This window comes from Eriocheir sinensis, chromosome 9, assembly GCF_024679095.1.
Source record: "Eriocheir sinensis breed Jianghai 21 chromosome 9, ASM2467909v1, whole genome shotgun sequence".
Classification (NCBI taxonomy): Eukaryota; Metazoa; Arthropoda; class Malacostraca; order Decapoda; family Varunidae; genus Eriocheir; species Eriocheir sinensis.
The window spans coordinates 9004902-9076990 of record NC_066517.1 but is presented as its reverse complement, the minus strand read 5'-3'; positions in this window follow the sequence as shown (position 1 = coordinate 9076990).

Here is a 72089-nt window from a genome sequence, read left to right as displayed (position 1 = left end):
TCTCTCTCTCTCTCTCTCTCTTCAATAAATGACAACAGCACGATGCTAGTGTTTTTCTTTTCAACCAAAGCTTACTGTTGGACGCTGTGTAATTATAATTGACTGTCTCTTGTAGTAATTGTAATTGTAATTGAACTTCACATGACTAATTGTAATTATAATTGCAATTTAAAGTTTTAATAATGTAATTGTAATTGTAATTAAGATTTTGAATTGTAATTACTCCAACCCTGATCCCTATACTGTCCACACCCCTTATGCAAGAGTTAACCAGCATTTTCACTCTTTCATCCCTCATGCTGGTAAACTCTGGAACAATCTTCCTTCATCTCTATTTCTTCCTGCCTACGACTTGAACTCTTTTAAGAGGAGGGTATCAGGACACCTCTCCTCCCGAAGTTGACCTCTCTTTCGGCCACCTCTTTTGATTTTTTTTTTAGGAGCAGCAATCAGCGGGCTTTTTTCTTATTATTGTTTCCTTTTTTTGTGCCCTTGAGCTGTCTCCTTAGTTATAAAAAAAAAAAAAAAGAGAAGGGAGGGGAACGGGGAAGGAGAAGGAGAAGGATAGGGGGAAAGCATAGCAAGCACTCTTTAACATGCCTTAATGTAAGCTAGTTAAGGTATAAATTTCACTTAAAAATATTAAGTATAATTACCTTGTAACAATGAAAATAAATTTCTTTTAAATGAGACTACTATGCATTTCAGACCCGATGTGACATCGTTTTTCGGGAATATCTTGAAGGCTATTCGTCGGACAGCAATGACATTCTAACACAATGTTATCAACAGTCCGCCGTAATTTATGGTGTTATAGGAGAGAGTCAAATTTATATACTTTATGAGTTTACTCTTACGATTTTAAGCTGTAGTCAGTGAGGACACAAAATCCTGAGCAAAGGTTCGGATAAGTCGCCTTACCCCCCTCCCTCTCCTTCATCACTTCCCTCCTCCTCCCACTAACAAGCGTCCCCCCTCCCCCTCCCACACTCATCCTTCTATCACCCTTCCCAATCCCTCCCTCCTCTTTCCCCTCCGATGTCCCCCCTCCTCCCTCTCCCTCTCCCTCCCTCTCTCTCTCTCTCTCTCTCTCTCTCTCTCTCTCTCTCTCTCTGAATTGCACAACACATTAAAATATATAAATACATTGCACATTACTATGTGTTTGGTTGTTTTCCTGCATCTGTTATTCGATTGGTCATATGCTGTGATGAGATAGAATGGACAATGAGCAAAATCATTGTACAACGAAAGTGTCACTAAAATTGTAAAATAATTTATATCAGTCATAAAATGAATGGGTAATTATACACACAGGAATACATGGATGTCATTTTAATCGTCATCAGTGTCAGTGTCAAGGAGCATATCATCCTCATCATCACCGTCAAAAGTAACAATGACGGGTTCCACACAGTCATGGATATTATCAGAGGACCAATAATCCTCCTCAAACGTCATGGCTCGTCGAACAGCACCTTCCCAAATTTTCGTGTTTGCGCACAGCCTTGCTTCTTCTATCTTGGTCCTTAAGCTGGCACGAGTAAAGCGTTGCATTGACGAGCGGACATACTTCTTCATACACCCCCACACCTGTTCAATAGCATTAAGTTCAGGGTGGGCTGGTGGAAGTCGGACCACTTCGTGACCCCATTCTCTGATGAGATTATCTACTGAATACTGTGGCTTTGGTCTGTTTTCATGGCATATTCGCAGCAGTTCGGGGCGAGTAGCGTGAGGTGAGAAGGGAATTTTTCTTTCCTCCAACCATTGTACAAGACCAGCTTTGTTGGTGGCGGTGGTGGGGCAGCGAGACTCCTCCGTCAGCTGGCTGTGATAGGGAGCATTGTCTAACACTATAACTGATGGCTCATCCAGTACTGGTAAAAGATGAGATGTGAGCCACTTGATAAAAAGGCTGCCATTCATTTCCCCGTGATAGTCACCAGTTTTTGTCTTTGCAGGGAAACATAGGAAAGAATCGTCCACAAAACCGATTACTTACCTGCTACCACCACAAACCGCTCCCCTTCACCAGGTGGCACCTGACGACTATAGGTCGCACTGGTTACAGGTTGTGTTGTGTCCATCCACTCCCTGTTGTGTGACATCCTTGTGGTGAACCACGTTTCATCCACGTACACCACCTGTCTTCCTTTCTGTCGGTAATGCTTCAGCGACCGAAGAGCTTCAATGCGGCGGCATACAATGTCAAGGGACTCTTTTCGTACATACATTTTTCTCTGTGATACTCTATACCTGAACCCCATGCTGTACAACACACGCCATACCGTCGTCTCGGAGGTCTCACTGGGTATAATATCAGCCTTCCTTAATTCTTCCGTGAGGGTGGCAATAGTGAAGTTTCCTTTTGCAGCAAACTTTGCATGCAAAAAACGCCGAACAGCTCCAATCGTGAAGCTGTCAAAAACAGGTTGTGTAGTGGAGGATGTCGTGGAGTCCAATGGTGGAATGGCATGAGTGCCAGATGTCTCAGGTGGTGAGTGTTGCGTGGAGTGCCTGTAGCGTTGCACCATCACTCGAACTGCATGTGTGGTCTCACCCAAGATCTATAGTAACAGGTCTCCTCACTTCAGACGTATTTTCGCAGATGCTGGCGCACTGACGTTACCAGGCTGTTCGAGGGTAGGTTCAGCGGGGCCGATGGGGTCAGTCGCTCTTCCAACCTCCGTGCAGTAACAGCTAGCTGGCAGTCGCTCTCAGTTTCTCACACACACACACACACACACACACACACACACACACACACATGTAAGCTAGTAATAAGAATGGAGTAGAGGGTATCTACGCATAGCCATTGACAAGGCACATTATAAGAATTACATATAGAAAAAATATGAAGTAGGGAGACATACAAAATATTATAGCTGTTATGCGTACATTTGAGTTTGTGAGTACACACACACCACACACACAACACTACTAATAATAATGACAGCATCAACATCTGGGGGCAAATATGGGGTATTCTTGAGAGAGAGAGAGAGAGAGAGAGAGAGAGAGAGAGAGAGAGAGAGAGAGAGAGAGAGAGAGAGAGAGAGAGAGAGAGAGAACGGAATATAGAATAGTTTCCCGTCTTCCTCACTGTCTCACAGCCAGCTGACGTCACAGGCTGCGCAGTGGAGGTAAAGTGAGGAGACCTGTTACTATAGATCTTGGTCTCACCCAGCACTTTAGCCACACGCTCATACGGCCTATGGGGAAGACAGAAGTGTAAAATAAAGTACGGGAAAAGACCGATTACTTACGATTACTCAACTGGGTTTTATGACAGTCATGATATAAATATCCCAAAAAAAAAACAATAATAAGACTACACATATAAAGTTATGTGTAATAATTACCTGTTAAGACTTATTTTCAGTGTGCCGGCTTTCCTCTCTTGGTCGAACATAGTAAAAAGCCTGAGTGCAATCACTTTTTTGCACCTGTTGGGGCATCTCAGTATACTCGTCATGGCCAGCAAGATTGTAGCGTCTTCAGTACACAGCGACAAACCACGGTGTTAGGGGAAGTCAGAGAGAGAGAGAGAGAGAGAGAGAGAGAGAGAGAGAGAGAGAGGGGGCGGGGGAAATTGAAACATTTGAAACATTTGAAACACTTGAAGCATTTTATCATACCAAGATGTATCAGCCTCGAGAGAGAGAGAGAGAGAGAGAGAGAGAGAGAGAGAGAGAGAGAGAGAGAGAGAGAGAGAGAGAGAGGGAGGAGGGGGGACATCGGAGGGGAAAGAGGAGGGAGGGATTGGGAGGGGTGATAGAAGGATGAGTGTGGGAGGGGGAGGGGGGACGCTTGTTAGTGGGAGAAGGACATAAGAACATAAGAACATAAGAACGCAGGAGTCTGCAAGAGGCCGGTAGGCCTGTACGAGGCAGCTCCTTTGACCCTAAGCTCCCGTGTATCTAACCCCACCTAGTATCGCTGTTCATGAATTTATCTAGTCTATTTTTGAATGTGACAATTGTATTGGCACTCACCACATGACTGCTAAGCCTATTCCACTCATCCACCACCCTATTAGTAAACCAATTTTTGCCTATGTCCCTGTTGAATCTGAATTTATCCAGTTTAAACCCGTTACTTCGTGTCCTACCCGGTTCTCTTACCAACAAAACCTTATGAATGTCTCCCTTATTAAAGCCCTTCATCCATTTATAAACCTCGATCATGTCTCCACGCACCCTTCGCCTTTCTAGAGAATGCAAGTTTAACTGTTTGAGTCTTTCCTCGTATGGCAAGTTTCTCAACCCCTGAATCATCTTAGTCATCCTCCTCTGCACCGATTCTAACATTTTGATATCCATTCTATAGTAGGGTGACCAGAACTGAACCGCATAGTCAAGATGAGGTCTAACTAATGCTAAATATAGTTTGAGGAAGACTTCGGGGCTTCTGTTGCTTACGCTCCTTGAAATAAATCAAATTAACCTATTAGCTCGATTTCTAGCTTGAATGCATTGTGCCCTTGGACGGAGATCAGAGCTCACTAAGACCCCTAAATCCCTCTCGCACCCAGACCTACTCATGAGAGTGTCATTTAAGCAATAGTTATGTGAGGGGTTGTTCCTACCTACACTCAGAATACTGCACTTCCCTACATTGAACTCCATCTGCCATTTATCCGCCCAGTCATATAATCTGTTGAGTTCACCTTGGAGAATACTAGCGTCCTGATCCGACTCAATTACTCTACCGATCTTGGTATCATCTGCAAATTTACTAACATCACTACTAATTCCTGTGTCTAAGTCATTGATATAAATAATAAACAAAAGTGGACCTAATACCGAACCTTGTGGGACCCCACTCGTAACACATCCCCAGTCAGATCTTTTACCATTGATTTGCACTCTTTGCTTCCTATTGCTAAGCCACGCCTTGACCCAGTTCAAAACTTTACCCTCTACTCCGTGAGCCTGTAATTTAAGCAACAGTCGTTGGTGAGGAACTTTGTCAAACGCTTTACTAAAATCAAGATAGATTACATCATAATTTTCATCTCTGTCAACCGCCTCAAATACTTTATTGTAGAAGGACAAGAGATTGGTGAGGCATGACCTACCTTTTGTGAACCCATGCTGCGAGTCGTGAATTAAGCTATGTTTCTCTAAATGCTCCCGAATGTTCCTGGCTATTATGGACTCCAGCATCTTCCCTATAACCGATGTTAAGCTAATTGGGCGATAGTTTGAAGCAACTGACCTGTCCCCCTTTTTAAAAATCGGCGTCACATTAGCTACTTTCCATAGGCTCGGCACATAGCCAGTATTTACCGACATCTTAAAGATGTCGGTTAGTGGGTCACTGATTATATCACCTAGCTCCTTTAATACCCTCGGAAATATCCCGTCAGGACCTGGCGACTTGTTCTTCTTAAGATTATCTATCTCATCCTGAACTACTTGCCTGGTAATGATTATATCCCTCAATTTATCGCCATCCCCGCCCTCGTACACCTGAACTCTTTCCGGTATAGTCGTTCGATCCTCCTGTGTGAATACTGAAAGGAAGTAGTCGTTCAACAATGTGCTCATATTTTCGTAATTTTCTACTAGCTCCCCTGTGTTTGTTTTCAGCGGTCCAATTTTCTCCCGTGTTTTTGTTCTATACATCTGAAAGAAGCCCTTAGGATTACTTTTCGCCTCATTTGCTACTTTGATCTCATAGTTCTTTTTTGCTATCCTGGTGTTTTTCTTAAGTAATCTAGATAGTTCGACGTACCGGCCCCTGAGATGTGTTTCCCCATTCTTTATTTTCTGATAAATTCTCGTGTTTTAGTCCACGAGTAATCCACTTAGGATCATTGTTTTCTTTTCTAAGTGTTCGCTGTGGTATATGCTGTTCTTGCCCCTCTACTATTACTCTAACTAAATTATTGTAAGACATTTCTACCTGGTTCTCCTGGCTCTCCAATCCGCAGTTCTGGCCCTCATGAATCCCTAAATTATCCCAGTTTACCCCTTCAAGATGTCTTCGAAGCCCCTCGTAGTTTGCTCTTCTAAAATCTGGCACTAACACTGGGTTTGGATCACGGGTTACCGCCCAGTCTAACCTAAAACGAACCGTTCTGTGATCACTATTTCCTAACTCTCCCCACCTCCAACTCACGTAGCAAGTTCCCATTATTGGTTGGGACTAAGTCTAATATGTTATCTCCTCTGGTAGGCTCAGTAACTACCTGCTTAAGGAAATTATCTTGTATAACTTCAAGAAAGTCCTCGGCTTCCAGGTCACCCACTAGATCTTCCCAGTCTATATTCCTATAATTAAAGTCCCCCATTACGCAGACATTTCTACTCATACTCGCCCTGCCAATCTCCTGTAGTAATATACTCGTGTCCTGCCTGTTAAGGTTGGTTGGCCTGTATATAACTCCTAGAGTTAGTTTTTGTTTCCCTTGTAAACGTCCACCCAAACTGATTCTGAATCCATGTTAGTTTTGACTGAGTTGTTAACTAAACATTTAAGTGAGTCTTTAACATATAGCGCAACTCCACCTCCCTTTCTGCCCCTTCTGTCTTTGTGAAACATCTGATAACCCGTTATTTCAAATTCTGACCTAAAATTTCTATTAGCAAAGTCTATCCATGTCTCAGTGATCGCTATTATGTCAAAATTTTCTAAACAAGCTTCACCCCTTAGTAAGTCTATCTTGTTTCTGAGGCTCCTGCTGTTAGTATAGAAGATTCCTAGCCCGTCCTCTGTTACTCCTCTAGAATTACTTCTAAGCTGCCTGGTTATATTATGAGCTAGATGACCCCTCCCATTACTCCTCCCATTGCTCCCATTACTCCTCCCCCCCTCGCCTATACTAAAAAGTCCCTCAGGGTACCAAGTGCTCGCTCAAGGGAGTCTGAGAGAGCCTCAACACCCTTGAACGTCAAGTGTATCCCGTCACGGGCGTAGAGGGCGTCGTTGCCAAAGAAGAGGTCCCAATTGTCGACGAACAGCCACCCATTGCGCTCGCAGTGCTCAGCAAGTCTGCTGTTCACTGCTATCGCCCTGGACAGCCATCCATCGCCAACGCCCCTCCTTGGCAGGACGCCACACACTACTGGTGACCCACCAGCGTCACGTATCCTGCCTAACATTTCTCTAAAACGCCTGAAAAGGTCCTCGCTTGGCACACGACAAACGAGAGGGAGGGGGGTAAGGCGACTTATCCGAACCTTTGCTCAGGATTTTGTGTCCTCACTGACTACAGCTTAAAATCGTAAGAGTAAACTCATAAAGTATATAAATTTGACTCTCTCCTATAACACCATAAATTACGGCGGGCTGTTGATAACATTGCGTTAGAATGTCATTGCTGTCCGACGAATAGCCTTCAAGATATTCCCGAAAAACGATGTCACATCGGGTCTGAAATGCGTAGTAGGTTATCATTATTTAGAAGGGACTGAGGCAAGTTATTCTGTAGCAAGCCACCGCTGAAACGGTCGCGTACTCTCCTCCGGTAAGACAAGGAAAATGGTGTGGCAGCACAGACTCACTTAGTGAATGTTTTGATGTTCTTGTCTCTCGTCGCGCTCCTTGTTGTCCGTGTTGCGTCTTTAATGTTAACTTTTTTTGTTACTCGTTAATCTACTGTCTGTCCACGTCCTGCTATACACTCCTTCTTCACATTGTTTCACTATACACCAACACCTTAATGTTTCTAAAAATACACTACATTCACACTCACGCACTTACACTTAACAACGTCTCTTGTGTGTTGTGTTTGTCTCAGTGACCTTTGTATGTTTGTTCAGATAAATAACCCTGACGGATATGACTTTTCTCTATCCGTGAACCAATTAGCACTCAGAACACTCACTACCGCCAACAATTGGTGACCCTGCAGTGTTGCTATGGTTCAAGGTGGCTTTTAACCGGTGCCGTTTATAAGGGCACTCTCTCCCAGAGCGGTGGACCTGGCTCTGAAATGATCCATTCGTCTACCCTTTCCTGGGGCAATAAACCCCATATCCGCTTGGGGTTCGTGAGGTTGAGCCTCAGGTCAGGTACGCCGTGGGTGTAGTTGCCACCTTCATGGTTCTCCCCCGCCCTCCCCCAGGCACTCTCTGTGCCCTCCTCCAGGCGCCTTCTGCGCCTCCTCCAGGCACCCTTTGTGCCCCCTCCAGGGACCCTCTGTGCCCCCTCCAGGCACCCTCTGTGCCCCGTCCCCAGGCGCCTTCTGCGCCTCTCCCAGGCACCTTCAGCGCCTCCTCCAGGCACCCTCTGTGCCCCCTCCAGGCACCCTCTGTGCCCCGTCCCCAGGCGCCTTCTGCGCCTCCTCCAGGCACCTTCAGCGCCTCCTCCAGGCACCCTTTGTGCCCCCTCTCCAGGCACCTTCTGTGCCCCCTGGTGATCCTCCCAGCGCTCACCCACCCCTCCTCCTCCCTGCCCTCCCGCTGGTACGGCGACTGAGACACGCCTTCTATGGCACAACAGTATAGAAGATGCGGATATATTAGAGAAAAATAAATTTGCCATGAAGAGTTTTGGTTCAAACAATCTCCTAATCTGTATATTACGCCCGTTAGCAGGGCTACCTTTGATTTTACCATGTCAATGTGTTGTTTCCATTTTAATTTATTATCGATAGTTATACCTAAAAATTTAAAATCAGTAACTACATTTAATGCATGATTATTAATTTTTATTGATGTGTGAACTGGCTGAGTCGTGAGTGGACTTGAAATCATGAACTTAGTTTTGTTAATATTTAATGTTAATTTATTAATCATGATCCAATTTGATACATTGATAAGCTCAGTATTTAATGTGTCTGTTATATCTTCAAGATCATGTCCTTGAATGAAAATTGTGGTATCGTCGGCAAATAAAAGGAATTTTAATTTATTGCTGCTATGAATTATGTCATTGATATAAATTAAGAAAAGAATCGGGCCAAGAATTGATCCCTGAGGCACACCACATGCAATATATGTATATGGCGATGACACATTGTTAAACGATGTACATTGTTTCCTGTGTGCTGAGTAACTTTTAAACCAATTATGCGCATTGCCACGAATTCCATAAACAAACAATTTATCTAGAAGAATGTTATGAGAAATGGTGTTAAAAGCTTTTGTGAGATCACAGAACACAGTTATCTGGAACATTTTTGCATCCAAAGCATTGTAAATATTTTGACATAGGTGATGAAGTGCTAATTCAGTAGAATACTTAGGACGGAAGCCATACTGAACGGAGGTGAGGAGTGAGTGTTTGGACAGGTAATCCATTAGTCTTACTGACATAATTTTTTCAAAAATTTTCCTAAAGCTGGGTAAGATGGAAATAGGTCTGTAATTAAGTGGTAATGAAGAGTCTCCCTTCTTAAAGATTGGAACAACACGTGCTATCTGCAGGTGACTTGGAAAAGAGCCCTCTTTAAATGATGTATTAATTATATAAACTAAAAAGGGATAAATTAGGTCACAACATTCCTTACTTATTTTAATACTAATGTCATCATGTCCCGGGGAAGAGACTTTTATATTACGAATGGCAGACTTAACTTGTGGTAGTGTAGTGGGTCGTAAGTAGAAAGAAAATGGAACCGATTCGGGGAGATTTGTGTGGTAAAAGGCGTTTTGGTCTCTGGGATGTATATATTTTCATGCTGACTGCTTTTCTGAACTTGGTAACTGCATGCCCCTCCCCCTCCCGCGGCCTCGCCACACACGACTTTCTACTCAAGCTCATCCCTTTACTGTCCAAATCCCTTACGCAAGAGTTAACCAGCATCTTCACTCTTTCATCCCTCACGCTGGTAAACTTTGGAACAATCTTCCTTCATCTGTATTTCCTCCTGCCTACGACTTGAACTCTTTCAAGAGAAAGGTATCAGGACACCTCTCCTCCCGAAATTGACCTATCTTTCGGCCACTCTAAATCTTTTTAGGAGCAGTGAGTAGCGGGCTTTTTTTTTTTTACATTTGTTACTTTTTTGATGCCCTTGAACTGACTCCTCTGCTGTATAATTATATATATATATATATATATATATATATATATATATATATATATATATATATATATATATATATATATATATATATATATATATATATATATATATATATATATATATATATATATATATATATATATATATATATATATATATATATATATATTAGCGTGCCGGCGCCGCGTCCGGGAGATCCAGGAGGGACGCGGGTTCGAATCCTGCCCGCCACACAGCTGGGATTTTTAGTCACCGCCGAGTGGCCTAAGACTACCACATGCTGCCCTGAAGACCACCTATAATCCCGGACTCTAGATTACCTCTCCAAGGAGATGGTCAAAGACGAGCTCCGGGGGCAGTATGAGCCAAAACAAGATGGCGCCACAATAAATACTCGTCTGCGCCAAAACAGGTTGGGCCAACCATCAGGCCTCTACAAGTGAAAAAGCCTAACGGCGCAATGGCCGCGACGTAAAACAAACAAACAAAATAACATATATATATATATATATATATATATATATATATATATATATATATATATATATATATATATATATATATATATATATATTAAGGTCATTTTGCAGAATGCCCAGCCAGTATGCAAAAAGAACAAATCCGTGGTCACTTTGCAGAATGACCTAAATATCTGGGCATTTTGCAAAAGGATCAAGGTTTTGTACTTATTACAAAATCACCAGTATTATCGTTGGTCAGTTTACAAAATGTCCAAATAGCAATTATCCAGTTGGAAAAAAAGCGAGTGAACGATAAAAGGTTTGATGTTCAGTGTTTTAATTTTCAGCCTATCAATGAAGTTATGGTGAAGTGGCCAGAGTGCAAGATGATTCATGGCAAACCACGACATTCACAATCGCAGGCTCGGGGAACGAGCCAACAGGGATGTTGAAGCAATTCTCGCATGTTGGATGAAGGACAGCAGCACTATATATATACCTAATGACCACGGGGACTGCACTCTGTCCAGTGGAAGAAAAATACCCGCTTTCACATTGTAATTGGAAAAACACCATACGAGGCCATGTATGGACAGAAGGCTCGTCTTGGTGTTGACGCATCTTCTGTATCAGAGGAAGTCATGGGCGGTATGCAGACGGAGGAGCAGCTTGCAGCACTATGTGTTGGCAATGAGGACACAGATACAGAGGAGGAAGAGACAGGTGCTGAAGAGCAAGAAGAACCATCCGCTGTCATTAACTGCATCTCCTGTGGTAAAAGCGACTTTGGTTCAAGTGTGTGCAAGGTGTGTTCTGTGATGAATGAAGCCGTGTTCTGTGATGAATGAAGATGCTGATAAGCCTGTGCTTTGTTCCATTTGCAATCGGAATCGCAGTATTCATACTGAACAAATGAAGTCCAACATAGAACAACAGAGATAAGCTAAAAAATGATGTATAATTCTGTGAGGAGATTTAAACCAGCCCACGCAGGGGACACTGTGATGGTTCCTGTTCCATTAGGATGTTGACCGCGGATGTGCAAAGTTTCCTAATGTGAAGGCCGTTGTTTTTCAGGCATTGGACAATGGCACGTATACAAGCTTGGTACAAAGCACGGCCTGCTTTAAACAGGTGTATACTCGCAACCAATTTACTCTATGTCTAGAAAAATGCCTTTCGATAGATGAGATATTATTTCTTTACATGTACGCCTATAGCGCCGGTAGGCTCTCTTGAGGGGCCTGGATGGTAGTCGGCCCCAGCCCGTTATGGCACAGGCAAGTGTTTATAGTGGTGCCATCTTCTCTTGGCTCATGCTGCCTCCCGGAACTCCTTCTTGATTCACTTGGACGGTTTCCTCTAGAGTCCGGGTTGATGAGTGGGGTTCAGGACAACATGTGGGTAGTTTTAAGCCACTCGGCGGTGACTGAAAAATCCGAGTTGGTAGCGTGGGGATTCGAACCCGCGTCGTCCATCACGCGGTGAATGTGGGCCCAGCACGCTACCACTCAGCCACCATATATATATATATATATATATATATATATATATATATATATATATATATATATATATATATATATATATATTAAAGTTGTATCGGTTGTCAGATTTCAGAGATCAGCGGATGCGGATGTGTGTGCGGATGTCATATGTACATATTTTGCAGATGCGGAAGTGGATGCGTATTCTGCAAAATATCAGTTTCTACCAAATTGCTGATGCGGATGAGGATATGAAATTGTGACATCCACACGGATGCTGATGCGGATGTGTTCAGGATTTTGGTAATTCACTAAATACTGTACAGTTGAATTACCAAAATCCTGAACACTGGTAATTACTCTTCTGCTGTGAAAAATCAGCTTTATCGTTAACTCTGCTCATACGGCCGCTACACCACCGGGCACACGCCACGACACAATAATAATAATATAATAAACGGTTTATTTCATGAAGTACCAGGCAGCCCTAGAGCTGAAAATATACATCAATGGAAGATGAAATGAAATGAATGAGACAAATGAACAAAGTAGTATGATCGAAAATAAAAAGGAAAATAGAAATAACAATAATAGCAATAATCATAGTAAAGATAATAATAATAATCACGATAATAATAATGATAATAATAATAGTAATCATAATAATAATAATAATAATCATAATAACAACAACAATAAGTCCTAATGAAAAATATTTACAAAACATACAAATTGTGCTGCTCTTAGTTTGCATTGTTGATATATTTGACCATCACGGGCACTGCGCTGTTCTTATAGCGGTCAGTCCGTGCCCGTATCGGGGCAATAATGTTGTGGTGTCGCACTGATTGCTGAGGGCGGTTCACTGCGGGTGGGAGGATGTGTCTGTGTCTGGGCTGGTTGAGAAGCTTGGTTGCGAACCGGTGTAGTAGGGTCTCGTGACGGTGTTGTAGGCTGGTGAGATGGAGGGAGTCGAGGGCGTCCTGGTAGCTGGTGTAGTGAGGGCCCAGGATGATTTTGCAGGCTCGCTTCTGGACGCGTTCAAGTTGGCGGCGCTGCGTGATGTTGATGGAGGAAGACCACGCTGGGGACGCGTATGTCAGTTTGGGGAGGATGAACGAGGAGTACACGCTCGCCAGCGCACACTCAGGGCCCCACAGCGTTTTGAGTCTCCACAGCAGTTACAGTTTATAGGGGGCAGATCTGGTGAGCTGGGAGACGTGCTCCTTCCATGTGAGTTTGTTGTCCAGGGTGACTCAAGTAATTTTGCTGATGTAACTACCCGGAGGGAGTGTCGTTGATGGACACCACAGGGGGGCAACAGGGGCAGAGGAGGTGTTGATGTGTAGGAGTGTAGTTTTGGTGTCGTTGATGGTGACCATGTTTTGTGTTGTCCATGTGTGTAGGTTGTGTAGTGTTTCCTGGAGGTGGGAATAATCTGGGTTGCTGTTGTCAACTGTTACTCCCACTGTGGTGTCGTCCACGTACTTCCAGCGGTGGGGTGTGTGGGTCAGGGCGTCATTAATTAGGATAAGGAAGCACAAAGGGCCCATTTTGGACCCCTGAGGTACCCCGCAAGTAAGATGTAGAGGAGGGGAGGCCACTCCCTGAAATCTCACCACCTGTTTACGCTGGTGCAGGAAATCAGCCAGCCAGGAGACCAGGTTAGGGTGAAGCCCTAGGTTTATTGCTTTGTTGATGACTGTGGTGTGGTGAACTAGGTCAAAAGCCTTTCGGAAATCAATAAAAGCGAGAGAAACTGATGTTTTGCGTTTTCAAGATTTCTGTAGGCAAAGTCCAGGAGATTAATTAGGCAGTGTGTGGTGGAGGTTGACTTGATATTGCCGTACTGTTGTGGGTCTATGAGGGAGCAAGATGAGTGTAAGTCCACTTGAAAATGAAGGCTTCACACAGGAGGCTGGGAATGGGGTGATAGAAATAGGCCAAAAGTCACTCGGTGATAGATGGGTGGTGGTCTTGGGAATCGGAGTGACATATGCTGTTTTCCAGTCAGCAGGACACTGACTTTGACGGAAGGAAGCGTTAAAAATAGAGGCGAGGGGGGTGGCCAGCTCGGGGGCAAACTCCTGGTACAGTTTGATGGGGAGATCAGTGGGCGTGGTGGACCGCTTTGTTTTAAGTTGTCTTAGTGACCTGGCGACCTCATAGGCCTCAACCGTGGGGAGTGGTGATGGGGCGGGCAGGTAAGCTGGGAGTGAGGTCAGGTCCAGGCTGGGGAGGGACTGACAGATGGCCGAGAAGTGGAGATTGATGGCCTCGGCTGCTTCAGGTGGCGGGAGGTGAGATACGCCCGGGATGGAGGGGGCGCTGTTGTTGAGGCCACACAAGGCCTTAATTTTTGAAAACCATTTCCCAATGTTAGCTTGCTTAAGGCTGTGGATCTTTTGGGGTAGTATGGCCTTGGCTCGTTTGATTTCCCGGATAACTTTGTTGCGGAGGGCTTGTAGAGTGTAGGGTTGGTGTGGAAGGCGTCATTTCTCTGTTCAATGAGACGTTTTATTCTGGGTGTAATCCACGGGGTGTCTGAAGGTGCACTCGTCTTGATTTTAGCGGGAAGAAGTGGTGGTAAGCTGCGGTAATTGTGCTGGTGTAGTTGCTCCATTTTGGTGTACGTCATCCACTGTAAGGACTTCAACCCAGCGGTGGCGTGTTATCCATTGGCCGAACGCGCGGATGGCTGAGTCCGTAACAGGCCTGTAGGTCTTGGTGGCTGGCGGGGTTTTGTTGGATGTGGTAGGTGCAGGTGTCCAAAGAACTGACAGGTGTGTGCTGCGTCCCATGGGAGGGAGGGGCTTAGGGGGAAGGTAGTGGGAAGTGAGGTCAGTGAGGATTAAATCCAGTGTGTTTGTGCCGTGTGTGGGGAAATTTACTACTTGTGTGAGATGTAGCTGGTCCTCAATATCACTGGTGTGGAGTTGATTGAAGTCACCGCAAACAACTACTTTTGCAGAGGGAAGAGAGTGCTGCTGGTCCATTTCTTCGATGATGTGGTTGATCAGCAAGGTGGCGGAGGCGGCGCGGGGAGGGTAGTAGACCAGACAGATTAGTACCGAGGGAGCGAGTCGGGGGTGGGAGGGGGGTGAGAGCCTGACCCAGAGGGTTTCCACACCCTCGGGTGTCTCAACGGGGAGTAGGCAGGGGTTGAGGTGGGTGTGGCAATAGAGCGCTAACCCACCGCCTCGTTTACCTCTTCTCAGACGATGGAAGAGCTGGAAATCAGTGATGTTAAAGAGCTCGGGTACTATCTGCCACGCCTCTGTGATGGCCACAACGTCAGCGCTGGTGGATTTGATGGTGGTGATGACTTCGTCTAGCTTGTTGTTGAGGGAGGTAACGTTGGAGAGTAGCAGGGTTGGCAGGTTGTACCACTGGCGAGGCACTTCGATGTGTTTGTAGTCCTTGGCATGCTTGGGTTTAGTATTTCTCCTGGTGGTGGTGATCACTGGTATGTTATGTGTCACTCGTGAACTTTTCCTGGCACTGCGGTTTTTAAAAATATGTAGTTCCTTTAGCTTCCGGATAACGTTCGCTGGGGGGTAGGCGGAGGCACGTCGTAGGCGGTATAGATAAGTAGTGTTGTATCTCACAGTAGAACACATCACACTAAACACTAATGACGAGATGAGAGCAATGATGAAGAAAGTGGGTGTGGGTGAAGGTGTGAGAGAGGTCAACACCTGACCCGGGCTGCTCTGAGGAGCGCCAACAACCATGACCTCTTCGCGCGAGCGATGGAGGCCAAGTCGTGCGATAAGAAGTGCTCAGCGCTGCCAGCTCATATTTTTCAGTCTTATATTTGTATAATTACACAATATATAGTTAATGACGAAGCACTGAAATCTTTTTTGTGAACTTTAAGAGGGAGTAGGGTCTACACATTACACAGACATGCATGATGCATGTATATATTATTTACAAACACAAATACGTACATACACACACCGTCACACGAACACACAGTCACATACACATTTTCAGCCACCAATGGCAGGGATTTCGCAATTTAAGTCCGCTAAGTCCGCTAATATCGAACTAAAAAAAATAATGCGGTATTGCGTTAGCGAAAAAAATGAAAAATTAGCGGATTTGCAGTTAGCGGAATGCCAAAATTATTGTCCGCTAACGCAAACTCTCAAAAACCGTCAACAATGAAATTGCCTTGAAAGTCAAGAATATTCTTGAAAGTGTGGAGAAATTTATAAATTAGGGTGGCCAGACCTCCCGGATTTTCCGGGACAGTCCCGGATTTTAATGGTTCGTTCCAGAAATAAAATTGTCCCGGAAATGTCCCGGATTTCATGCACTGTCCCGGAAAATGTATTTTTATTAAAGCGTCCCGGATTTCACTTCAAGTACAACACCCCTGTCCCCTCCTCCGTGGCTGTGGAGAGATTGTTCAGCTTGGGCTCTGACGTCCTCAGGTCCAAGAGGTCATCCCTGACTCATGATAACTTTGAGAAGCTGCTGTTTGTCAATGGAAACATGTACCTCTTGAAGGGGAAGTGGCTGTGACATAGGGAGGAGGAGGAGGAGGAGGATGACAACAATGAATAATGACTGTAATGATGATTCTGTATTTTGCTGTTTGAAAACTTGTTATAAATATTATATAAAAATATATAAAATAAATGAATATGTAAATTGTAAGGTAATTCTATTGAAAATTATGGTTAACTACCAATAAAGGGTTAGCGGACTAAAAAAAATAGTTGGCGGACTTTTGCGGACTTTGTTAGTGGACAAAAAAAAAAATATTAGCGTTTGCATTAGCCGATTTACGATAGAGGACCGGCGAAGCCGGAAAATTTGCGAATTAGCGATTAGCGGAATACACGACAAAATTAGCGGAATTGTGAATTGCGGACTAACAACAAATTAGCGGGTGCCCACCGCTGTCAGCCACACACAGAATCTCTCTCTCTCTCTCTCTCTCTCTCTCTCTCTCTCTCTCTCTCTCTCTCTCTCTCTCTCTCTCCTTGCCAGGCAGGCTGCTTCCACTCATACCTACGCAATATTAATTATAGTACATACAGTACTATTACACAGTACATACATACATATTTTTATAAATTTACATGATGCATACATACTACATAGTCACTATGTAAAATTATCTCCCTCCTCCTGCCCTTCAGCAAAACTCTTGACACATTAGGTTGTGCAAATTTGAAAAAAAAATGAATACAAGGTGTAATTTTAGTAGATAATTAAGTAAACTTGCATTAATTCATTTTCTTCAGCTTCGCAAGCTCTGTACTCTGAAGTCTGTACTCTGCACTGCGTCTGTAACTCTGTAATGTATAAAATATATCAGCCACATCCTGTTTGTGTGGTGCGGATGCGGATGCGGAAGCGGATGTTTCATTTTCTAAAACTGCGGATGCGGATGAGGATGCAGATGTGAAAAATTATGCAGATGCGGACATCCGATACATGACATATATCAGTGACATCTCATCTGTTGAAAGAAGTTGAATAATGCTGAGTGGAGTCGTCAGCGTATGAGTGGATAGGATAGTTGTTATGGAAAGAAAATCATTGATGAATAACAGGAAGAGGAGTGGGTGAAAGGACAGGGCCCTGTGTAACACCACTGTTAATAAGTTTATGGGAAGAACAGTGACCATCTACCACATCAGAGATAGAACGGCCGGAAAGGAAACTGGAGATAAAGGAACAGAGAGAAGGATTGAATCTGAAAAAGGGCAGTTTAGAAAGAAAAGAGTTCTGCCAGACTCTATCGAATGCTTTCGATATGTCTAGCGCAACTGAGAAAGTTTCACCGAAACTGTTAAAAGAGGATGACCAAAAGTCAGATAAGAGAGCAAGAAGATCGCCAGTAGAACTGCCCTTGTGGAACCCATACTGGCGATCAGATAGAAGATCAGAAGTGGAAAGGTGCTTTAGAATTTTTCCGGTCAAGGATTGATTCAAAAACTTTAGATAGACAGGAAAGTAAAGCTATAGGGCGGTAGTTTGAGGGATTGGAACGGTCACCCTTCTTGGGCACAGGATGTATGAAGGCGTACTTCCAGCAAAAAGGAAAGGTAGATGTTGATAGGCACAAGCAAAAGAGTTTGACCAGGCAGGGTGTCAGCACGAAAGCATAGTTCTTAAGGACAATAGGAGGCAATCCATCAAGGCCATAAGCCTTCTGAGAGTTGAGGCCAGAGGCCAGAGAAAGCATAAAAAACATCATTCATAAGAATCTTAATAACAGTCATAAAGGAGTCAGAGGAGTGATGCGGAGGAGGAATATGCCCAGAATCGTCCAGAGGAGAGTTTTTGCTGAAGGTTTGAGAGAAAAGTTCAGCGTTAGAGATAGATGAGACGGCGGTGTTGCCGTCAGGGTTAAGGAGAGGAGGGAAAGACGCAGAAGTGAAACTGGAGGAAATATTGTTGGCTAGGTGCCAGAAGTCTCTGGAAGAATTAGAAAGTAAATGAAAGAGCTTTTCGTAAGTCGAAGAACAGATTTGGCCCCAATAAGTTCAGAAAAGTAAAGATCATGCGGGGGTGCAAAGGCTCAGGTACCTTTTGTGAGCTGCTTCTCTATCTTTGATAACACGAGAATAAGCGTGATGAAACCAAGGCTTTTTAGCATGAGGAGTAGATAAAGTACGTGGAATATGTGCCTCCATTCCAAAGACAATCACCTCTGTGTTGCGCTGGCCACACACAGAGGGGTCTCTCTCCTGGAAGCAGGAACATATTCCACGGGCAATCGGAAAAGTACAACCTCAGGTCGTCCACCGAGCTGAGGTAAAATGCCAGAAACATCGCCTCGTCGGTGGATCCAGAGGCTGTAAAGGAGCGATAGGACAGGATACCGAAGTAACGTTGTGATCGGAGTAGCGCAACAGAGAGAACAGTTTGACAGAGTAAGCAGCAGGATTAGAAGTAAGGAAGAGGTCTAGTGTGTTGCACGTGTCTCCAAGATGGTCGAGGATACATATAGGGTGCTGGACCAACTGCTTTAGATCAATGAGGAGAGCAAAGGTGTATTCTTGTTCACCAGGCTTGTTAGTGAAAGATGATGAAAGGAAAAGGTGGTGATGAACATTGAAATCTCATAGGATGGAGATTTCAGCGAAGGGAAAGTGGGTCAAGATCTGCTCCACTTTAGAGTTCAAGAAGTCAAAGAATTTTACATAGTTAGTAGAGTTGGTGTCCCAAACAGCACAGATGTATTTAGTAATACGTAGAATGACAATGAAGTCTTAGACAGATGGTGGAAAATTCATAAGAGTCAAGTTCGTGGGCACGACAGCAAGACTGATGTCGTTGCCCTAGACCTAGAAGTTCAATTTGACCACGATCTCTTTGCTTAAGCAAAACGAAATGAGTGCAATTGAGGGATATGCTTCGCACATACTTTCCCTGCATAAATAAGTTCTGAGAAATGAGTATGGAGCGAAGGCCAAGATGCCTGCCTTTAATAAAAAAAAAACATTGGCGACGCTTTCGTCATTGGCTGCACATAAAAAGTTATCGTCATATACTGCTAACATAGCTTTATTTTTCTGACAGAGATCAATTTGCTGTTCTGGGTCTATAATGTCCTTACTAAGTATTACTTTATTTTGCAGCTCTGGCAAGTCTTGAATGGGATGCTTTGCAACACAAATAAGAACTCGATAAAATCTGTTACAATATTTCCGAACAAGTCGCGTCACTAGCTGTGTTTTCCCGGATCCTGACACACCGGCCACAAAATCCTCCCTCCTCGCTCGCGGGGAAATAAATCGATAAGTCTTCCCCATAACACTTTTCCATGGCAAAAGTCTTGTGATGAATGACAGTTTCTTTCGCTGGCCTACTGATTTTAAAAGAGAGGAGGGGTGGGTGAAATATGCAAAACTATAGTGGCTGAACGACTTTCTTCAAAGTATATTTTTCGTCCATACTGATCCGTCACCACTACCGCTACTGAATCTATGGCGTTCTTCGCCAGCTTTTTATACAAGGGTCTTTGCACGGAGTAATAATTGTTACTCCCGCCGTAAAAAAGAGTGGCTAAAATGCTCACAGTTTGGCTAGCAAATCGCGTGGGCTGGATTATGTCGCAATAGAGGTGGAGATAGTCCACGTCAGCGTGAGGATCTGGTGGAAAATCGGCATTTACCTGGCGAAGCGAGTAATGTGACTCCTCATCCGTGACGAATAGTAATGATTAGGGATAAATCCAAGTTTGTGGTAGCATACATAATTTTTGGTCCAACTCAGTATTCCGCGTTCTCCATCAAAATAAGCTTTGTAATTTGTAAACCCAAACACTCCATTTAAAATAGCTTGCCAGTATGTATTAAGGTCAGCCACATTCGTGCTTATTTGTTTGCTCGTTATATTTCTCGAGGGAGACAGCGAGTACCGCCTGGGGGGGGGGACCATAAATTCCCCAGGGAGGACTCTCCTTCTGGCTGCCGACTTGAGAGGTGTCCTGATAACTCCTCGAACCTCCTCCTTATCAATTTCTGCAACATTCGCGGTCCTCGTTCCAATTTCCAATCTGTGGAAGACCATCTCTCCTCTAAACCTTACTTTTTCTTTCTCACCGAAACACATGTTTCTGAGGCTGCTGACAGCAATCTCTACTCTGTTCCCTTCTACTATATCTATCATAATTTTCAATCCAAAGATGGACGTTGCGCCTACGTGCGCAACGACATCACTTGCTCTCGTGCCCACGACCTTGACTCTTCTGAATTTTCCACAATCTGGCTAAGACTTCATTGTCATTCTATTACTAAACATATCTGTGCTGTTTATCTCTCACCTAACTCTACTAACTTTGTAAGATTCTTTGACTATTTGAACTCTAAAGTGGAGCACACCTTGACTCACTCTCCTTTCGCTGAAATCTCCATCTTGGGAGATTTCAATGTTCACCACCAGCTTTAACTTTCATCCTCTTTCACTGACCAGCCTGGTGTACAAGCCTACAACTTTGCTCTCCGCAACAATCTAGAGCAGCTGGTTCAGCACCCTACACGTATTCCCGACCATCTTGGAGACAGGCCCAACATTCTAGACCTCTTCCTTACCCATAATCCTCCTGCTTACTCTGTGAAACTGTTCTCTCCGTTGGGCTCCTCCGATCACAACCTTATTTCTGCATTCTGTCCTATCGCTCCTGTACATCCTCTGGACCCATCGAAGAGGTGTTGCTTCTGGCATTTTGCTTCAGCTCGGTGGGACGACCTGGGGATGTACTTTTCCGATTTCCCGTGGAATGATTACTGCTTCCAGGAGAGAGACCCCTCTGTGTGTGCCCAGCGCATCACAGAGGTGATTGTGTCTGGAATGGAGGCATACATTCCACGTTCTTTCTCTACTCCTTATGCTAAAAAGCCTTGGTTTAATCATGCTTGTTCTCGTGCTATTAAAGATAGGTACCAGGCTCACATAGGCTCACAAAAGGTACCAGAACCTTCGCACTCCTGCTAACCATGATCTTTATATTTTTGCCCGGAATCGCGCCAAATCTATTCGCCGACTTACCAAAAACTCCTTCATTAATAGCAAATGCCAAAACCTTGCTTTCTTTAATTCTTCCCGTGACTTCTGGCATTTAGCCAAAAATATCTCCTCCAATTTCACTTTTTCCTCTTTCCCTCCTCTCCTTAACCCTGACGGCAGTACCGCCGTCTCATCTATCTCTAAGGCTGAACTCTTCGCACAAACCTTCTGTAAGAACTCCACCCTGGACGATTCTGGGCATGTTCCTCCTACTCATCCCCCCTCTGACTTCTTTATGCCTATTATTAAGATTTTTCCTAATGATCTTTTCTGTGACCTCTCTGGCCTCAACTCTCAGAAGGCTTAAGGACCTGATGGAGTGCCTCCTATTGTCCTTAAAAACTTTGCTTCCGTGCTGACACCCTGCCTGGTCAAACTCTTTCGTCTCTGCCTATCAACATCTACCTTTCCTTCCTGCTGGAAGTACGCCTTCGTGCAGCCTGTGCCTAAGAAGGGTGACCCTTCCAATCCCTCAACCAACCGCCCTATAGCTTTACTTTCCTGTCTATCTAAAGCTTTTGAATCAATCCTTAGCCGGAAGATTCAAAAGCACCTTTCCATTTTTAACCTTCTATCTGATCGCCAGTATGGGTTCCGTAAGGGGCGTTCTACTGGCGATCTTCTTGCTCTCTTAACTGACTCTTGGTCATCCTGTCTTAGCCGTTTCGGTGAAACTTTCTCAGTTGCGCTAGACATATCGAAAGCCTTCGATAGAGTCTGGTACAAGTTTTTGCTTTCTAAACTGCCCTCTTTCGGATTTTATCCCTCTCTCTGTTCCTTTATCTCCAGTTTCCTTTCCGGCCGTTCTATCTCTGCGGTGGTAGATGGTAACTGTTCTTCCCCTAAACCTATCAACAGTGGTGTTCCACAGGGCTTTGTCCTATCACCCACTCTCTTCCTGTTATTCATCAACGATATGCTCTCCATAAAAAAACTGTCCTGTCCACTCATACGCCGATGACTTCACTCTGCATTATTCAACTTCTTTCAATAGAAGACCATCCCAACAGGTAGTACATGACTCCAGACTGGAGGCTGCAGAGAGCTTAACCTCAGACCTTGCTATCATTTTCGATTGGGGTAGAAGGAACCTTGTGTCCTTCAATGCCTCAAAACTCAATTTCTTCACCTATCAACTCGACACAATCTTCCAAACACCTGTCCCCTATTCTTCGACAACACTCAGCTGCCACCTTTTTCAACACTAAATATCCTCTGTCTATCCTTAACTCAAATCTTAACTGGAAACCTCACACCTCCTCTCACTAAATCAGCTTCCTCGAGGTTGGGTGTTCTGTATCGTCTCCGCCAGCTCTTCTCCCCCGCACAGTTGCTATCCATATACAGGGGCCTTGTCCGCTCTCGTATGGAGTATGCATCTCAAAAGCTCGCTCTCGCATGGAGTATGCATCTCACGTGTGGGGGGATCCACTCACACAGCTCTTCTGGACAGAGTGGAGTCTAAGGCTCTTCGTTTCATCAGCTCTCCTCCTCTTACTGATAGTCTTCTACCTCTTAAATTCCGTCGCAATGTTGCCTCTCTTTCTGTCTTCTATCGATATTTTCACGCTGACTGCTCTTCTGAACTTGCTAACTGCATGCCTCCCCCACTCCTGCGGCCTCGCCTCACACGACTTTCTGATCAAGCTCATCCCTATACTGTCCAAACCCCTTATGCAAGAGTTAACCAGCATCTTCACTCTTTCATCCCTCACGCTGGTAAACTCTGGAATGATCTTCCCTCATCTGCATTTCCTCCTGCCTACGACTTGAACTCTTTCAAGAGGAGGGTATCAGGACATCTCTTCTCCAGAAATTGATTTCCCTTTTTGGCCACTCCTCTCTACTCTATTCAGGAGCAGTAAGTAGCGGGCCTTTTTTTCATTATTCTTTTCTTTTTTTACGCCCTTGAACTGTCTCCTCTGTTGTAAAAAAAAAGTATAGGGGTGAGCATGAGTAGAAAATCGTGCGCAACGGGGCCGCGGGAGGGGGGAAGGCATGCAGTTAGGAAGTTCAAAGGAGCAGTTAGCATGAAAATATCGACAGAAGATAGAAAGAGATGTAACATGGCGGTGGAATTTAAGAGGTAGAAGGCTGTCAGTAAAAAGAGAAGAGCTGAGGAGACGAAGAGCCTTAGATTCCACTCTGTCCAGAAGTGCTGTGTGAGTGTAGCGCCCCCGCACGCGAGATGCATACTCCATGCGAGGGCGGACAAGGCCCCTATATATGGAAAGCATCTGTGCGGAAGAGAAGAACTGGTGGAGACGATACAGAACGCCCAACCTCGAGGAAGCTGATTTAGTAGAAGAGGAAATGTGAAATTTCCAGTGGAGATTTTGAGCTAAGGATAGACCGAGGATATTTAGTGTTGACGAAGGTGACAGCTGAGTGCTGTCGAAGAGTAGGGGATAGGTGTTTGGAAGATTGTGTCGAATTTGTATGCAAGAGGTGCCAGAAAGGAAGGGCGTATTACTTAAATGCAACGTAGAAGTTGATCCAACTGCCAAGACACCTATAATAAGCATTGACAGATTCAGGTGTCACAAAAGAATGATCAAAGCTACTGCTCTAATTTTGTCCATATGCGAGCGGAGAACATTGAAGGGCATTTTGAAAAATCTCACTCCTCAAGATTTGGGAGAGGCAGAAAAGTATTGGATTAAGATAGTTCAGAAGGAATTTGCTGAAGACTGGCGCAGAAGATTTCAAAGACTAGGACCCAGTAAAGATGAAAATGGGATCATTGTAGTAGGGGAGAGAATCTGCAATTGGTTAAAGGACAACTGGAATCAAAGTAAGTTTACACTGCTTGCGAGGGAAACCCCTTCCAGACTCTACATACAACACTTGCATAACATTGATCACCGGGGCGTAAACCTAACCTTGGCGAAGCTCCAAAGCAAATTCTGGGTACCAGGAGAACGGAAGGTGATTAAATCCGTCAAGGAGAAATGTATTACCTGTAAAAGACTTGACAGGGTTATGTTGGAGCAGCAAATGGGACAGCTTCCAGGACAAAGGATAAAACCATCACCTGCGTTCTTCAACACATCATTAGACTTGTTTGGCCCAATTTTGATAAAAGACACAGTAAAACGTAGAACAAGAGCACATGTTTAACTAGTCGTGCTGTCTACATTGATTTACTGGAGGGCTATGACACAGTTTTTTTTACCACATTCCGTCGGTTTGTCTCGATCGGGGATACCCTCACACCATTCACTCTGACATGGGAACACAGCTCACAGCGGCCAGTAAAGAAATCAGGGATATAACTGAAAAATGGAACACCAGTCAAATAGCTGAGCAAAGTGCACTCCAGGGAACAACATGGTCCTTTAATAAATCTGCGAATGCACTATGGCAGAACGGGGCATGTGAGTCCTTAATTAAGTCAGTGAAGCTACTGCTAGTGACAGCAGTTGGGGCAAATGTACTAAGCTTCGGAGAGCTACAAACGGTGTTGTTCGAAGTGGCAAACCTATTAAACGAGCGACCCATTGGATTGAAACCTGGCTATGACATAAATTTGTGGGCATATCTATGTCCTAATGACTTGCTTCTAGCTCGTGCAAGTAATATAGTCCCAAGTGGGCCCATGATTGATACGACTGATTTGAGAAAACGATTTGGTCTTATACAAGGCATTGTGACCTCGTTTTGGAGGAAGTGGATGCGGGACTACTTCCCCACACTGACGGTTAGGCAAAAGTGGCATACGGCACGAAGGAATCTCAAGCTGGGAGATGTATTAGTGAAGGATAAGGATTTGATTAGGGGAAATTGGAAATTAGCACAGGTTTCACGAGCCGAACAAGGCGGAGATGGCAAAGTCAGAGATGTTGTGCTTAGATACAAGCTCTCGAGCTGTAGTTCTCAATATGAGGGAAGAAAGGACATGGTGATCAACAGATTTGTGCACCGACTCGTGCTACTTCTACCTGTGGAAGAGCAATAGTCGTTGCGTTTTGGAATTGCGGAGGGGGAGTGTACTGAGTCTCAGTAGGCTCCCTTTTGACATGCTGAGATGTTCTCAGTAAGTTACATACTGAGAACACATGTGTGTCCTCGTACTCCATGACTCATTATTGTTAGATGTAAGTCTTTGTTGTTATAATTGTATATGTATGGACTTAGATAGGCGGGTGTCCGTATATAATTATTTGTATCATCGGTGCGCATTGTGCTGTTCTCGTGAGAGGTTGCTACGTGGCAGCTTGTGGCCCCTACGTGGCAACCTCTCGTCGCGGCCGCCATCAGTTCATTATGAACCCGGGCACGCAGCTGGCCGTGATGATGCACCATAGTCATAGGGGTAGGTTATTTGCTGCCGGTTGTGTTGTGCTGTGTTTAACTACTATTATAAATACTTAAGTTGTGGACATAGGAGGGCGGGGTATTGTGATTCATAGGAAATGTGTTATGTACAGAGTGTTAACTCGGACGTTGTGTTACAGCGTCTCTTGATCTTGGATCAGACTAATGTGGGCCCGTCCCGGAGCGGGTGCTATTCTAGAGTCACCGGAGTGCTGATGAGGGAGTCACGGTTTGAGTTTGCCCTTCCGCCTCATTACTGTGATATTGTTACGCAACTCGCCTCGTTACCGGTCTTGCGTATCTCCTGGCCTCCCTTGGCCAGCCACAGGTTCGTTGTGTGTGGCGGTGGTGACGGACTAGTACCCCCAGCAGGGATGGAGTAATTATAAGTGTAATTTAATTGAAATGTAATTAATTACATTAAAGTATGTAATTGTAATTGGATGTAGAACTTAATGAAGTAATTGTAATTATAATTAATTACATTATAAAGTAATTGTAATTTAATTGTAATTGCGAAAAAAGTAAGTCATACTAAAATTCTGATAATCCTTGTTTTTACTGCTATGGTGGCAAATATGTAAATACTGTATATGCTGAAGTATGGCAACCCTTACTGGACAAACTACGTATTATACGAGAATCAGACGCGTCCACTTTTCCCTGTTTGGTGGACTGGGACATCTTTCATTGCTTTCTCAAACTTCCTCAAACTATATTTAGCATTAGTTAGACCTCATCTTGACTATGCGGTTCAGTTCTGGTCACCCTACTATAGAATGGATATCAAAATGTTAGAATCGGTGCAGAGGAGGATGACTAAGATGATTCAGGGGTTGAGAAACTTGCCATACGAGGAAAGACTCAAACAGTTAAACTTGCATTCTCTAGAAAGGCGAAGGGTGCGTGGAGACATGATCGAGGTTTATAAATGGATGAAGGGCTTTAATAAGGGAGACATTCATAAGGTTTTGTTGGTAAGAGAACCGGGTAGGACACGAAGTAACGGGTTTAAACTGGATAAATTCAGATTCAACAGGGACATAGGCAAAAATTGGTTTACTAACAGGGTGGTGGATGAGTGGAATAGGCTTAGCAGTCATGTGGTGAGTGCCAATACAATTGTCACATTCAAAAATAGACTAGATAAATTCATGGACAGCGATATTAGGTGGGGTTAGATACATGGGAGCTTAGGGTCAAAGGAGCTGCCTCGTACAGGCCTACCGGCCTCTTGCAGACTCCTGCGTTCTTATGTTCTTATGTTCTAGACCGTCATACGGCAAAGTCCTCCTCTTGACTTTCGACTTATTGTAAAGGTAAGAAAGACATTGTATAATAATCTGTTCCCTGATGAATGATGATGACTGTAGTAGCTGAGATGGTGATGATAGTTCATTGGATGATGTCATGATGAAATGATGTAATAGTGATTAGTGGTGATGGTGACCAGTGTCATAGTAATTGGCTAATTTGTTGGAAAGTTAGTCGCTGTAGGTGTAGGCTTGTGCTGATAGGAAAGTAGTAGTCTAGTAGTACAGTAAAGTGGTAGTAATGATGGTGAAAGTAATAGCAAGATGGTAATGTTAAAAAAAAAATAATGACGATCATATAGCAGTAACAGGGAAATAATTATGAAAAAAAATGATGCTGAATTGCTGATCTGGTGATGCTGGTGATAGTAATATTAATAATAATGGTGACAAGTATTATGACTGTGATAGTAGAAGGCATATTTTATTGATAGTGGTGAGTAGTACTTATGATACTACCATACTACTATCTTTCTTTGTCTATCTGCCCCTCTCTTTGTCTGTCTGTCTGTCTGTCATTGTCTCCTACCTACCCCCTCATTTCTTCGATGTTCTCTCTGTCTGCCTGTCTGTGTGTGTGTGTCATTATGTCTCTCCCTCCCTTCTCCTTTCTTCCTTCTTTTGACCCACACCCTCTCTTCATCCTTTGCCCTCACCCTATTCCCTCTCTCCATTTCCCTTCCCGCCCTTCCTGTTTATCTGTCTGTATGTATAGCACCACTCCCCACCACCTACTGTACCACCCCTTCTCCTTCCCCCTCTGCCTACCCGTTTAGCCTACATCCACCCCTCTCTCTCTCTCTCTCTCTCTCTCTCTCTCTCTCTCTCTCTCTCTCTCTCTCAATAAATGACAACAGCACGATGCTAGTGTTTTTCTTTTCAACCAAAGCTTACTGTTGGACGCTGAGTAATTATAATTGTAATTATAATTGACTGTCTTGTAGTAATTGTAATTATAATTGACGGTCTCTTGTAGTAATTGTAATTGCAATTGAACTTCACATGAGTAATTGTAATTATAATTGCAATTTAAAGTTTTAATAATGTAATTGTAATTGTAATTAAGATTGAATTGTAATTACTCCAACCCTGACCCCCAGTGACGCACTGACCGGTGACTCGCACTTCCGACGCCGCTGGGTAAATAAACACTGTGTTCCTGTATTTCCTGTGTATATTCCCGATCCTCTGTACAAATACCCTACCACCAGGGTTGCCAGGTTTTCTGGCTAAAAAGATGCCAAGTTATGGAAAAAAATATGCCAAAAAATGCCAAACTCATTTTTAATATGCCAAAAAAAAAAGCCAAACTTTTATCTATTTTCATGGCCTTACATGTGTTACATGATGAGTAACTAAAATCCTATTAAAATATAACTGAACGTTATAAGCCACTGTAGCCAATACAAATAGCTAATCTCACATGATACATCACTGATGTATCATGTGAGATTAGCTATTAAGGTATCTGTGGAATTCAAGTGATGTAACATCACTTGAATTCCACAGATACCTTAATAAACCACCATCGGCTGAAACATATTATATTGTAGTCTTGTAGACTGGACTCAGTTTCTGAAAAATGTTTGTAATGTGTTAAATAAATATATCCTTTAAAATAAATATATCCTTTATATAAACATTTCCTTGAAATACAAAAAAAAAAAAAACTCAGTTTCTGAAAAATCTCTGTAATTCACAGATTACAGAATAAATATATCCTATAAAATAAATATATCTTTTATATAAATATTTCCTTGAAAATATATCCTTTGGTTAGATACCAAGATTACCAACTCTGCTGGGGCTCTAAATATATTCAAATGCATCATCGGATTCACAAATGTTTGCTGAACTGGTCCCTTCATACATGTTTTTGGTGGAGAAGAGTTGCAGCATCTTTTGATTAGGTACAAAATCTTTACAACATTTCCCTCTAAAATGTAGATGAGTCCGGATGCGGATAATTGCATCAAACATTCTCACTCCCATCCTGTTCCTTAATTTATTCTTGACATAAGTCACATGCGAGAAGACCCGCTCAACTACAGCATTGCTGACAGGAGTAACCAAGCATGAAAGTGCATACTCAGAGATTTCTGTGAAGGGATGGGAGCCTGCTACCATTTTTGAACCTACACCAACCCAAAAGGCTGCAGTGTCTTCTGGAATTGTACCACTGAACATAGCTTCCTCAGCCCAGTTCACATGCAAAATTTTCCTGTATTGTTCCTCAATTTTAATGAAGTTGTTTTCAATCAAATGTGGGAAAGGTAGATCTTTAAATTTTGCTCTCTGTATCTGACTAAGAACATTAACTGGGCTCAATGCTGACAGTTTCTTAAATGTATCTCGAGTGGGAGGAAGTCGCTTTTCTAACTGGAGTACTGCCTCATTGATGAAAGAAAGGCAATCTACTTTCACTTGTTGAATTTTTTCTTCATATTGAGGAAATTTTTCTAAAAAACTTTGTGCCTCAAGAGCAAATCTAGCTCCAAAGTCAACTAGATCCATTGGCAAGGTCTCCCCTTTGTAGTTTTTATTTCTTGTAACTAAGCTTTGATGATGACATTTTAACTCCTCATCTAAATTTTGTGGATCTGCATTTGTTGCTTGAAAATATGCATTCACTTTTTCAAACTCAGCAATTATTGGTGTGAGGCAGTGCAGATAAAGAAAATTACAATGATCACTGAGCATATCATAAAGAACTTTAGCTTTGTATCTACAGTCATGTGTTGATTGTTTTTCTGCACAAATGAAATAAGCTTTCAGCTCCTCCCAGTTGGACAGAATGTTGTTCATTACTTTACCTCTTACCAACCACCTAGTGGCAGATGCTTGTTGGAATGGCAATGGTGTTCCTTTCCTTTCTTCACAAGGATCCATTATTTTGAAAAGTGTACTAAAGGCTTCCCTTCTTATGGCACTTTTAGAGAACCATTTTGGAATCTCTGCCAACAGAAATCCAAGGCTTGCGGGAAGTTTACTAAATGCTGCCTGAACACACAAAGCCAAGGAATGACAAATGCATTTCGTCTGGATACAATTAGGAGATTCCTTATGAATTCTGCTCCACACTGAATTGTGAGTGCCAGTCATGACTGATGCTCCATCACTAGCATATCCTATACAGTCTTTCAGTGTCAATCCAAGCTTTTCAATTGAATTTTTAATTGCTTGGAACAATGACTCACCTGTAGCTTCACTTACCTGAACTATTTCAACAAATTCTGTCACTATTCTTTTCTCTGATCTGCTGAAGTACCTGATAACAATACAAAGTAACTTTGCTGATGAAACATCAGTTGATTCATCAACAAGAATAGCAAACTTTTGCCCCAAAACATCCGATGCCAACTCATCCACATAACCAGGGGAAATAACCTCAGTCAGTAATTTGCTACACTTTGTGCGATGAATACTTATTTTACCAAGAGTACTTCCCTTTCCACTTCGTTTAATCATCTCACCAATATGATCAACCGACACAGTAGAACAGTGGCAGCACATGGCAGTTGCTATCTCCAACTCTGCGCGTTTTACTTCATCAGAAACACTTGAACTGGCTTAAAAGAAAGAAGTACTCGTAAAAGATACTGCACTCTGTTTCTTTTGGTGTTTTCCCGATTTTTCATGATTTTGGAGGGAAGAAAGTCTTGGTACTAAATTACAATGACAAACCTTGCAATAAGCCTCTCCAGATCCATCACTAGACTCTTTTACCCACATGAACTGTCTTTCCCACTCATCTTTAAATCTCCTGGACGTGTCATATGAAGTCTTCCATTTAGTAGACATAATGTTGTACCTGCTTCACTATTAGTCGTGCAAAAAAGGTAGTAGCCTGATCTCATCCGCACCTTGAGAAGTTGGGAAGCTTGAGATAGCTCGTCAGTCACTCAGCATCAAATCATAGGAAGATTCAGATCGGGAAATATACCTAAAAAAAAAACAAGTATTGGCCATTAGAATGTATTCATTCATATTACAAAGGCGTTAAACAAACCTCCATCACTCTACATGGCCAACATATACATCAATAGAACCGTAATTCCTTCAGCAGTACGTATAGATAACTTACCTGAACGCAGCGTCAGCTGAGACTGTTATTGTTTTAAGGTTTTCAAATTGGGCCCGTTCTCTTACTTCCACCGTGCAAAGAGTACGGTATATATTTTAGGAGTCACCATAGAAAAAACTGACTTGCAACTTTATGCTAGTAAAAGAATGGTCTTTGCTTCAAAGTAACAGTTTCATATCAAGGGGGAAAAAAACGCCAAAAAATATGCCAAATTCTGAAAAATGCCAAACAATAAATTTTCCTGCCAAACACAATAAAAATATGCCAAAAAGGCAGAATTTGGCGCAAAAAACGCCAACCTGGCAACCCTGCCTACCACCTATCCGTGGCTCTATCTCCGGGCGCTTGGTATCCCGCGGAGAGATCACTTGAAGGGCACACGGAGGCTCACAAACTGCTTCCGTAGAAGGGCAGCAGAAGGGCGGCGCGAGACGACTCCTTCCTCGCGGATCCCGGGGGTAGAGTCGACTTCCTCTCGGATGGGCGGGGTAGAGTAGACTGCATGTCGCCGACGTCTGCCGGCTCCATCCACACCTCGGGGCACCTCCAATCAGCTGCCCGCATTCCCTCACGTGACTCCTGGAGGGGGGAATGCTCGTTTCCTTGTCGGCACGGCCATAAAGGAGGCGGGAATGGCCGCCTCCGCAACAGCTTGTTTCAGCTATCGACAATGGAATGGTCGTCTTCGCAACAATATTATTGACAATGTGTATTGTGTCGGGTTATGTATGGTGTGACCCACCATTGTGATAACTTAGACGTTGTGTTACAGTGCTTCTTGACCTTGGATCAGGTGGTTGGGGCCAGTCCTGGAGATGTTCTTTAATAGATTCACCAGAGCACTGATAGGGGAGGCACTGTGTGAGTTATGTGCATTCCCACATTTCTTTGAAATTTTATGATATTGTGTTATGTATACTGTGGGTATTGTTGAGGTCATATCTGTAAGCATCTTTTGCTTAACTGTCCCCATACTTGTCATTATGTTTTTGACACCTACAATAAAGGAGTGACCTCAAGTGCTATCTAAATCATTGCCTGGTGATACAATCACCAATGAATAATAAAGGTGAAGGAAGTTTCGCTTGTTTTTTAGCGAGTAGACTATTTATAGTGGACCAGGTCTTTTTGGAGTCCCCTGCTTCACTTGACAACTTGTATTTATAGTAATTTGCTTTGACAGTTCTTATTGTCGTTGTTAATTTATTTCTATAGGATTTAAAGGCGTTTTCATATGTAAGGGGCCACTTGGCATAGTTTTTTTTTAAATTTGTTACGATGATTAATTGAATTCTTAATAGCAGAAGTGATATAAGGTTTGCCTATATGCTTTTCTTTAATTGTTATTGTGTCCAACGGGAAGTGCTTATTATACAGTTCAGTAAATTTCGTTATGTACCTGTCAAACAAGTAATTTACTCCATAATCACAGGCATTTGAATTCCAGTTAATGTTAATTAAATCGGCTTTAAATGCACTGATGTTTTCATTGGAAAGATTTCTTCTGGTTATAGTATCCAGGTGAGTGGACAGTGTTGTTTAGTGAAAATGAACTAACAATAGGGAAATGATAACTGATTGAGTTATATATAATACCACTTGTTAAATAATAATCAAAATTGTTGGTCCAGATGTGATCAATTATTGTTGCCGAGTTTCTAGTTACACGTGTAGGTTTATTTATCGAGGAGAAATAGCAGTAACTGAAATAAATTAACCAAGTTTTGGGAATTTTTTTCACCATGATTTAGGATATTAATGTTGAAGTCACCCGTGATGTAAACTGGTAATTTAGACCTAGATACAATACTAATAATATCATTCATAGATGCAAGAAAGTCATCAATATTAGAATGCGGTGGTCTGTAAATCATACCAACGATAAACTTGTTAGGTTGTATAGTTTCTAAAAATAATGATTCCAGATGTTGGAATTAAAGAGAGACATAACAAATTTGGCGAACTTGAAAGTTTTTTTTTATATATATATATATATATATATATATATATATATATATATATATATATATATATATATATATATATATATATATATATATATATATATATATATATATATATATATATATATATATATATATATATATATATATATATACACCACCGTGCGTATTCTTATTAAAATAATAAGTATAACCATCAATGGAATAAATTTCACATAATGCATCATTAAGACGAGTTTCGCAAGAGCCTAACACATCATACATACAGTTGCTAGTGTTGATACACTGATCCAAGCAACTTTCCAGGTGAAGTGAAACACTACTGATGTTGAGGGCAAGGAAATTAAGAGAGTCAGGAGGACTAATAATATTGTCTCTGAACAAGTAATTGCTGGTAGGGTCACTAATATTAATTATATTGAATGGAGAGATTATCTGAAGCACGGTCACCATCAAGATATAAAAAAGGCTTGTAGGTCATTTTATCCAAAACATGTAGAGGAAAATTGAGAAGGACGTTGTCATTTAAGAGACTAGCGAGATCAAAATTGTTTAAGTTGTGGAAAGGAAATTACTCTTGTTCCACTAACAATGGATGATATTTACTGGACACGTCAGTAGAACAGAGCTACTATATAGATACATGTTGATCTACCCGGGCACGCAGCTGGCCGTGATGGTGCACCATAGTCATAGGGGTAGGTTATTTGCTGCCGGTTGTGTTGTGTTTAACTATTATATACTTAAGTTGTGGACATAGGAGGGCAGTGTATTGTGATTCATAGGAAATGTGTTATGTAAAGTGTGGCCCATCTTTGTGTCAACTTTGACGTTGTGTTACAGCGTCTCTTGATCTTGGATCAGACTAATGTGGGCCAGTCCCGGAGCGGGTGCTATTCTAGAGTCACCGGAGTGCTGATGAGGGAGTCACTGTGTGAGTTTGCCCTTCCGCCTCATTACTGTAGTTGAAGTGCGTGTGGCGTCGAGTCCCGTGGAGTCGAAGCCTTCTTGGCCACACCAGACGCCCCAACAGCAGCAGGACGCGTTTTGTCAGTGCCAGCACGAGAGCCCTCACGGCCCGGCCCGCCTCCTCGGCTGCTCAGCAGCACCAGAAAACGGAGCCATGTCACCAGTCGGATGAGCACCAAGGCCCACTGCGGCAAGTGCAGTGAGGTCCACGGCAGCAGCAGCAGATGAAGATCCACCACCACCACCAGCCCCGGACAGCTCACGACTGGTTGTTTGGGCAGGGTTACCACTAAGGGTCAGGTCAGCAGTACCACTAGATGTCGCACCGCCGACTGGAGCTTCACCCCAGGGTCGATCCTACTTATCCTTGAAGAAGGCTATCTTACCTTCAGATCTTGATTGTTTGAAGGCTGGCATTTGACTTTTCTTCACCTCCTGTGAGGCAGGACAGATATCTTCATTGATGAACACGCCCGAGCGAGAGAGAGAGAGAGAGAGAGAGAGAGAGAGAGAGAGAGAGAGAGAGAGAGAGAGTGCAGGAGTGTGTGTAATTCACCACGGCCTGATCACGAGTTGGACGAGTTGGCAATCGCCAGCAAATACACTCCCGACATGAGCAAGTGCTCTTTATAGTCGATCTATGGGTACTGCCAGGACCTCACACACCACACACCCCATCCCCCTTGCTCAAGGTGGGACAGTAACCACTCCTAGTCAATGCAATGGAAAGAATCCACCCTGAGCGGGCTAGAACCGTCCCGTCAGGTTGTGAAACCTGGCAGCGCGGCGCTCTAACCAGTTGGGCCAGCGGAGCGGTGTATGTGTGTATGTGGTGTGTATGTGTGTGTGTGTGTAATGCGGGGAACATAGAAACAAATACTACTACTAAATGAGTTGTGAATTGTGAATATTACGGCAGCGTGCCATGAGGAAGACATACATACAGACAGACGTGAGTCTGTTGTTACAGGCATGCTGCCGTAATATTTACAATTCACAACTCACTCACAACTCATTTATTAGTATTATTTGTTTCTCTGTTCCCCGCATTACATGTGTGTGTGTGTGTGTGTGTGTGTACACACACACACACACACACACACACACACGGGGAGGGAGAGAGAGAGAGAGAGAGAGAGAGAGAGAGAGAGAGAGAGAGAGAGAGAGAGAGAGAGAGAGAGAGAAAAAAAAATTGGCGGAAGCGAGGGAGAGTAGTAAAAGGGCGGAGAGCGGAGGGACGGTGTGTCAATTGTCATGGAGTGACTAATAATAATAATAATAATAATAATAATAATAATAATAATAATAATAATAATAATAATGATAATAATAACAATAATACTGTGGGCCAATACAATAATAGCCTAGCCAATGGCTATCTAGCTATGTCTCTATAATTATCTATGGTGACATAGTTGGGGCCGAGGAGTGGGTATCGCAGGGAGGAGGGGGTGTTAACGACTTTTAAGCGTCATTTTTAACGTGGTTAATGTAACGTGTTACGTTTAAGTTTAAGGCGCGAACTGCTGTCTCACGTCAGGTCCGGTGTTCCGTTGCCTACGTTCTCCAGTTGTCTGAAGTGGTTGAGACAATACAATAGCCTTTTAGTTAAGTGATGTGTGGCCGAGCGGTAGCCGTTATAAGTTCACTTTAGTTCACTTTAGTTCTCTCTCTCAGGTTAATACAAATACCAAATGTATTTTAACTATATTAACAGTTGTACTACATAAGGTTTACAGTTTACGTGAGCGAGACGCACGAAATCAGAGACAGCCACACCGCTGCAGGGCGCGGGGCGGCAGAGCACCACTCGCCTGCCCGTCACCCGTCTTCTCTCCCTTCTCCGCGTTGTTCGCCCGTTTTATTTGCTTGTAGTTCGTCCGGAAGGGTGTGGGTTGCGGTTGATGACTGTTGATGAAAGTCATCATTTGCTGATCCTAGTGTCAGTTCATCACAGCTTCCCACGGCCAAAAGCACGACGTGTTGTTAGACATCCTGTTGTGCGACACCGACCGGGTGTCGCCACACGTACAGTCATACATACACATGTACATTATAATATACACAATACATCGCTCGGTTCTCTAAAAGTCGCGACCTCGCGACTCACCCGACCTTTAAAAGCAGTGTACCTACCCATGTTACAGTCGCACAATGTGTACTAGTTAAACGAGGTCCTGTTATTGCATTAAAAAAAAATATATACAAGTCAGAGCCCGCCTAACGATACAACATCGGGAAATGCCAATGATAATTAAAAATAATCATGGAAGTAACAAGAAATGGGCAAAGTACATACAGGGCGAGGTAAACTTGGCAAGAGTCGTGGGCATGGAAGCTCAGTACTATTCCGAGAAAACAAAATAATAGCTCGTAAAATTATTTACATGATACATCCTAGTAAAATTAAATTGACTAAACTGTCATTAGGATACATGGTAATGGAGCTATTTGGAATAGTAAAAAGAAAATGGAACAATCCTTGAAGAAGACCTGCTACACACTGAACCTTCGAGTCACACCTGGACACAAAACTGTCGCAGAGAAACACTCATCCGTTGCGTGACAATTAATTGCCAGTGTCGTTACCCTCGGCACGCCTTCGAGACGGGTGGGGTTTACAACAATAGATAAGGTTGTGTGAAAAGAGGTAATGTTATCCGTAGAGTCTCCTAATAGGTACAATGTGATAACAAGGACAAGTTTGGAGAACCTTAGGGACATCGGCAGTCAGCACCACTAACTCCTAATACTCCGTTTTACAGGTCTACAGTACAGTGTAACAAATCTCACTGAAATATACAATTCCAGCATAACTGATTAAAGTAATTCCAGCATTAATAAACATCAAATGAAAAAGACAAATTTCCACCTATCCCTCGATCGTAACGAACGTGGATGACTGACATCTTTGACGCCAAAAATAATTCCCGTAACGGGTAACAGTGGTATGTCAAGTAATGGTAAGTAAGACTTGTCTGCTTACTTCCAAAGCTTACAGATTACATGCTGGTTACGATAAAAGTTAGGGACAGCATCTGCTCAAGTTAAGTTAAGTCTGTCAGTGCAGAGAAAAAGTCTGTTTTAAGCAGAAGCACATGAGGTTCAAGGTTAAATTGTACATATCCCTATGTTAGTCTACACCCTCGGTTATTACGGCTCCAATTAAATTAAGAAGACTGACTGCCTTGCATCAACTCAGCAATAAAAGAAAATAGTGGGTTAGAGTGAAAAGCATTACTCAAGCACTCCCCTCTCGCATGAAAAAGATGCAGGCAAAAGCTTAGGAACCAAACATAAATTAGTAGATGCGAGGATGCAGGTTATAGTCGTGTGGTGGAAAGATACACAAAGCAGCGTCAGGCTGAACCTCAAGCCGGCGCTAGTCTTTGGAGACGATCACTATGCACCATTCTGTGCAAAAAAAAAAAATCGTAAAGCTCAAATTTCCAACCACCTATTTATCCGACTATTTCTGCCTAAACCACGGGTAAAAGAACACACCAAGGAATTTTTGATTACCGCTGGTGACACCCAAAAAGGTTTAGGTCCGAGGGTCGCGAAGGCCCCCCTCCCCGACGAACGTGTCGACGGGAAACGAAGCTTCAAAAAGGACCCAAAATTACTTTAAATGCCATAAAAGTTGGCTTTAAGCCAACAAAGGACAATCATGTACATAAGGAACTCTAGTAATAATCTAGCATTAGCTACAGAAATGGTTTCTCCATCTGTCTAGTTTCCCTGTTTAAAACGAGATCAAATCAGTAGATAGCCTATAGGCGTCCACTGGCCTATTAAAAAGGCCACTCATTTGCACAGTGTCCACAGCAAAATATACACCCTTTATGAGGCTGTGTTGCCTATCTTCCCCAAATGTTTAAAGAAAAAGTGACCGAAACGCATCATAATCCTTCCGTCCAGTGAACGCGCTCCTGTTTATGAGGGCCGGTGTTCCCGTTCCCGGGATTGACCTTCGAGCGGCTGAGAGATATTTTATCTCCCGGATTTGACACGAATGAAATGTCCATGACAATCTCACTTTGAAACAAGAAGTCCCTGGCGGAACAATCTGCCTCCCTTGCTACCCTGCGAAAGGCCTAACTGCTGTTGTTGTTAGCGGGTGATTAGGGGCAGAAGCTATTGTGGGATTAGTAAGGTAAGTAAATACCTCTTGGTTGCACATGCAGCGTAGGAGGAGCAAGCACCCTTTGAAGACTGCTACACTCCTTACATGAGAACAGTTACCGTTATCCTTGACGGCACTGTTCTTTCTCTCAACCCACCCCTCATAGTCCTCGTGTCAGGTTTCTCTGCCATTAAAAGAGTTACTAGTAAAATGAGGAGTAAAATGGTAAAAGAAAAAAAATATTGCTGCAAAAATAAGTAAAGTAATAATCATTCACCGCTAAGTATGTGCTCACTCCTCCCCGATGCTTTTAAAATGCATAATAAAAGAGGAAAAAGAATAATGAGTGAGGCTTAGCAAGACAAAACGTCTCCACTGTGCAATAAAATACACAAAAGAAAGGAGAAAAGAAAATTAATGATTATACATAAAATGCGTAACAATGTTACTCAAGAAAAATATTAAACAACCACACGCCAGAAAAATCAACAGCTGAAAAATCTAATAGATTATATACGGCCCCTCACGCCTAAACACGTGAACATAATAATAATAATTCACCTGAAATCATGTTACAAGTGGTGTAATTACTTAAACCGTATCAATGAGTGTCAGCTATAATGTGTTAAAAACCTCGAAGACAGCAACTCGATACCCCACTACTCAGCACGCTCGCGTCCTTCCCTCGCCGGTGACAAGGGCAGGGCTGCAGGGGAGGCAGGGTCTACCGTCCCCCGTCTGGTAGCGGGGAGGGCGTGGCGGCGGGCAGACAATATACGCCCACCAGTCACCCTCAAAGGTCCGAGTTGCCTGGCGAAGATAAGTGCGCACCTACGACGAGTTGTGTCGAAGGAAGAAACAAGTGCCTGGACACCTCCAAGGAAACTTGGTTGTGTGGAGGTGCAAGGCGGGGCGCGCGGGCTGTGTGGAGGTGCGGGGCGGGGCGGGGTGTGCTCTCGGGTGCGTCTGTGTGCTGACTCGACTCACTGGGGCAGGAAAAGCCGCGCGCTGATGTCAGCGTATGCTTGCTGTGTCCGATACCGTTCACTGCCCCCACACACTGTCACTGAAGCTACGTTTGAGAGAGAGCGATATAAATTCGGAGTAGTTCGTAACCACGCTGCACATCATTTAAACCAACCAGGGGCGGATACAGGGAGGGGGGCCCAGGGGGCCCGGGCCCCCAAAAAAATCCCCCCCCCCCCCCAGAAAATTTCGAGTGTATGCGGATAGTCGGTACAGAACTGACTCGCTTATAATGTGCTGCAACTATAATACGGAATATGTCGTCGGCTGTAGGCATATGCAGGCACGGATACGAGGCTGGGGGATCCAGATGGCCCGGGCCCCCCCAAAAAAATTATTAGGATAACTAAAATATTTGAAATACCCATGAATTGAGAAAACAAAATATATTTAAGAAACCCCTAAAAAGCTAGAGAGCTGGGGAGCGCAGTCGGCCGCCGCTAGATAGCTCTGGACGCTGTCCTCCAAACTTAAAAAAAAAATCTTCTACAGGTTCCTTGGGCTTTACTATGCGGAGGTGGACGGGATGCTCAGGCAAGATTTAAATTTTTTCGGTTATGTAATTTTTCACACTCCTGCAGGGCCAGGGCACAATGGGCACGTGCCCAGGGCCCCGCGCTCTTATGGGCCCCGCACTCATCTAACAATCTATATACTCGTACAGGGCCGTAGTACGCCGTACCCAGGGGGGGGGAAGGGCCGGGGGTGTCGGACGACCCCCCCCCCCCCAAACTGCTAAAATGTCCACTTTCTGAGAGAGTCAAAACGAAAACTGGTACCTTTCTGTTGCATTTTTGCAGAACTCAGGATTTTCTTTATTTATTTTCAGTATTTAAGTTACGGAATCGTATATTGAATATTATAGAGCAAGATTTAAAGGCCTAGGAAAAAATCTTTGTGACCTCATTCCTCACATGCAAGCAGAAAGTGAATTTTAGTGCAGGCCACTATCATCATTCGGCACTTCGAAGAGGAAATAAGGGAAGACTTCCTTGCCTTTGTGCACGCCCAAGACCTCACCGGTAAAGGTTTAGCCTGGCTCCTTTTGCGCACCGTTGAAGACCTCGGATTGGACATGGCCAAGTGCAGAGGACTTGGTTTCGATGGAGCAAGTGCCATGATGGGAAAATTCAAAGAGTGTGCCGCAGTACTCATTAAGAAGTACACCCTGGCCAAGCCAATCCACTGCTTTAACCACCGGCAGAATTAGTATTGACGAAGACGTGTGACGTCAAGGAAGTAAAGATCGCTCTTCAAACACTGACCGAGGTGTACAACTTCGTTCATTCTTAGAATATGCGCTCTCTCCGCTTCACAGAGGTTGTCAAGCTTACCTCGGCCAAGGGCGAAAAGCTTGTTCCCAGGTGCCCCACCAGGTGGATTGAGAGGCATGTCGCAGTGCTGGTTTTCGTTGAATTTCTGCCTGTCATCGCTGTTTTTCTCGAGGAAGAACTTGACGCCACCGCTGGGCTCCTTCTCATCGCCATACGTGTTCCCCGCCTTTTCGTTGGACTGATTGTTGTGGAGTGTATATTGGCGCATACTCTCGAGCCGAGCCGAACTCTTCAGAGAAAAGATGGCGACCTGGTGTCAGCCTATGCCACGATTCGTGGCATCGAGACCATTTTTACCAAGTTCAGAGCAGATGCGGAGAATCATTTCCACGACGTGTTCATGAAAGCGGAAGAGTTTTTGGTCGAAGTGGGGTCATCGCATGACACCATCCCACAGACAGACAGACAGACAGACAGACCCAGCGATCAAATGTTCCGTGCGAGAATGCTGAGGAGTACTACCGCCGGGCGGTGTACATTCCGTTCGTGGACCACGTCTTGGCCGAGTTGAAGAGTCGGTTCGGCTCAAGCAATTCTTCAAAGGCCCCGAAACGGATGTTGCGGCTGTGCTACAAGCGGCGAAGCTCTGCGAGCTCGACATCGAATGCCTGACACTCGTGAAGGCGGAAGCGGAGCGCTGGGCAATATATGTTCCGGTCTTCCAAACTATCAAAGAAGCCCAGGCACACGCCAGCACCAGCATGTTCCCCAATCTCGCCATTCTCTTGAAAACTCTGTTGATGTTTCCAGTCTCCAACGCGGAAGCCGAGAGGTCTTTCTCAGCATTGAAAAGGCTGAAAACCTATCTGAGGAGTACTGTCGGCCAAGAGTGATCAGCAAATTCGGCAAAAAAAACGCCGACTACTCTTTGCTTAGTGAGGCATTTGTTGAATACTTGGAAATTTGTAAATATATTTCTTTAGATCAGGCAATCTTTGCAAATGTGTTACCTCAATCCCATGTAAAAGAAGCCCTATAAGAATTCCTTTTTATCTTCAGCTGTGTCTAATTTAGCATATTAACTCTTTTTTGTAAAGGTTAGGTTTGTAATTTATATATGACCTGTATTATGATCACCCTTGCTGCTTACATATCGAAATAAACGTTTAGTTTTCTTCGAATGCTCGTATGGTGATGATTTCTACCTGTTCAGATATGCCTTTTCACTGGTCGGATGTACAATTTGAATTGTTTCTTGTTATTGCTTGCCAGCTTAAATATTGATTGCACTGTATATATATATATATATATATATATATATATCTATATATATATATATATATATATATATATATATATATATATATATATATATATATATATATATATATATATATATATATATATATATATATATATATATATATATATATGAAAAAATCATTTGTCACATATGCGTTGATTGCTCGGGAGCTGCGGATTTTAAGCAAAGTATCGCCATCGCTATCCATTGGTCTTCACTGTTTTGAGGCTGTCGCTAACTTATGAAATTTTACCATCGGGCCCCCCCAAAATTGATTTTCTGGATCCGCCCCTGGCCCCAACTGCACTGAACCAGCTTTGGGGTTGGCCCCAGCTTGCAAAAGGTTGAGAACCCCTGCTTAGATCTTGCTTGCTAGGAGGCACAAGAACTTTCGGGGTGCCCTGGGGAGGCTCCACATCCCTCCCTCTCCCCGCGCGACATCATGTGCACCCATTATTTACATAAGAGCAACTAATATAATCAACATAATTATGGGCATAAGTGAAAAACGTAGAATACGGACACAGCAAATACATGCTAATGAAATGTAACTAACCTTATTACGTATATCATTGAATGTCGTTGACAGTCGGTGTCTTGTAACCTTGGTAATCGTCGTCTCCATGCTTGTGTGCGTTTTAGTCGGCGATAAATAAATAAATTCATATCGTTATTTTCCATTTCTTTCAGCACCTGATTCGGTTATGAGGTACACGTTTATTTTTACACGATCTTATAAGTATTTGTTGCCTCATAAACACATATTACATTTTACGTGTACATACTATTTTATAAGCTTCTGCCAAAGATTCGAACGCACGCGTGGTAAGGAACTGCTGCGTCCGAAGACGAAATTTTTACAGGAAATAAATTTGACATTGCCTCTCCTCAAAAGTACAGTGCTCCGTGATTACCTTTGATTATGTAACAACAATGAAATACTGAATTGATGATGAAATATGGACCCTTTTGGGGGTAGGGAGTATAAGAAAAAAATATAAGATAGTGGCGTGTGAGATGCGCGGACGAGCGGTAGCTTGGCAGTGTAAGAGTTAATAACTCCTCAAACCTCTTTCTTATCAATTGCTGCAACATTCGCGGTGTTCGTTCCAATTTCCATTCCGTGGAGCACCATCTCTCCTCTAAACTTCACCTTTACCTCACCGAAACACAGGTCTCGGCGGCTAATGACAGCAATCTTTACTCTATTCCTTCCTACTATTTCTATCCTAAATTTCAATCTAAAGCTGGATGGTGCGCCCACGTGGCAACGACATCAGTCTTGCTCTCGTGCCCACGAACTTGACTCTTATGAATTTTCCACCATCTGTCTAAGACTTCATTGTCATTCTACGTATTACTAAATACATCTGTGCTGTTTGGGACACCAACTCTACTAACTATGTAAAATTCTTTGACTTCTTGAACTCTAAAGTGGAGCAGATCTTGACCCACTTTCCCTTCGCTGAAATCTCCATCCTATGAGATTTCGATGTTCATCACCACCTTTTCCTTTCATCATCTTTCACTAACAAGCCTGGTGAACAAGAATACACCTTTGCTCTCCTCATCGATCTAAAGGAGTTGGTCCAGCACCCTATATGTGTCCTCGACCATCTTGGAGACACGTGCAACACACTAGACCTCTTCCTTACTTCTAATCCTGCTGCTTACTCTGTCAAACTGTTCTCTCTGTTGCGCTACTCCGATCACAACGTTACTTCGGTATCCTGTCCTATCGCTCCTTTACAGCCTCTGGATCCAGCGACGAGGCGATGCTTCTGGCACTTTACCTCAGCTCGGTGGACGACCTGAGGTTGTACTTTTCCGATTGCCCGTGGAATATGTTACTGCTTCCAGGAGAGAGACCCCTCTGTGTGTGGCCAGCGCAACACAGAGGTGATTGTCTTTGGAATGGAGGCACATATTCCACGTACTTTATCTACTCCTCATGCTAAAAAGCCTTGGTTTCATCACGCTTATTCTCGTGTTATCAAAGATAGAGAAGCAGCTCACAAAAGGTACCTGAGCCTTTGCACCCCCGCATGATCTTTACTTTTCTGAACTTATTGGGGCCAAATCTGTTCTTCGACTTACGAAAAGCTCTTTCATTTACTTTCTAATTCTTCCAGAGACTTCTGGCACCTAGCCAACAATATTTCCTCCAGTTTCACTTCTGCGTCTTTCCCTCCTCTCCTTAACCCTGACGGCAACACCGCCGTCTCATCTATCTCTAACGCTGAACTTTTCTCTCAAACCTTCAGCAAAAACTCTCCTCTGGACGATTCTGGGCATATTCCTCCTCCGCATCACTCCTCTGACTCCTTTATGACTGTTATTAAGATTCTTATGAATGATGTTTTTTTATGCTTTCTCTGGCCTCAACTCTCAGAAGGCTTATGGCCTTGATGGATTGCCTCCTATTGTCCTTAAGAACTATGCTTTCGTGCTGACACCCTGCCTGGTCAAACTCTTTTGCTTCTGCCTATCAACATCTACCTTTCCTTTTTGCTGGAAGTACGCCTTCATACATCCTGTGCCCAAGAAGGGTGACCGTTCCAATCCCTCAAACTACCGCCCTATAGCCTTACTTTCCTGTCTATCTAAAGTTTTTGAATCAATCCTTGACCGGAAAAATTCTAAAGCACCTTTCCACTTCTGATCTTCTATCTGATCGCCAGTATGGGTTCCACAAGGGCAGTTCTACTGGCGATCTTCTTGCTCTCTTATCTGACTTTTGGTCATCCTCTTTTAACAGTTTCGGTGAAACTTTCTCAGTTGCGCTAGACATATCGAAAGCATTCGATAGAGTCTGGCAGAACTCTTTTCTTTCTAAACTGCCCTTTTTCAGATTTAATCCTTCTCTCTGTTCCTTTATCTCCAGTTTCCTTTCCGGCCGTTCTATCTCTGATGTGGTAGATGGTCACTGTTCTTCCCATAAACTTATTAACAGTGGTGTTACACAGGGCCCTGTCCTTTCACCCACTCCTCTTCCTGTTATTCATCAATGATTTTCTTTCCATAACAACTTTCCTATCCACTCATACGCTGACGACTCCACTCAGCATTATTCAACTTCTTTCAACAGATGAGATGTCACTGATATATGTCATGTATCGGATGTCCGCATCTGCATAATTTTTCACATCTGCATCCTCATCCGCATCCCCAGTTTTAGAAAATGAAACATCCGCTTCCGCATCCGCATCCGCATTTGTGATGAAGTAAATTTCCGCATCCGTATCCGCACCACACAAACAGGATGTGGCTGATATATTTTATACATTACAGAGTTACAGACGCAGTGCAGAGTACAGACTTCAGAGTACAGAGCTTGCGAAGCTGAAGAAAATGAATTAATGCATGTTTACTTAATTATCTACTAAAATTACACCTTGTATTCATTTTTTTTTTCAAATTTGCACAACCTAATGTGTCAAGAGTTTTGCTGAAGGGCAGGAGGAGGGAGATAATTTTACATAGTGACTATGTAGTATGTATGCATCATGTAAATTTATAAAAATATGATTGTATGTACTGTGTAATAGTACTGTATGTACTATAATTAATATTGCGTAGGTATAAATGGAAGCAGCCTGCCTGGCAAGGAGAGAGAGAGAGAGAGAGAGAGAGAGAGAGAGAGAGAGAGAGAGAGAGAGAGAGAGAGAGAGAGATTCTGTGTGTGGCTGACAGAGGTGGGCACCCGCTAATTTGTTGTTAGTCCGCAATTCACAATTCCGCTAATTTTGTCGTGTATTCCGCTAATCGCTAATTCGCAAATTTTCCGGCTTCGCCGGTCCTCTATCGTAAATCGGCTAATGCTAACGTTAATATTTTTTTTTTTTTTGTTCATTAATAAAGTCCGCAAAAGTCCGCCAACTATTTTTTTTAGTCCGCTAACCCTTTATTGGTAGTTAAAAACATAATTTTCAATAGAATTACCTTACAATTTACATATTTATTTATTTTATATATTTTTATATAATATTTATAACAAGTTTTCAAACAGCAAAATACAGAATCATCATTACAGTCATTATTCATTGTTGTTATCCTCCTCCTCCTCCTCCCTATGTCACAGCCACTTCCCCTTCAAGAGGTACATGTTTCCATTGACAAACAGCAGCTTCTCAAAGTTATCATGAGTCAGGGATGACCTCTTGGACCTGAGGACGTCAGAGCCCAAGCTGAACAATCTCTCCACAGCCACGGAGGAGGGGACAGGGGTGTTGTACTTGAAGTGAAATCCGGGACGCTTTAATAAAAAACATTTTCCGGGACAGTGCATGAAATCCGGGAAATTTCCGGGATAATTTTATTTCCGGGACGAACCATCAAAATCCGGGACTGTCCCGGAAAATCCGGGAGGTCTGGCCACCCTAATTTATAAATTTCTCCACACTTTCAAGAATATTCTTGACTTTCAAGGCAATTTCATTGTTGACGGTTTTTGAGAGTTTGCGTTAGCGGACAATAATTTTGGCATTCCGCTAACTGCAAATCCGCTAATTTTTCATTTTTTTCGCTAACGCAATACCGCATTATTTTTTTTAGTTCGATATTAGCGGACTTAAATTGCGAAATCCCTGCCATTGGTGGCTGAAAATGTGTATGTGACTGTGTGTTCGTGTGACGGTGTGTGTATGTACGTATTTGTGTTTGTAAATAATATATACATGCATCATGCATGTCTGTGTAATGTGTAGACCCTACTCCCTCTTAAAGTTCACAAGAAAGATTTCAGTGCTTCGTCATTAACTATATATTGTGTAATTATACAAATATAAGACTGAAAAATATGAGCTGGCAGCGCTGAGCACTTCTTATCGCACGAGTGTTGTGTCGTGGCGTGTGCCCGGTGGTGTAGCGGCCGTATGAGCAGAGTTAACGATAAAGCTGATTTTTCACAGCAGAAGAGTAATTACCAGTGTTCAGGATTTTGGTAATTCAACTGTACAGTATTTAGTGAATTACCAAAATCCTGAACACATCCGCATCAGCATCAGCATCCGTGTGGATGTCACAATTTCATATCCTCATCCGCATCAGCAATTTGGTAGAAACTGATATACGCATCCACTTCCGCATCTGCAAAATATGTACATATGACATCCGCACACACATCCGCATCCGCTGATCTCTGAAATCTGACAACCGATACAACTTTAATATATATATATATATATATATATATATATATATATATATATATATATATATATATATATATATATGGTGGCTGAGTGGTAGCGTGCTGGGCCCACATTCACCGCGTGATGGACGACGCGGGTTCGAATCCCCACGCTTCCAACTCGGATTTTTCAGTCACCGCCGAGTGGCTTAAAACTACCCACATGTTGTCCTGAAGCCCACTCATCAACCCGGACTCTAGAGGAAACCGTCCAAGTGAATCAAGAAGGAGTTCCGGGAGGCAGCATGAGCCAAGAGAAGATGGCGCCACTAAACACTTGCCTGTGCCATGACGGGCTGGAGCCGACTACCATCCAGGCCCCTCAAGAGAGCCTACCGGCGCTATAGGCGTACATGTAAAGAAATAATATCTCATCTATCGAAAGGCATTTTTCTAGACATAGAGTAAATTGGTTGCGAGTATACACCTGTTTAAAGCAGGCCGTGCTTTGTACCAAGCTTGTATACGTGCCATTGTCCAATGCCTGAAAAACAACGGCCTTCACATTAGGAAACTCTGCACATCCGCGGTCAACATCCTAATGGAACAGGAACCATCACAGTGTCCCCTGCGTGGGCTGGTTTAAATCTCCTCACAGAATTATACATCATTTTTTAGCTTATCTCTGTTGTTCTATGTTGGACTTCATTTGTTCAGTATGAATACTGCGATTCCGATTGCAAATGGAACAAAGCACAGGCTCATCAGCATCTTCATTCATCACAGAATACGGCTTCATTCATCACAGAACACACCTTGCACACACTTGAACCAAAGTCGCTTTTACCACAGGAGATGCAGTTAAGGGGGGGGTAACCAGCTGAGAACGTAAAATATGGTCAAAAATAATATTTTTTTTTTTTTTGCAAATTTAGGTACTATAAATATCTAAGAAAGAAAATGAATAGTGAGGAAGCGTCAAAAAATGTTATTCGATGGTTTAAATGGCCGCAGGGCGTGTCTATGTAAAGGGCGCCGAGGGACTTTAAACCCTAGTGTATGCAGAGTTTGGTTCATTTTCGCTTGTTTTATTCGTGTTGTATAAGCCTTTCTGCTAGCTACATATCATCGAGAGAGAGTACAAAGCTGCCAGACGTATGTTTATATGCTACTTGGCAACAATGGGTGTTTATAGGGGAGAGACTGAGAGGGAGCCAGCCAGTGACCTTGAGGAGGTAAAGGCCGTCGCTGTCATTCTACACGTTTCACCGCGCTTCTTGTGCCTTGCAATCGTGTTTGGATTATTTTTTTGTGTGTTCTTTTTCTGAAAAAAGAATAGCAATGCCTTTGAGAAAGCAGAGATATGTAAAACTTCAAAAATCAAGAGCTAATAAGGCAAGAGAAAGAAGAGTTGGTGTAGCGTCATCCTCGCCGCCACCAACACCACCACGAGAACAACCCACTCCGCCATCACCACCACAACCCTCTCCACCACAACCAGGGACCTCACAACATCCACCACCACCAACAACATCCAGGTCAAGTATAAAACTAAGCAATACACCAACTATTGATGAGAGAGAAATAGAAAACAGAAAATATATAGTTGTAGACAATTCCAACATGCTACAGTGGATTAGAAGTTTCGCTTATTGTCGGTGTGGGAAAAAAATGTGTGTCAATGAAGATAATGTTTGTGGGAGTATATATTACTTTGTTGCTAAGTGCACTGACTGTGGTACAAATTTTAGGATGTGCAGTTCAGAAGGTGGGGTAACAAAAGCCTCACCAAGTGAAGGTCAAATGCCAAGCCACTATGATATACATAATAAATTAGTAAAGGCTACATTACAGTCATCATCTGGATACAATCAAATTACAGAATTACAAGCCTGTTTGAATTTAGATATATTTTCGAAGAAAACCTACCACAAAATTGCTATTGAGATAGAGGAGGACACAATTAAAAGATTAGAAGAAGTGATGGAGAAGACACGTGCTGCATTACACCAGAAATTAGAAGAGAATGGAGATAAGAATGAAGTAAAGAAAATACGAGTGTCATGTGATGGATCTTGGTCTAAGAGAGGGTTCACTTCCATGTATGGATTTGTATCTGTAATAGAAATGGAGACTGGCTGGGTGGTAGATTTTGTCCTTTTGAGTAAGTGGTGCAAGATATGTGAAAGAGGAGAGGAAAAGAGGGATCATGAGTGTACTAAGAACTATGATGGCAGCTCACCAGCTATGGAGATGGAGGGGTGGAGGAAGCTGTGGGAGCGATCTGTGACAAAGTGCAAATTCATGTATGAAGAAGTAATTTCAGATGGTGACTCCAAAGGAATAAAAGCCGTGCAGAATTTAAACATGTACACAGTAAAGAAGTTTGAGTGCATAAATCACGTTTCAAAGAGGATTGGCACGGCTCTCCTAAATGCAAAAAAAGTTAGTAAGCTGGGAGGAAAAAAAGAAGGGTCACTAACAGTACCCAAAGTAAAGAGGCTGGCACACTATTTCGGGAAGTCAATAAGGGAAGAGACAACTGTAGAAGATATGAAAAGAAGCATATATGCCACGCTCAAGCATTGCATGAGCACTGACATACAACCTCAGCATAATCAGTGTCCAGATGGAACAAGATCCTGGTGCTTCTATAAAAGAGCCATAGCTCTAAATAAAAGAATACCATCACACAAAAAGAAAATGACAACATATCTAAGACCAGATGTGGTAAAGGCAATCCTACCTGCATATCAAAGAGTTGCTACTTCAGAACTGTTGGAGACGTGTAAAAATGAAACACAAAATGCAAATGAGAGCCTGCATAATGTAATTTGGAGTAATCTCCCCAAAACAAAGTTCTTTTCTTTGAGAAGAATGATGTACTCTATCTACAGAAGTGTAGTAAAATTTAATCATGGAGCCAGTACACTTGCGAAGGCAACAGGAGACACCTGCTTAGCACCAAGTGACTTCAGAGATAAGAAGAGAGTACAAAGTGCTATCAAGAGAATCAGGCAGAAGGAGGAGATAAGAGAGAGGAAAATAAGGAAAATACAAGAGGAAGAAGAGAAGATAGAAGCTGAGGGTGACACCTACGGTGCAGGTATAGCACCTGTTTAGTCAGGTGTGGCACCTGTTTGGTGAGCAGTGTGCTCATTGCTCATTGCTGTCTAAGCAAAACCCCTCTGCTATGATATGGCACAGTTATGACACCCCAGCAGTGAGGGAAAAGCACAAGAAGAAAACAACAAAACAGGATACAAAGTAAGTTATGGAAGAATTTTGTTATTGTATAAGCTGTATATAAGGTCGATTCTAGTTTTTTCGTTGTAGTTTTATTCAGTACAGTTGAGGCATGTATGTGTGTGAAAATAATTAAAATCGTCCAGCAATTATCAGAGATATGGGATAAAGATGACTTTAAACGCAATTATCTCGAAAAGTTAAATTTACGACATTAAAAATTAATAACAATTAGAAAAACAATTGCAGCTATTTCAAAATTCTCATGGATAATCATTTAGTGAGTGTCTACATCTGCACAGTTTGTTTTTTTAGAAACAATGGAAATTATAGCCACGGGAGAATTTAATTAATGTAAATATGATGAAAAATTGTGGTCAAAATTTGTACCAAATTACGACGGCAATTTCTTAACATGTGTGGATAATATTAATAAAAACGAAATGTGGGTGTGTTTATATGGTATCTAAGTAATACCAGGTACAGTCTGAGATCGATCGGAGAATTATTAAAATTTCCATTAATTTATGATGTCATTTATGACGTCATATTCGGTATGACGTCATAAATAATAACTAGCGCGTTCTAACTTTAACATAATATCTGTACCTATATTCTATACAAAACATAAAAATTTCAAGGAAAAATATTAAAAACTTTTTTTTTTATGAATATTTTTTACGTAGCCGGTTACCCCCCCCTTAATGACAGCGGATGGTTCTTCTTGCTCTTCAGCACCTGTCCCTTCCTCCTCTGTATCTGTGTCCTCATTGACAACACCTGGTGCTTCTGCAAGCTGCTCCTCCGTCTGCATACCGTCCATGACTTCCTCTGGTACAGAAGATGCGTCAACACCAAGACGAGCCTTCTATCCATACATGGCCTCGTATGGTGTTCTTCCAATTACAATGTGAAAGCGGGTATTTTTCTTCCACTGGACAGAGTGCAGTCCCTGTGATCACTGTGTAGTGTTGTCCTTCATCCAACATGCGAGAATTGCTTCAACATCCCTATTGGCTCGTTCCACCGAGCCCTACGATTGTGAATGTCGTGGTTTGCCATGAACCATCTTGCACTCTGGCCACATCACCAGAACTTCCTTGATGAGCTGAAAATTAAAACGGTGAACATCAAACCTTTTATCGTTTACTCGCCTTTTTTCCAACTGGCTACTTGCTGTTTGGACATTTTGTAAACTGCCCAACGATAATACTGGTGATTTTGTAATAAGTACAAAACCTTGATCCTTTTGCAAAATGCCCAGATATTTAGGTCATTCTGCAAAGTGACCACGGATTTGTTCTTTTTGCATACTGGCTGGGCATTTTGCAAAATGACCGTAATATATATATATATATATATATATATATATATATATATATATATATATATATATATATATATATATATATATATATATATTGGTTTTTTTGTTTGTTTGTTTTACGTCGCGGCCTATTGCGCCGTTAGGCTTTTTCACTTGTAGAGCCCTGATGGTTGGCCCAACCCGTTTTGGCGCAGGCGAGTATTTATTGTGGCGCCATCTTGTTTTGGCTCATACTGCCCCCCGGAGCTCATCTTTGAGCATCTCCTTGGAAAGGTAATCTAGAGTCCGGGATTATAGGTGGTCTTCAGGGCAGCATGTGGGTAGTCTTAGGCCACTCGGCGGTGACTAAAAAATCCCAGCTGTGTGGCGGGCAGGATTCGAACCCGCGTCCCTCCTAGATCTCCCGGACGCAGCGCCGGCACGCTAATAATATATATATATATATATATATATATATATATATATATATATATATATATATATATATATATATATATATATATATATATATATTATACAGCAGAGGAGTCAGTTCAAGGGCATAAAAAAGTAACAAATGTTAAAAAAAAAGCCCGCTACTCACTGCTCCCAAAAAGATTTAGAGGAGTGGCCGAAAGATAGGTCAATTTCGGGAGGAGAGGTGTCCTGATATCTTTCTCTTGAAAGAGTTCAAGTCGTAGGCAGGAGGAAATACAGATGAAGGAAGATTATTCCAAAGTTTACCAGCGTGAGGGATGAAAGAGTGAAGATGCTGGTTAACTCTTGCGTAAGGGATTTGGACAGTAAAGGGACGAGCTTGAGTAGAAAGTCGTGTGTGGTGAGACCGCGGGAGGGGGAGGGGCATGCAGTTACCAAGTTCAGAAGAGCAGTCAGCATGAAAATATATACATCCCAGCGACCCAAACACCTTTTACCACATAAATCTCCCCGAATCGGTTCCATTTTCTTTCTACTTACGACCCACTACACTACCACAAGTTAAGTCTGTCATTCGTAATATAAAAGTCTCTTCCCCGGGACATGATGACATTAGTATTAAAATAATTAAGGAATGTTGTGACCCAATTTATCCCTTTTTAGTTTATATAATTAATACATCATTTGAAGAGGGCTCTTTTCCAAGTCACCTGCAGATAGCACGTGTTGTTCCAATCTTTAAGAAGGGAGACTCTTCATAACCACTTAATTACAGACCTATTTCCATCTTACCCAGCTTTAGCAAAATTTTTGAAAAAATTATGTCAGTAAGACTAATGGATTACCTGTCCAAACACTCACTCCTCACCTCCGTTCAGTATGGCTTCCGTCCTAAGTATTCTACTGAATTAGCACTTCATCATCCATGTCAAAATATTTACAATGCTTTGGATGCAAAAATGTTCCAGATAACTGTGTTCTGTGATCTCACAAAAGCTTTTAACACCATTTCTCATAACATTCTTCTAGATAAATTGTTTGTTTATGGAATTCGTGGCAATGCGCATAATTGGTTTAAAAGTTACTTAGCACACAGGAAACAATGTACATCGTTTAACAATGTGTCATAGCCATATACATATAGTGCATGTGGTGTGCCTCAGGGATCAATTCTTGGCCCGATTCTTTTCTTAATTTATATCAATGACATAATTCATAGCAGCAATAAATTAAAATTCCTATTATTTGCCGACGATACCACAATTTTCATTCAAGGACATGATCTTGAAGATATAACAGACACATTAAATACTGAGCTTATCAATGTATCAAATCGGATCATGATTAATAAATTAACACTAAATATTAACAAAACTAAGTTCATGATTTCAAGTCCACTCACGACTCAGCCAGTTCACACATCAATAAAAATTAATAATCATGCATTAAATGTAGTTACTGATTTTAAATTTTTAGGTATAACTATCAATAATAAATTAAAATGGAAACAACACATTGACATGGTAAAATCAAAGGTAGCCCTGCTAACGGGCGTAGTATACAGATTAGGAGATTGTTTGAACCAAAACTCTTCATGGCAAATTTATTTTTCTCTAATATATCCGCATCTTCTATACTGTTGTGCCATAGAAGGCGTCTCTCAGTCGCCGTACCAGCGGGAGGGCAGGGAGGAGGAGGGGTGGGGGTGGGTGGGTGGGTGAGCGCTGGGAGGAGCACCAGGGGGCACAGAAGGTGCCTGGAGAGGGGGCACAAAGGGTGCCTGGAGGAGGCGCTGAAGGTGCCTGGAGGAGGCGCAGAAGGCGCCTGGGGACGGGGCACAGAGGGTGCCTGGAGGGGGCACAGAGGGTGCCTGGAGGAGGCGCTGAAGGTGCCTGGAGGAGGCGCAGAAGGCGCCTGGGGACGGGGCACAGAGGGTGCCTGGAGGGGGCACAGAGGGTGCCTGGAGGGGGCACAAAGGGTGCCTGGAGGAGGCGCAGAAGGCGCCTGGAGGAGGGCACAGAGAGTGCCTGGGGGAGGGCGGGGGAGAACCATGAAGGTGGCAACTACGCCCACGGCGTACCTGACCTGAGGCTCAACCTCACGAACCCCAAGCGGGGATGGGGTTTATTGCCCCAGGAAAGGGTAGACGAATGGATCATTTCAGACCCAGGTCCACCGCTCTGGGAGAGAGTGCCCTTATAAACGGCACCGGTTAAAAGCCACCTTGAACCATAGCAACACTGCAGGGTCACCAATTGTTGGCGGTAGTGAGTGTTCTGAGTGCTAATTGGTTCACGGATAGAGAAAAGTCATATCCGTCAGGGTTATTTATCTGAACAAACATACAAAGGTCACTGAGACAAACACAACACACAAGAGACGTTGTTAAGTGTAAGTGCGTGAGTGTGAATGTAGTGTATTTTTAGAAACATTAAGGTGTTGGTGTATAGTGAAACAATATGAAGAAGGAGTGTATAGCAGGACGTGGACAGACAGTAGATTAACGAGTAACAAAAAAAGTTAACATTAAAGACGCAACACGGACAACAAGGAGCGCGACGAGAGACAAGAACATCAAAACATTCACTAATTCAGTCTATGCTGCCACACCATTTTCCTTGTCTTACCGGAGGAGAGTACGCGACCGTTTCAGCGGTGGCTTGCTACAGAATAACTTGCCTCAGTCCCTTCTAAATAATGATAACCTAGTCTCATTTAAAAGAAATTTATTTTCATTGTTACAAGGTAATTATACTTAATATTTTTCAGTGAAATTTATACCTTAACTAGCTTACATTAAGGCATGTTAAAGAGTGCTTGCTATGCTTTCCCCCTATCCTTCTCCTTCTACTTCCCCGTTGCCCTCCCTCCTCTTTTTTTTTTTTTTCTACAACAAAGGAGACAGCTCAAGGGCACAAAAAAAGGAAACAATAATAAGAAAAAAGCCCGCTGATTGCTGCTCCTAAAAAAAGAATCAAAAGAGGTGACCGAAAGAGAGGTCAATTTCGGGAGGAGAGGTGTCCTGATACCCTCCTCTTGAAAGAGTTCAAGTCGTAGGCAGGAAGAAATAGAGATGAAGGAAGATTGTTCCAGAGCTTACCAGCGTGAGGGATGAAAGAGAGAAAATGCTGGTTAACTCTTGCATAAGGGGTTTGGACATTATAGGGATCAGGGTTGGAGTAATTACAATTCAAAATCTTAATTACAATTACAATTACATTATTAAAACTTTAAATTGCAATTATAATTACAATTACTCATGTGAAGTTCAATTACAATTACAATTACTACAAGAGACAGTCAATTATAATTACACAGCGTCCAACAGTAAGCTTTGGTTGAAAAGAAAAACACTAGCATCGTGCTGTTGTCATTTATTGAAGAGAGAGAGAGAGAGAGAGAGAGAGAGAGAGAGAGAGAGAGAGAGAGAGAGAGGTGGATGTAGGCTAAACGGGTAGGCAGAGGGGGAGGGAGAAGGGGTGGTACAGTAGGTGGTGGGGAGTGGTGCTATACATACAGACAGATAAACAGGAAGGGCGGGAAGGGAAATGGAGAGAGGGAATAGGGTGAGGGCAAAGGATGAAGAGAGGGTGTGGGTCGAAAGAAGGAAGAAAGGAGAAGAGAGGGAAAGACATAATGACACACACAGAGACAGACAGACAGACAGACAGAGAACATCGAAGAAATGAGGGGGTAGGTAGGAGACAATGACAGACAGACAGACAGACAAAGAGAGGGGCAGATAGACAAAGAAAGATAGTAGTATGGTAGTATCATAAATACTACTCACCACTATCAATAAAATATGCCTTCTACTATCACAGTCATAATACTTGTCACCATTATTATTAATATTACTATCACCAGCATCACCAGATCAGCAATTCAGCATCATCATTTTTTTTCATAATTATTTCCCTGTTACTGCTATATGATCGTCATCATTATTTTTTTTAACATTACCATCTTGCTATTACTTTCACCATCATTACTACCACTTTACTGTACTACTAGACTACTACTTTCCTATCAGCACAAGCCTACACCTACAGCGACTAACTTTCCAACAAATTAGCCAATTACTATGACACTGGTCACCATCACCACTAATCACTATTACATCATTTCATCATGACATCATCCAATGAACTATCATCACCATCTCAGCTACTACAGTCATCATCATTCATCAGGGAACAGATTATTATACAATGTCTTTCTTACCTTTACAATAAGTCGAAAGTCAAGAGGAGGACTTTGCCGTATGACGGTCTAGGAAGCAATGAAAGATGTCCCAGTCCACCAAACAGGGAAAAGTGGACGCGTCTGATTCTCGTATAATACGTAGTTTGTCCAGTAAGGGTTGCCATACTTCAGCATATACAGTATTTACATATTTGCCACCATAGCAGTAAAAACAAGGATTATCAGAATTTTAGTATGACTTACTTTTTTCGCAATTACAATTAAATTACAATTAATTTATAATGTTATTAATTATAATTACAATTACTTCATTAAGTTCTACATCCAATTACAATTACAATTACAATTACATACTTTAATGTAATTAATTACATTTCAATTAAATTACAATTACAATTACTCCAACCCTGAATTAGGGATGAGCATGAGTAGAAAGTCGTGTGCAGCGCGGCCGCGGGAAGGGGGGAGGCATGCAGTTAGCAAGTTCAGAAGAGCAGTCAGCGTGAAAAGAGCGATAGAAGATAGAAAGAGAGGCAACATCGCGACGGAATTTAAGAGGTAGAAGACTATCAGTAGGAGGAGGAGAACTGATGAGACTCCACTCTGTCCAGAAGAGCTGTGTGAGTGGAGCCCCCCCACACGTGAGATGCATACTCCATACGAGGGCGGACAAGGCCCCTGTAAATGGATAGCAACTATGCGGGGGAGAAGAACTGGCGGAGACGATGCAGAACGCTCAACCTCGAGGAAGCTGATTTAGCGAGATATGAGATATGAAGTTTCCAGTTGAGATTTTGAGTTAAGGATAGACCGAGGATATCTAGTGTTGAAGGTGACAGCCGAGTGTTGTTGAAGAATAGGGGATAGGTGTTTGGAAGATTGTGTCGAGTTGATAGGTGGAGAAATTGAGTTTTTGAGGCATTGAAGGACACAGGGTTCCTTCTACCCCAATCGGAAATGATAACAAGGTCTGAGGTTAAGCGTTCTGCAGCCTCCAGTCTAGAGTCGTGTACTTCCTGTTGGGATGGTCTTCTATTGAAAGAGGTTGAATAATGCAGAGTGGAGTTGTCGGCGTATGAGTGGACAGGACAATTTGTTATGGAAAGATCATTGATGAAAAACAGGAAGAGAGTGGGTGATAGGACAGAGCCCTGTAGAACACCACTGTTGATAGGTTTAGGGGAAGAACAGTGACCGTCTACCACCGCAGAGATAGAACGGCCGGAAAGGAAACTGGAGATAAAGGAACAAAGAGAGGGATATAATCCGAAAGAGGGCAGTTTAGAAAGCAAAGACTTGTGCCAGACTCTATCGAAGGCTTTCGATATGTCTAGCGCAACTGAGAAAGTTTCATCGAAACGGCTAAGAGAGGATGACCAAGAGTCAGTTAATAGAACAAGATCCCCAGTAGAACGCCCCTTGCGGAACCCATACTGGCGATCAGATAGAAAGTTAGAAGTGGAAAGGTGCTTTTGAATCTTCCGGTTAAGGATTGATTCAAAAGCTTTAGATAGATTTACATAGAAAATCAGACCACACAGACCCCGTGGTCCAGACTAGGTGGTCTGTCCTTAAACCTTAGTGATTTTACATTAATCAGAACGCTCCAAAACGTTGCATTTCAACTCTAGTTGATATTAAGTTGAAGAAAGTGACGGTCGAGCTTGTTTTTGAAGGAGTCAATCGTGTTACACTGGACCACTGACGGTGGGAGCTTATTCCATTATCGCACTACAACGTTGGTGAAGAAAAATTTGGTGCAGTCTGAATTTACTTGTCTACATTTGAGTTTTACGCCATTGTTCCTCGTACGCAAAGTGTCATCGATCATAAACAATGTTGATCTGTCTACATTCGTGAAACCATTGAGTATTTTAAAACATTCGATCAGTTTTCCTCGGAGGCGACGTTTCTCAAGAGAGAACATGTTAAGGGTGGCAAGTAAAGCTATCGGGGGGTAGTTTGAGGGATTGGAACGGTCACCCTTTTTAGGCTTAGGCTGTACAAAGACATACTTCCAGCAGGAAAGAAAAGTAGATATTGATAGGCAGAGACGAAAGAGTTTGACCAGGCAGGGTGTCAGAACGGAAGCACAGTTTTTAAGGACAATAGGAGGCACTCCATCAGGTCCATAAGCCTTCTGAGAGTTGAGGCCCAGAATCGTCCAGGGTGGAGTTCTTACAGAAAATTTGAGCGAAGAGTTCAGCCTTAGAGATAGATGAGACGGCAGTGCTCCCGTCAAGGTTAAGGAGAGGAGGGAAAGAGGAAGAAATGAAATTGGTGGACATATTTTTGGCTAGGTGCCAGAAGTCACGGGAAGAATTAGAAAAAGCGAGGTTTTGACATTTTCTGTTGATGAAAGAGGTTTTGGTAAGTCGGAGAATAGATTTGGCACGATTCCAGGCTGAAATGTAAAGTTCATGATTAGTAGGAGTGCGAAGGCTCTGGAACATTTCGTGAGCTGCCTCTCTATCTTCAATAGCACGAGAACAAGGCTTTTTAGCATGATGAGTAGAGAAAGAACGTGGAATGTATGCCTCCATCCCAGAGACAGTCACCTCTGTGATGCGCTGGGCACACACAGAGGGGTCTCTCTCCTGGAAGCAGTAATCATTCCACGGGAAATCGGAAAAGTACATCCTCAGGTCGTCCCAACGAGCTTCGGCAAAATGCCAGAAGCATCGCCTCTTCGGTGGGTCCAGAAGATGAACAGGAGCGATAGGACAGGATACATAAATAAGGTTGTGATTGGAGGAGCCCAACGGAGAGAACAGTTTGACAGTAAGCAGAAGGATTAGAGGTAAGGAAGAGGTCTAGAATGTTGGGCCTGTCTCCAAGACGGTCGGGAATACGTGTACGGTGCTGAACCAACTCCTCTAGATCGTTGAGGAAAGCAATGCTGTAGGCTTGTTCACCAGGCTGGTCAATGAAAGAGGATGAAAGCCAAACCTGGTGGTGAACATTGAAATCTCCCAAGATGGAGATTTCAGCGAAGGGAGAGTGAGTCAAGATGTGCTCCACTTTAGAGTTTAAATAGTCATAGAATTTTATAAAGTTAGTAGACTTAGGTGAGAGATAAACAGCATAGATGTAATAGAATAGTAATAGAATGATAATGAAGTCTTAGCCAGATGGTGGAAAATTCAGAAGAGTCAAGGTCGTGGGCACGAGAGCAAGTGATGTCGTAGCGCACGTAGGCGCAACATCCAGCTTTGGAATGAAATTTAGGATGGAGATAGTCGGAGGGAACAGAGTAGAGATTGCTGTCAGTAGCCTCAGAAACCTGTGTTTCGGTGAGGAAGAGAAGGTGAGGTTTAGAGGAGGAACTACTACTACTACTACTGCTACTACTACTATTACTACTACTACTACTACTACTACTACTACTACTACTACTACTACTACTACTACTACTACTACTACTACTACTACTACTACTATTACTACTACTACTACTACTGCTACTGCTACTGCTATTACTACTGTTACTTTTATTAGAATATGTGATACTAATGTTCAGGATCAGTATCACTATTATTATTTTATTATCATCACTATTATTTTTATTTATTATTATTATTATTATTATTATTATTATTATTATTATTATTATTATTATTATTATTATTAATTTTATTATCATTATTATTATTATTATTATTATTATTATCATTATTATTAATTTTATTATTATTAATATTATTATTATTATTATTATTATTATTATTATTATTATTATTATTATTATTATTATTATTATTAATTTTATCATTATTATTCTTATTCTTCTTATTATTATTAGTATTATTATGCGTTACTACTGTCACTATTATCGTGTCTGTCATTATTATCATGTCTGTCATTATTACTATTACTGTCATTATTATTATTATTATTATTATTATTATTATTATTATTATTATTATTATTATTATTATTATTATTATTGTTATTATTATTATTAATTTTATTATCATTATTATTATTATTTTTATCATTATTATTAATTTTATTATTATTATTATTATTATTATTATTATTATTATTATTATTATTATTATTATTAATTTTATCATTATTATTATTATTATTAGTAGTAGTAGTAGTAGTATTATGCGTTACTAATGTCACCATTATCGTGTCTGTCATTATTATCATGTCTGTCATTATTACTATTACTGTCATTATTATTATTATTATTATTATTATTATTATTATTATTATTATTATTATTATTATTATTATTATTGTTATTATTATTTTTATTTTTATTGTCATTATCATTATTTTTCTCATTATAATAAATATTAGTAATATTGTTATGAAAATATCTTTACTGTTAGTAGTATTTTTGTTGCTATTGTTATTATTATTATTACTATTATCACTTTGTTCAATAAATCAGGAACAAAAGCCTATTTTAATTAATTTTGTATTGGGGTGCACATGTATATAGTATGCATTCTGAGTTAGCCATATTTAATTTTTTTGCAATCTTTAATATATTTTAAAGAGGCCTTGTCGCACCTGTTATGCTCACTTATATATATATATATATATATATATATATATATATATATATATATATATATATATATATATATATATATATATATATATATACATATATATATATATATATATATATTTATATATATATATATATATATATATGTATATATATATATATATATATATATATATATATATATATATATATATATATATATATATATATATATATATATATATATATATATATATATATATATATATATATATATATATATATATATATATATATATATATATATATATATATATATATATATATATATATATATATATATATATATATATATATATATATATATATATATATATGGCTCTTACAGACAATGCGTAAAATAATTTATGTAACTACCTTGAGGCCAATCAATCAATCAATCAATCTCTCTCTCTCTCTCTCTCTCTCTCTCTCTCTCTCTCTCTCTCTCTCTCTCTCTCTCTCTCTCTCTCTCTCTCTCTCTCTCACACACACACACACACACACACACACACACACACACACACACACCACTCCGTGGCGCAACTGTTTAGAGCGCTGCGCTGCCAGGCTTCACAGCCTGACAGGGCGGCGGTTCGAGCCCGCTCAGGCCGGATTCTTTCCGTTGACTAGGAGTAGTTACTGTCTCCCCTTGAGCAAGGGAAATGGGGTGTGTGGTGTGCGAGGTCCTGGCAGTACCCATAGATCGACTATAGAAGATTACTTGCTCATGTCGGGAGGGTACCTGCTGGCGATTACGAGTCCAACTCGTGATCAGACCGTGGTGAATAACAGAGAGAGAGAGAGAGAGAGAGAGAGAGAGAGAGAGAGAGAGAGAGAGAGAGAGAGAGAGAGAGAATCTTGATCTTGCAGTTGGCTTATTTTCATAGACCAGGCCCTTGAATCGGCTACTCATTATTGTTATTATATGTATCAATGAAGGTGACCCGCCGGAAAGCACGAATGCTATAAGCCAAAAGGCCCAGCAGGCGACAAATAAATAAATAAATAAATAATAACAGACAAGGAGTAAAGAAACAGCTAAGTGTGTCTTGCACACACTAAATATATATAAATAAATAAGTAAATAAATAAATAAATATACTAATAAAAAATACTGCCCGTATCATCAGTCCACTTGTTTCCTCACACAGTCCCAGCAGCAGCACCATCCATTCCTTCCCTGTTCTTTCAGTCGCTTCACCTGTTCCACATCCTAACGCTATCCTATTTTCCAGGAGCTTTATGGTGTGAAGATGTCTTCATGGTTATCTGACTCAGACGTCGACGAACCAAGCCAGGCAACAAATGGTGAAGTCAGTGACATTGATACTTCGTCTGACGTGCAACTGAGTGACGACGACACCCTTGACTACGCCTCGGCAGATGAGGACTCGGGTGATGATGACGAGTGGAGACGCCTGACAGGTGATGACAGAGGGGCGGTGCCTATTCACTTTACTGCAACACCAGGCCCCAAAAACATTCCGGAAAATACCAACAAACCAATTGACTACTTCAGTTAATTCTTCAATGATGCATTTATAGACAAAATTGTCGTACAAACAAATATATACAGCGATCAATACTTTGAAGAAAAACAAGAGTTCCTGGCTAGGCACCCAAAGTCGCGTTCTCACCAGTGGATCCGAGAGGGTCACACCACGAGGGATGAAATGCGAGCTTTTCTGGGTGTTGCTCTGAATATGGGAATTGTACAAAAACCCACTATTGAAAGTTCTGGGATACACTGCACCCAAGTATTGACACTCCCTGGTTTCGAAAGCATTTCAAGATAAACAGATTCCAACTCATGTTGAAATTTTTGCATTTCAATGATAAGTCCAATTACAATGAGCAAAATCCAGATCATGTTCTTTATAAAATTCAACCTCTCATTGATCATTTTCAAGCAAAATTTCTTCAGTATTTTCATCCTGATAAAAATATATCTCTTGATGAAAGTCTCATTGCTTTCAAAGGGCTGACCCCCCACATCCGTCAGTTCATGAGAAACAAGCATCATGCCAAGTTTGGTATAAAGATGTGGTGTGTGTGTGATGTCAACACAGGATACACATGTACATTTGTACTATACCGTGAAAAGACTTGAGAGCCACCACGTGGGACCATCACCATAACACACAACACCGCAATCCGGCTCCTCAGTCAAGCAAAACTTATATATTTAGCTGGCTTTGATAACTTTTTCTCTTCTCCAGCATTGTTCCAGGACCTCTATCAGCGTAAAACAACAGCAACAGGCACAGTGAGGAACAATCGGCACGGCCTGCCAAATGAACTGCAAAATACTAGAATTGCCAATAATGAAGTGGCTGAGTGGCGTTCAGGTAATCTTTTGTGTGTGAAGTTCAGAGATGGAAGTAAGGATCCCGTGCACCTCATATCAACTACCTGCAGTGCTGGGTTCACTCAAGTTACCAACAGAAGAAGAGAAAGAGTCATTAGGCCAAACATAGTAAATGAGTACAATAAGATTATGGGAGGAGTTGATTTGAAAGATACAAAGCTCTATGCCTACCTCTCTGAACGCCGGACACTAAAGTGGAGAACAAAAGTGGCATTTTACTTTTTTGGAACAGCTATGGTAAATGCATATATAATCTACAAAATGCACACTAACGAGACTGTCATGCCCAGGATAAGATTTATGTTACCCATCATTGAGGAGTTGGTTTCCAAGTATGACCCACAGAGAGGGCGAGTACGGCATAGGAGGAGAGAGAGAAGAAATGGAGGAGCTCCCAAGGCAGCCACTTGCCGTCCTGACACCTAATAACATTGAACCACAGGCTGAACATAGAATGGAAAAGCTTCCTAAGAAAAAAACTTAGAAATTCCGTTGCAGGCCATGACCGTCGTGTGCGATCCAACTATTTATGTAAAAAGTGTAATGTTGGCTTGTGTGTGACTTGCCATTTTGAGTTTCACAAAAGACAAAATCGCTAAACTTTTCTGTCACAACTCTCAACAATATCTTCATTCTTTATTCCCTTCCATTGATAACCTTTAGAATAATCTACCTTCCTCTGTTATTCCACTGTCATATATATATATATATATATATATATATATATATATATATATATATATATATATATATATATATAATATATATATATATATATATATATATATATATATATATATATATATATATATATATATATATATATATATATATATATATATATATATATATGTTTCATTGAATGTGATGGCTATGATTGATTATTTTCTGAAGAATATTCTGTTTTAGTTATATAAGAATCTTATTCTCTTTTGTAAGAGTATTGATGACTTCACCGAAGTTGGTCATCGTTTGGCTGTTGGCTATATCGCGATTTCGGGTCCTGGACCCCTCTTCAGTAGCACATGATGTTTCTTCATTAACGGTGAGAGTTAGAATGAAGTGGACTGGGGGAAGATTGCTTCCTCTTGCACGAGGGAGCACGGGCCTTTGCCAAAGGCAGCCCGTAGCAGGGAGCCGACAGACCAACTCTATCGGCGATCGAAATCTAGCCGACCAAGTCGGTCTGTCAACAAGGACTGGCGTCTCTCTCGTGTGGATTTTTTTTTTTTGGGGGGGGGGGGGCGCACCGCTATTTTAAGCCCTGCCAGGGCACCCGATTCTGGGTGCGGGATGCCCAGTGGGCGGTGCTTGGTTGTTGGAGTTAGCTCCGTCCTTCCGGTGGCTAGGCAGGGCCTGCAGGTCTTTCGACTGGATGTTTAAGTTGGGATTCAGCTCTTCGATGTACAGAGTTTCTAAAATTTGTAGGCGTCTGCTGTCAGTACATCTGTCAATTATTTCTGTACCTTCTTGTAAGTAACTTCTTGTGAAAGTGTTGCCGTGAACTTCTTGGAAGTGTCTTCTTGGGGCTCCGCTTGTAAGGTGGTAACTGAGGCGGCAGGTGAGCTTCATGGTCGTCATGCCAATATAGGTTGTAGGGAGGGACTCACAGTTCCCTTTTTAGCATGTGAACCTATAAACGACATTAGGCTCGCGTTTTTCCTTTTTCTTGTCTAGGTCGGTTTCGTAGGAGCAGGTGGCTTGTCTTCTTGCTTTTGTAGAATATTGTTAGGTTAATCTTCTTCTCGGGGTTAGTAGGTTTCACATTTCTTCTTATAATTTGTTTGATGGCTCTCTCCTCTTCTCTATAGGCGTTGGTGAAATGAGCTTGGTAGTACAGGGTAATGTTTTCCTGGGTTTCAGTTTTGCTGTTCTTGTTGTACCAATCGTTGATGATTTTCTTTGTTTGTCGGTGGATATCTTTTTCGTTAAAGCCGTTGTTGATGAGCACCTGTGTAGATCTTTCTATTTCGTGGTGAATTAGGTCCCAATTGCTGCAATGAGAGAGTGCTCTTCTGATATATGCTCCGATCGTTGCGTCCTTGTATTTTTGGGGACATTCGCTTCTGCCATTGAGGCAGTTTCCCTGATTTGATGGTTTGGTGTAGACGTTCGTGTTGAAAGTAGTGCCGTCCTGCTTCACTAGTACATCCAGGAAAGGCATCGTGCCGTTTATACTTTTTTCAATTGTGAAGGTGAGTCCCGAGGTTTCCTGGAGATGGGCTCTCAGTCGTTCCGCGTCTTCTTCTATTGTAGTCTTGATAAAGATGTCGTCGATATACCTGCAGTATATTTCAGGCTTCTCTGTGTTCTTGAACGTTTCTTCCTCAATGCAGCCCATAAAAAAATTTGCGAAGAGGACACCTAGTGGGGAGCCCATTGCCACTCCGTCGATTTGTTGGTATCTGTTTCCGCTTGGGCATATGAAGGGTGCTTCCTTGGTGCAACATTCGAGCAGCCCACGCATAACGTCTTCTGGCATGTCAAGGTTTGGGGTAGAGTCGTTGTAGTATATACGGTTGATGATATAATCGATGGTCCGGTCTGTAGCAGTCACCGCTCGAATCGCGTGTTCCTTCCCCTCAGTGACACAAGAAAATGGGGTGCTGCAAAGAGAGACTAAGATTCTCAGTGTTTTCATGTAATGTCCATCGTCACTGTGTCTGTCAGTCTGTCTTGTCGCGTCTTCATCGTTAACTTTCCTTGTATTCGTTTACCTTTGACTGTCCGTCCACGTTCTCTTGTTGTCCACCGTTACACATTGTTATACACATACACCAACACTTAAATGTTAACCTACACAAACAACATTCACACAAACGCAAACCCACACAAACACCTTTTTTTTGTGCAATAAAGCAACCCTAACGGATACTGAGTTTCTTTATCCGTGAACCGACTAGCACTTATAACACTCGCTACCACCAACAATTGGTGACCCTGGAGTGTTGCTATGGTTCAAGGTGGCTTATAGCCGGTGCCGTTTTAAGGGCACTCTCTCCTAGAGTGGAGGACCTGGGCAGGGTAACTTGTCCATTCGTCCGCCCTCTCCTGGGGCAAAAATCCTCACCTCCATTCGGGGTTCGTGGGGCTGAGCACTCAGGTCGGGAGAAACATTACGCCATAGGCGTAGTTGCCACCTTCAGGGTTTTCCCCCGCCCTCCCCTAGGCGCCTTCCCCAGGCACCCTCTGTGCCTTCCCCAGGCACCCTCTGTGCCTTCCCCAGGCACCCTCTGTGCCTTCCCCAGGCACCCTCTGTGCCTTCCCCAGGCACCCTCTGTGCCTTCCCCAGGCACCCTCTGTGCGCCTCTTCCAGGCATCCTCTGTGCGCCTCTTCCAGGCACCCTCTGTGCGCCTCTTCCAGGTTCCCTCTGTGCGCCTCTTCTAGGCTCCCTCTGTGCGCCTCCTCCAGGCATCTTCAGCGCCCTTCAGGCATCTTTTGTGCCCCATGGTGCTTCTCCCGGCACTGAGACCCGGCGACTGAGACACGCACATCGTGTGACACACTACACAGACTCAGTGAACACTCAAACACAGTGCGACATATTACTGAGACACACAGTGCCACACACTTAGTGTACACGCCACACACAGACTCATTGTACACGCCATACAGACAGTGTATACGCCACCACACACCGCAGACTCAGTGTACACGCAGACACAGTGTGACACCCCACTGGGATTACTAGCTGCCTCCTGGATCTACCACCGCCCTCTTGGATTATCCTACACTTGTGGATCTATGTGTACAGTGCAGTGTGTCCAGCAACAGTTCAGTGCAGCAAGTCCCCAGCAACAGTTAGTGTCACAGTGTTCCCACTAAGTGTACAGTGTTGTTTTACAGTGCTTTCTTGGACACTGGTTCACTCCCCGGGCCACTGAGGTCCCTAGCACGCGCCAGTGCCTATACTACACGCAGTTCGTTCTACTCTCACGGACTGCCGTGGCTCCTGGCCCGTTGTACGCCAGCGCCCTTGCCAACACCGTTCAACTTCACCATGTCTGACGACGACAACTCTTCCGCTGCGGCGGCGGTGTCCTTCAAAGCGCCGCCCTTCTGCTCACAGGACCCGTCCATATGGTTCTCGATTTTGGAGTGCGGATTCAAGACTGCCAAAATTACTAACAGCCTTACTCAGTACACTCACGCTGTTAGCCTCCTGCCCGCCGACGTCCTTCCACAAGTCTCTGACGTCATCGCCTCAGCCTACAACTCTGATCATGCCTATGAAGACCTGAAGACTGCCCTACTCCAACGCCTTCAGTCTTCTGTCGCCACCCGCCTCCGTGAACTCCTCTCCAAAGAAGAGTTGGGTAATGAGAAACCGACGGACCTCCTACGCCGCATGAAGCAGCTGCTCGGCGAAAAGTACCAGTCTTTCGACCCAGACTTGTTCAAACAGCTGTTTTACCAACGTCTGCCCCCTGCTGTCCAGCGCAGCCTCTTCAGCGTTAAGGACGACCTGAAGCCCGACGCCATTGCCAAGTTAGCAGACGAATTCATGGCAACTCTACCTGACCGGTAACTTCCTCAGTGTCTTCCGTCGTCTCCGAAAGGACCACTCAATTTGACGAACTCGTCAAGCAAGTCTCCTGCTCGCGACGAAAGTCACCTCTTGAGGAGCGGCTCGATCGCCGCCGCTCGTGCTCCCCCACTCCTCACCGACGTCGGCGCCGCTCCCGTTCGAACAGCCCCGGACTCTGCTGGTCCCACAACAACTTCGGCGAGACCGCTCCGAGGTGTACCACCCCGTGCACTTACAAGGCTTCAAACTCCAAGGACGAGCACTAGTGCAGCATAGCGCTCGTCATCAACCCTCAGCGCTGCTCCACCTTCATGATTGCCGTTCCAACACAAAGTTCCTGATTGACACCGGCGCTGATGTCAGTATAATCCCAGCAACCGCCAGTCAGCGAACTCTACCTCCACTCTTGTACCTGTACGCCGCCAACGGTACCAAAATACCTGTCTACCGCGACACACCATGCAAGTGGACCTTTACCTACGACGTTGCTTCGAATGGACCTTCTACGTCGGGAACGTCTCGCAGGCAATCCTCGGAGCTGACTTCCTAAGGCACTTCAACCTCTTAGTCGACGTCAGCGACGGAGGTTGGTTGACCTGCTCACTTCCATCTTCTCCAATGCTCAACCAGCACCAGGTGACAGCTCGCAACTTGCCGTCGTTCACAAGGACCACCAGTTCGCCGCCCTGCTCAAGTCCTTTCCCACGCTGACACAGCCCTATTCAGCCAGCCTGCCCGTCAAGCACCACGTTACGCATCACATAGAGACTACAGGACCTCCAGTACACGCCAAGGCCCGTCGCTTAGCTCCTGAACGCTACCGTCAAGCCAAGGCCGAGTTCGAGTCCCTGTTGCGTCAAGGTATTGTACGGCCCAGTAGCAGCAACTGGTCATCAGCCCTCCACGTCGTCCCAAAGAAGAACGGCGACATACGTCCCTGTGGAGACTACCGAGCCCTTAACTCGCGCACTAAGATGGACAGATACCCGGTGCCAAACATCCAGGAATTCTCGTCTCAACTTGCTGGTTCCACCATCTTTTCAAGGCCTTTCACCAGATTCAAGTCCATCCTGACGACATACCGAAGACTGCCGTCATCACGCCCTTCGGTCTCTTTGAATACGTCAGGATGCCGTTTGGACTCATGAATGCGGCCCAGACCTTTCAACGCTTCATCGACGAAGTTCTCCGCGGCTTACCCTTCTGCTTCGCCTACATAGACGATCTACTCATCGCTAGCCCGGATGAAGCCTCTCACAAACAGCACCTTCACCAAGTCCTCACCCGCTTGCAAGACTACGGAGTACAGATCAACGTGGACAAGTCTGAGTTCGGTGTTACTTCTCTCACCTTCCTTGGCCACACTGTTACTCCAGAGGGCATCGCTCCACTCAACTCGAGGACTGAAGCTATCCAACAGTTCCCGAAGCCGTCCACCCAGCGCCAACTCAAAGAATTCCTGGGTATGGTTAACTTCACAACCGCTTCGTCCCACACTGCTCTCTCATGCTTCAGCCCTCTACGCCATGGTGAAGCCCTGCAAGCGTGGCCAGTCTGTCACTCGCCTGACTCCGAACGCTGACGCCGCCTTTCTCGCTGCTAAGAAGGCTCTCAGCGACACAGTCATGTTGTCCTTCCCTGCCCATGACGCGGAGATCTCGATTGCAACAGACGCCTCCGACACTGGGACTGGTGCTGTCCTTCAACAGTTCGTCGACAACGCCTGGAAGCCGATCGCCTTCTTCTCCCGTAAGCTCTCCAAGTCTGAAGCTGCACAGCGCTTACGACCGGGAACTTCGCCATCTTCAAGGCTGTCAAACGTTTCCGCTACTTCATTGAAGGCCGGCGTTTCCACGTGTTCACCGACCACAAGCCCCTCACTACAATTTTCCTGAGGAACAAAGACTCTTATACACCACGTCAACTCCGCCACATGGACTACATCTCGCAGTTCACCACTGACATCCGGTATATCAAAGGTGCAGACAACGCTGTGACGTCCTCTTCACTTGATTACGCCGCCATAGCCGCCGATCAGTCCGGCGACGCAGAGCTGGAGAAGCTTCTGGACAACCCGGCGCTTAAAGTGAAGAAAATCACACTCCCAGGCACCAAGGTCACTCTCGCTGACGTCTCTACGGCCACCATCCGGCCCTACCAGGCCTTCCGTCAGCTTCACGACCTCTCTCATCCTGGCATTCGAGCCTCGCAGCGCCTGATGACGTCCCGCTTCATTTGGGAGGGAATTAACAAAGACGTCAGACTATGGACCAAAACCTGCACTGACTGCCAAGCCTCCAAGGTGACGCGACACACACACTCTCCACCCGGCACCTTCACGCCCGTCACGGAGAGGTTCGACCATGTCCACATCGACCTTGTTGGTCCCCTGCCGCCCTCCGCAGGCCACCGCTACATCCTCACCTGCGTGGATCGTTTCACACGCTGGCCTGAGGCCGCCCCCATCGCTGACATCACTACGGACGCCGTCGCCCACGCCTTCATTGCTACTTGGGTCTCCAGGTTCGGCGTCCCTCTCAGCCTCACCTCAGACCGCGGCGGCCAGTTCGAGGCTAACGTGTGGAACAAAGTCATGACCCTCCTGGCATCCGCCGCTACAGAACGTCAAGTTACCACCCGCAGGCTAACGGCATGGTCGAGCGCTTCCATCGGCAGCTGAAATCCTCCCTCATGGCATCCACCCAACGCGACAACTGGTCCCTGGCTCTTCCCTTGGTCCTCGGCATCAGGTCCTCCCTGAAGGAAGACCTGCACCACTCCTCGGCTGAACTAGTGTACGGCACCAACCTCCGGCTCCCAGGCGAACTTCTGGCGCCCACACCTGACACCGCCCCCTGCGGCGTCCAGGACTTCGCCGCCCGCCTCAAAGGTGCCATGAGGAGCCTCCAGCCGGTGCAGCCTCGCTCTTCCCCGAAGAAGACCTTCGTCAACCAGGACCTCGACACCTGCACCCACGTCTTCGTGCGCGTGGATGCCGTTCGGCGGCCCTTGCAGCAGCCCTACCAAGGACCCTACCGCGTCCTGAGACGGACCAGAAAGACTGTCACGATAGACAGACTGGGTTCTCAGGACGCGGTCTCCGTAGACAGGGTCAAGCCGGCTTACCTACTGGCCCCAGACCAGGCGCCCCATCTCTCCGTCGCCGAAACAACACCATCTGCACCACTCCGCACCAGGAAGATATCGTTCCTTCTATGAAGTCACTGGGGGGAATATCTGTAGCAGTCACCGCTCGAATCGCGTGTTCCTTCCCCTCAGTGACACAAGAAAATGGGGTGCTGCAAAGAGAGACTAAGATTCTCAGTGTTTTCATGTAATGTCCATCGTCACTGTGTCTGTCAGTCTGTCTTGTCGCGTCTTCATCGTTAACTTTCCTTGTATTCGTTTACCTTTGACTGTCCGTCCACGTTCTCTTGTTGTCCACCGTTACACATTGTTATACACATACACCAACACTTAAATGTTAACCTACACAAACAACATTCACACAAACGCATACCCACACAAACACCTTTTTTTTGTGTTGTGTTTGTCTCAATGACTTGTTGTATTTTTGTGCAATAAAGCAACCCTAACGGATACTGAGTTTCTTTATCCGTGAACCGACTAGCACTTATAACACTCGCTACCACCAACAGGTCGACTGGCACATTCGTGAAGAGCGATTCAACATCCAGGGAGGCGATGATGCCCGTACTATCCGTGGTCTTCAGGAGGTCGAGGAAGTCCGTTGCCGATTTCAAGTTGTAAGCGTCTGGAGTGTAAGGGGTCAGGATTGCACATAACCTTTTAGCAATGTTAAATGTGGGCGTGGGGATTTGTGAAATTATGGGCCTGAGTTTGTTGCCGTAGCAGTAGCCCAGGGTGTAGTCTCCAGTCACCTTCTCGAATTTGATGCTGCTTGAACGGTTGTTGGTAGTTATCAGACTGTTGATCTTCTTCTTGAGGGGTTCTATTGGATCCTTCGTTATTCTCGTAAATTTTGTGGCGTCGTTAAGGATGTGGTTGATCTTTTCCACAGGGTAACAACCAAAAAATCGTCAGGGGTTTCTCAGCTGATTCTGACTAATTTTGGTGTTCTGAGTCCGAATATCACACTGATTTTGCTCTATCAGGTCAACTTTTTGAGATACAGCCATAGGCCTACCTGACGAGCTATACATATGCTAGTATCAGGGGTTTTGAGTTCAATCATATTTTTCTTGAAGAATATATCGAATTACAAAACTAACTTACTTCTCTAAATTAGCTGCATACGTGTCAGTCAGTCATCCTGCTGACAGTCAGCTGCATCCTGCTATTACATATTACACATATTTTTTTTTAATATTTTTCAGGTCATTGATATGGCTTCGGCGCGACGGTCATGCAGGAATAATCCTGACGTTTTCTGCTACGTCTGCGGAGAATACACGCTGTCAGTGGACAGGAAGAACATCACAGGATTTGTGA